The sequence below is a fragment of the Rhipicephalus microplus genome, unplaced genomic scaffold (genome assembly GCF_043290135.1).
Source record: "Rhipicephalus microplus isolate Deutch F79 unplaced genomic scaffold, USDA_Rmic scaffold_19, whole genome shotgun sequence".
In the NCBI taxonomy this organism is placed as follows: Eukaryota; Metazoa; Arthropoda; class Arachnida; order Ixodida; family Ixodidae; genus Rhipicephalus; species Rhipicephalus microplus.
The window spans coordinates 1,040,840-1,112,928 of NW_027464592.1; the positions used below are offsets into that span (position 1 = coordinate 1,040,840).

At 44.5% G+C, this 72,089-nt stretch overlaps 1 long non-coding RNA gene across 1 annotated transcript; it reads right to left on the reverse strand.

The window, feature by feature from the left end:
- Positions 1–33,902: 33,902 nt before the first annotated feature.
- On the reverse strand, positions 33,903–45,482 carry LOC142785217 (uncharacterized). Its single transcript, XR_012888872.1, has 4 exons — positions 45,193–45,482; positions 42,191–42,300; positions 38,448–38,657; positions 33,903–34,309 (listed from the first exon to the last, which is right to left on the reverse strand). It is a non-coding gene; the product is annotated as an uncharacterized LOC142785217 (long non-coding RNA).
- Between the last annotated feature and the right edge of the window lie 26,607 nt (positions 45,483–72,089).

The following is a 72,089-nucleotide window of genomic DNA, read 5'->3' on the forward strand; positions in this document are numbered from 1 at the left end:
TACGCGTACAACTCTGCGCCACAAACAACCACTGGCTTTTCTCCTTTCTTCCTCCTGTACGGACGTGAGCCATCATGCTCCATGGACACCATTCTCCCTTACAGGCCTGATGTTTCCGAAGCGACGCCTGTTTCCGAAGCAGCTGCTTATGCCGAAGATTGTCGTCAACTCGCTCGCTCATTTACCGCACAAGACCAATGGCGCCAGAAAACTGACCACGATTCCTTTGCGTCTACTGTACACTATAACCCAGGAATGCTGGTTTGGCTCTGGGTCCCCTCTACCCCTCCCGGTCTTTTCCCGAAGCTTTCGTCGAAATACCATGGCCCCTACCGTGTGGTGCGGCAAACATCTCCTGTCAACTATGAAGTTGAGCCCATTGATCCACCTTCGGACCAACGCTGCCGTGGGCGTGAAACAGTACACGTATCACGCCTGAAACCGTGCTATGACCCCCTTGTCGTGTCCTTTCTCTAGGTCGCCAGGTTGGCTCCTTTCTGCGCGGGGAGTAATTGTACCGAAGCATAGTGGCGCCAGCTCTGTGCCAGCGTGAAAGAAGACGTTGACGTCCGTGTGTGGCTCATGCTTGCCGGGTTCCTGCCTGTACCAGCTTGTTGCGGCTAACGTTTCTCGAATAATAACCTGTGTTTTTACGCAACCTTGCTCGTTGCAACATAAACATTCTGGAAGAAATCTACGCGGGATCAACTGCTACCATAGTGCTTCATAAAGAAAGCAACAGAATACCAATCAAGAAGAATGTAAGGCAGGGAGACACAATCTTCCCAATGCTATTTACCGCGTGCTTACAGGAGGTTTTCAGAAGCCTAGAATGGGAACAGTTAGTAATAAGAGTTAATGAAGAATACCTTAGTAACCTGCGCTTCGCCGATGACATTGCATTGCTGAGTAACTCAGGGGACGAATTGCAACTCATGATTACGGAGTTAGACAAGGAGAGCACAAAGATGGGTCCTAAAGTTAATCTGCAGAAAACGAAAGTAATGTACAACAACTTCGGAAAGGAGCAGCGCTTCGAGATAGGTAATAGTGCACTTGAAGTTGTAAAAGACTATGTCTACTTAGGGCAGGTAATAACCGCAGAGGCTAACCACGAGATTGAAGTAACTAGAAGAATAAGAATGGGGTGGAGTACATTCGGCAAGCACTCTCAAATTATGACAGGTAGATTGCCACTATCCCTCAAGAGGAAGGTATATAACAGCTGTATCTTGCCGGTAAATTGGCTACGGGGCAGAAACCTGGAGGCTTACAAAGAGGGTTCAGCTTAAATTGAGGACGACGCAGCGAGCAATGGAAAGAAAAATGGTAGGTGTAACCTTAAGAGACAAGAAGAGAGCAGAGTGGATTAGGGGACAAACGGGGGTTAAGGATATCATAGTTTAAATAAAGAAGAGGAAATGGACATGGGCCGGGCATGTAGCGCGTAGACAGGATAACTGCTGGTCATTAAGGGTAACTAATTGGATTCCCAGAGAAGGGAAGCGGGTTAGGGGGAGACAGAAGGTTAGATGTGCAGACGAGATTAAGAAGTTTGCGGGTATAAATTGGCAGCAGCAAGCAAAGGACCGGGTTAACTGGCGGAACATGGGAGAGGCCTTTGTCCTGCAGTGGACGAAGTCAGGCTGATGATGATGATGATGATGAACTCAAGTTTGTTTCTACATACTCCTAAACAAACGTCTAGCAGGGAAAATGTTATGCTAAATTGTTAGTCATGCCAAACGCGTCTAAGATATAGTGTAATTCTCCTCTTCTTCCCTCCTCTTTCTGAAAGAAAAATTTTGCTCGCTCTCATTGGGAGTGTTAGCCAGCGCGGGTAGTAACCAAGAAGCCCATGCGATGTACCTTGTAGGATGGCATAACTAAATGGTACTCCTAAAACGGACCTTTAGACGAGCGCGTTTAAAATCAATAAAATTCGGCCAATCCCACGTACTTGAGAATCAACGTTATGCAAAGCATGCGGAAGAAAGGTGACCATGTTGCAATTTTTATTATTTTAGTTTAGCGATACCTCATGAAATGACGCTGAATATATATATATATATATATATATATATTTATATATATATATATATATATATATATATATATATATATATATATATATATATATATATATATATATATATATATATATATTGTGAGGAGGTTTATTAGCCGTTAAAAGCAGCGACGAGACAGCGTGAATAACCGTCCAGCGATCGGCAAAGCAACGAACCGAAGCACGAGCCGAGCGAGCCGGGCGTTGGCGATGCTGCTCGCTGCAGGCACATCTTCTTCTTCACAATCACCCCCACTGAAAAAGGAGCCATCCTGGCGACTTAAGAAGTTTCAGGCAAAGGCTCATGGTACGGTTTCAGTCGGGAAACATGGAAGATGTCACGTGCACGCCGGCGCATGTCGTCCGATCGGGAAACTGTTTCAATTAGGAAATTAACCGGAGAGGTTTTCTCCAAAACGGTGTAAGGCCCCTCGTACCGGGGGACAAGTTTCGAGGAGAGTCCCGGTGTTTGGTATGGGATGGCAAGCCACACAAGGGACCCTGGGGCATAGCTGGGATGCGGAAGAGAGGTGCTACGGGTTTCTTTCTGGCGTTGTTGCTCTTCCGAGGTGAATGCGCGGGCGAGCTGGTGGCACTCTTCGGCTTGTCTAGCAGCATCGGAGATAGGTGGACACTCGGAAGCATCAGGACGGTAAGGAAGTAGGGTATCAATTGTATGGGAAGGCTCACGTCCGTAAAGAAGAAAAAAAGGTGAGAATCCCGTGGTGGTTTGTATTGCGGTGTTATATGCGAACGTGACGTATGGGAGAACACGGTCCCAGTTGCTATGATCAGATGCCACGTACATTGAGAGCATATCACCTAGTGTGCGGTTGAACCGTTCCGTTAGTCCGTTAGTCTGCGGGTGGTATGCTGTCGTTTTCCGATGAATGACGTGGCATTCCGAAAGCAGAGTTTCGACGACCTCGGAAAGGAAAGCGCGGCCTCTGTCAGTAAGGAGCTCTCGAGGTGCACCATGTCGAAGGATAAAGCGTTGCAAAATGAAAGAGGCGACATCCTGAGCTGTAGCGCTCGGCAAAGCGGCTGTTTCAACGTAGCGTGTCAGGTGGTCAACCGCCACTATAATCCACCGAATACCATCTGGTGTCAATGGAAGGGGACCGTAGAGGTCAACGCCGACGCGATCAAATGGCTTGGCAGGGCAATGCGCCAGTTGCACGTGGCAGTGTTGATTTACGTCGCTGGCAGTCAGGACAGCAATGCACGAATTTACGTACAAAATTGTACATGCCGCGCCAGTAATAGCGATGGCGAAGGCGTTCATACGTTTTGAACACTCCGGCGTGGCCACATTGCGGATCGTCGTGAAGGGATGCGCATACTTGCGATCGTAAAGTGCGTGGAATGACCAGCAACCACCGGCGGCCATCGGGAGCGTAGTTGCGTCGATGAAGAAGTTGATCGCGGATGGCGAAATGGAACGCTTGACGTCGGAGGGATCGAGATACTGGAAGGTTGGGCGTGCCAGATAAATATTCGATAAGAGAGGCGATCCACGGGTCACGACGTTGTTCGGTGGCAATCGAGTCGAGATCTAGCGATGACAAGGTCTGGAGGCAGGTGTTTCCGCACGTCTGATCTGGTGGTAAAGGTGAGCGGGACAGGGCATCAGCGTCAGAGTGTTTGCGTCCGCAGCGGTATACGACGCGAATGTCGTACTCCTGGATGCGAAGTGCCCATCGCGCAAGGCGGCCAGAAGGGTCTTTCAACGTGGAGAGCCAGCAAAGCGCGTGGTGATCAGTTACTAGATCGAACGGGCGGCCGTATAAGTACGGCCGGAACTTTCCAAGCGCCCACACCAGGGCCAAACACTCTTTTTTTCTCACGCTGTAATTAGTCTCGGCTTTCGTCAGAGTGCGGCTAGCGTAGGCTACAACGTATTCTGAATAGCCGGGCTTTTGTTGAGCGAGGACCGCGCCTAGCCCGACGCCGCTGGCGTCGATGTGCACTTCGGTAGGAACCGTCGGGTCGAAGTGGCGAAGAATAGGTGGGGAAGTGAGCAGACGGCGCAGAGTAGTGAAGGCAACGTCACATGCAGGGGACCAGGAGGTGAGGTTCACGTCACCGCGAAGAAGCTGGGTTAACGGTGACATGATAGATGCAAAATTGCGAACAAAGCGCCGAAAACAGGAGCATAGGCCTACAAAACTGCGAAGTTCTTTCATGGTCGTCGGCTTGGAGTTTTGCTGGGTCTGGTAATACGCCGTGCTTGGACACGATGTGGCCTAGGATGACGAGCTCGCGTGCAGCGAAGCGGCATTTTTTCAGGTTAAGCTGCAGACCAGTGTTGGTCAGACAACTCGAAACGTGCCTGAGGCGAAGGAGGTGCGTAGGAAAGTCATGAGAGAAAACCACGACATCGTCGAGGTAACAGAGGCACATATTCCATTTGAGGCCACGTAGCGTATTATCCATAAGACGTTCAAACGTGGCAGGCGCGTTACAAAGCCCAAAGGGCATGACGTTAAATTCATATAGTCCGTCTGGTGTAATAAATGCCGTTTTTTGGCGATCGGCTTCTGCCATTGGGACCTGCCAGTAGCCAGACCGCAAATCTAGCGACGAGAAAAATTCCGCTCCGTGAAGGTCGTCAATGGCGTCATCAATGCACGGCAAAGGATAGACGTCCTTGCGGGTTATCTTATTCAAACGACGATAGTCCACGCAAAATCGGATAGATCCGTCTTTCTTACGCACCTGGACGACGGGAGACGCCCAGGGACTGTGAGATGGTCGAATGACGTCTCTACGAAGCATATCTTCGACTTGATTGTTGATGACGCGGCGCTCTTCAGCGGAGACACGGTATGGTCTTTGACGCAGTGGTTGGTGTAGACCGATGTCAACATGATGTTTGACTTGTGATGTGCGGCCCAGTTGAGGTTGCGACACATCGAACGAACTCCTGAACTCATGCAGAAGATCCAGCAGGTCGGCATGTTCGGTGGGAGTGAGAGTGTCGTCGATGGCGCTGGAAAACGTATCATTGGACGACTCCCCGAGTGCCGACAGTGCTTTTGGGTGGTCGCAGTAGTCGTCCGGGACATCAAACAAAAACGAAGGGTCGAGATCCTGCACGCGGCCGAGACATTCCCCCGCCAGCAATGTAACAGGTGTGGAAAGCGCATTGCTTACAAACATGTTGCTTCTTCCGGTGGCAAGGTCAATTGTTGCGAAAGGCAGCGGCAAAGCTCGACGACATTTGAAGATATCGGAAGGCATAAAAAGAACTGTAGCGTCAGTATAGGCGTTGCATGAAACGGGAACAAGGGCGAAATTTTCAGGCGGAATATCGGTATCTTCATGAACGAGCAACTTCGGCGGCTGATGAGGAGCGTCCAGTAATGGGACATCACACAAGGGTGAAAACTCATTTTCGGCGCGTGCGCAGTCTATGACGGCATTATGGCGGGATAGGAAGTCCCACCCGAGAATGACGTCATGCGAACAGACAGGAAGAACAATAAACTCCACGATGTAAAGAATGCCTTCGATGGAAACTCTTGCATTGCAGGCTGCGAGAGGCGTTACTTGCTGTGCGCTTGCGGTGTGAAGCGACAGTCCCGATAGCGGCGTCGTTACTTTGCGTAATAAACGGCAGAGATTAGCGGCAATAACAAACAGCGGCGCCAGTGTCCACAAGGGCGAAAGTACAATAACCTTCAACAGTTACTGCGACCACGTTAGCAGGAGAGGAGCGAGGGCTTAGACAGTTCGAAAACGGCGCAGTTCTTGCCTCTTGAACTGCGTTGCTTAGTTTTCCTGGTCGGAGGGTCCGGGCCGGCGATGCATGGGGGAGGGCGATCGCCGACGAGGAGAGGGTGCGCGTTGCGGCTGGAAGGCAAGGTGGTCAGTAGGCGCACAGCGAGGTGGCGAGACCGGCCCGCATTGGACGAAGGGTTGGCTGCCGGGATGCGACGACCGGGCATAGTTGCCGAACGTCTGAGGTCGACGGCGGCAGTAGCGAGCAACGTGTCCGGGAGTGAAGCAAGCGTAGCAAATCGGTCGGTTATCGGGCGTCCTCCAGGGATTGGCGACTGGTGCTGCCGCCCAAGGTGCAGTATAAGCAGCCGGGTGTGCGGGCTGTGAGCGCGTGTTGTAGGGTGGTTGCGGGTGCCTACGTACAGCGTCTGCATATGTGAGCGGCGCGGCTACGGGCTCCATCTCTTGCGAAAAGGCGACAGGAGGAGCCACGGCCTGCGTTGCATAGGTTAGGGGCGCGCCCACAGGCTGAACGGCTGGCGGATAGGTGACAGAAGCGCCTACCGGCTGTGCGACACCCGGGCAGTGACCACGGCTAGATAGAGGTGGCTCGTAGTGCGCAAGAGGAACAGCTTGTGCAACGTCTTCCGATATAGCAGTGCGAAGTGGGGCAGGCAGACGGGTGGTGGTCTCGCGAGTAAAGGGCACTAGGGAAAGTTGGCGGGCGACTTCCTCACGGACGAAAGCTCGGACTTGCTGAAGCAATGGTGAATTGTCGGGTATGGAGTCGAAACTGGACAGCGACTCACCACCAGGCTGAGGCTGCCTAGTCAGAGTGCGTTGCTTCTTCAACTCGTCGTAGCTCTGACACAAGCTGACGACTTCAGAAACTGTGCTTGGATTCCTTGCCAAGAGCATTTGAAATGCGCCGTCGTCGATGCCCTTCAGGATGTTATTGACCTTGTCAGATTCGGGCATGGTGTCATTCACACGTCGACAAAGGTCGACGACGTCCTCAATATAGCTGGTAAATGTCTCGCCAGTCTGCTGAGAGCGGACGCGCAAGCGCTATTCTGCCCTCTGCTTGCGGACAGCCGGCCGACCGAACACTTCAGCACATGACGTCTTGAAGACGCTCCATGTGGGGATGTTGTGTTTGTGGTTAATAAACCACAATTCGGCGATGCCAGTGAGATAAAATATCACGTGGCCCAGCTTGTCGGCTTCATCCCACTTATTGTTGGCGCTCACCAGTTCGTAGTGCTCGAGCCAGTCTTCGACGTCGGTCCCATCCGCACCGCTGAAGACCTTCGGCTCCCGTAGCGTAGGATGGCCGGGGCAGTTGAACTGGAGCGAAGGCGTCGATGTAGTGGCGTTGGCAGTCATGACAGGCGGTAGCGTACGGCTTCGCAGCTCCAGGGTGTAGCGACGGGGAATAACAGCATCTTCCACCAAATGTGAGGAGGTTTATTAGCCGTTAAAAGCAGCGACGAGACAGCGTGAATAACCGTCCAGCGATCGGCAAAGCAACGAACCGAAGCACGAGCCGAGCGAGCCGGGCGTTGGCGATGCTGCTCGCTGCAGGCATATCTTCTTCTTCACAATATATATATATATATATATATATATATATATATATATATATATATATATATATATATATATATATATATTGCTACGGTCTGAGCCGAGCTGTAGTATGTGCCGGGTGGGTACAAGAGAAGGACGACGTTGTCTGGTGCAGCCTGAGGACTCCATCTTTACCGCGACTGCCGAGCTTCATCGTCCCCCTGTAAATAAATCTACCCATCCTCTAAGTCAACCGTAGCAATTTAAATTACCCTGGCAGTTCTCCCGCTTCAGACCGTAGCTTGACGCCTCCATCTGGCCGACTGCATCGTTCCCCTTCGCCGGGACGACGCCTGTCATCACCGCCGCCGCCAGAAAACTAGCCAGCGCGACCAATGGAGGTGAGGTCGCACAACAAGATTTGCCACAGATGCCTCCGCCATTTATACTGTCCAAGAACAAGTTACGTGTGGAAATAGATGGCTTTTGTACAGGTGCTTTGGTGGACACTGGTGCTACGATATCAGTTATGAGTCTTTCTTTCCAAAGTTGCATTGGCCGCGAAGTTATGTTTTCTTGGGGCGAATCAACAAGGTTTCGTGGTGTTGGTGGGAAGTACTTCATCCTATCGGAGTTTGTGCCGTCAATGTTTTATTGGCAGATAAGGTGTCCAACAGAGTTTCTTGTGCTGCGACGTTGTACCCACGATGTGATTCTTGGTCTTGACTTTCTCCAAGGATGTCGCGATTTCGTCGACTGTGGAAGCGGTGAACTTTCTGTCAGCGGTGACATTGTTGCTGCCCTCATCGAAGAGGCACCACAGGCTGCAAAGGACGCTCTGATTGTTTCCGATGAGCTGACAGTGCCGCCATGGTCAATGAGGTAAGTTGCGGTGTACGCCCCAGATTCTGCCACATATTTTGACGCCATTGTTGAACCTGCCATCGTTCAATGTGCTAAGAAAGGCATACTCGTTCCTCGTTGCAATTTGGTATCTGTTGATGAAGGAGCAACCTTTCTGTGGGCACTGAACTGTTCGCCATTGCCGGTTGTGCTCCCTCGAGGAATGAAGCTTGGCGTCTTCGGTGATTCCACTGAATGTTCTGTAGCGGTCGTTAACAACGATGAAAGCGAGAAAGTTGCAGTCTCTGGCAAGCGCAGTTGCTCTTACGAGTCGCAGATCCTAGGCATGATTAGCGCCACTTTGCGGTCACACGAGCAGCAGACGTTACGCCATCTGTTGAGGCGACATGCTTCTGTGTTTGACTTTTGCCAAGAGGAGAAGCCACTACCTTTACCATGTTTTCGCGCTCACCATAGGATTCACACCAGCAGAAGGATTTCGATCCTTCTGCTCCCACAGAACTGCACAGTGACGCAAGTAGAATTGGCATCGGAGGTGTGCTTGTTCAGCGCCATGATAATGCAGAACATGTTGTTGCTTATACGAGTCGATCTCTAAGCAAGGCTGAAATGAATTACACGGTGACAAAGCAAGAATGTTTAGCGGCTGTATTCGCCATTCAGAAGTTTTGATGTTACCTTTGCGGTCGTTCATTCACGATTGTGACAGACATTCATTATGTTGGCGTGTTACCCTTCGAGACCCTTCTGGCCGCCTTGCTCGATGGGCTTTACGCATTCAAGCATTTGACTTCGGCATTTCGTAAAGAAGTGGACAACGTCATTCGGACGCTGATTGCCTTTCTCGCCTACCTATGAACACGACGGAGGACAGTGCAGATGCCCTCGACATCTGTTTTGCTGCGGTCTCTCACACGTTTTCTGAAGCCAATATCTTCAAACGAGAACAACTGAATGATTTATCTCTAAACCTTGTGTTCTCTGACGCTCGGAATCTCAAAGGCAGTTGTCGCTTTCGCATTCGGGATGAACTGTTGTGCAAAACGAATTACTCAGCAACCGGCGCACGTTATTTACTGGTTGTACCTCAAATTCTTCGAGGCGACGTTCTCCGTACTATGCACGATGATCCAACGTCAGGACACCTTGGGTTCATTCGCACCCGGCATCGAGTGCAGCAGCGTTTTTACTGGCCTCAAATGCGAGGTTTTACGAAACAATACGTCTCGAGCTGCGAGAACTGTCAGCGTCACAAGCGACCTACCAGTGCACCGCACGGCCTTCTTCACTCTGTAGAACCGCCTACTACGCCTTTCGAGCAAGTGGGCATCGACCTATTAGGCCCGTTTCCTCGATCTTCGAACAACAATCGCTGAATAATAGTGTGCGTCGACCATCCTTACCAAATACGTCGAAACCACTTCGATACCATCTTCCACAGCTGATGGCGTCATTGCCTTTTTGTTACGCTCCGTTGTTCTTCGCCATGGTCTACCTCAAGTAATCATCAGTGACCGTGGTCGCCAATTCATCGCGGACGCGGTGGAAGAATTGCTTCGCCTCTGCACTTCACAGTTCAGATATTCGACACCATACCATCCCCAGACGGATGGTCTTGTAGAATGTACCAATTGAACTCTTATTAACATGCTTGCTATGTACGTAACATCCAATCACAAAAACTGGGATGAGTTCTTACCTTCATTACTTACGCGTACAATACACCGAAGCACGATACCACCGACTTCACGCCCTTCTACCTGCTCTACGCTCGATCACCACGCAGCTCCCGTGATACAATCCTCCCATTTAAACTCCATACCAATGAGTCCGTGGCCGCAACATTGTGCCGGGCTGAAGAAGCCCGCCAAGTTGCTCGCTTGCGCACACTGGCATCACAAGATCGCTCCAAGCGATAGTACGATCAACGCCATGATGAGACTTCATTCCGCAAAGATGAGTTCGTGTGGTTGTTTTTGTCTGAATAAATAGTGAATGAGTGAATGAGTGAGTGAATGAGTTGTGGGCCCCCCAACAAGAACCTGGTTTATTTCAGAAGTTTGTACCGCAGAACACAGGCCCCAACGTCATTGTATATCGCTTGACTGGCTTGACCTGCGTTGTGGCACGCTTGACGACACCCTCTCGTCAGTCAAATCGAACGCAGATGGTGCACGTGGCTCGCCTCAAGAAGTTTCATCCCTCCAGTGATTTAAACTCGCCCAGCGGGCATCGTCTGTGAAACGGGGATTGCGACGGTATGAGCCGGGCTGTAGTATGTGCCGGGTAGGTAGAAAAGAACAACGACGTTGTCTGGTGCGGCCTGAGGACTCCATCTTTACCGCGACTGCCGAATTTAATCCTCACCATGTAAATCCTTTAATTCTTTATCCTTTAATTCAACCGTAACAACACACACACACATATATATATATATATATATATATACATAAATATATATATATATATATATATATATATATATATATATACATAAATATATATATATATATATATATATATATATATATATATATATATATATATATATATATATATATATATATATATATATATATATATATAATTATGATTCGAATAAGAAATTCTGTGGGCCCGGTGCAAATATAATTAGGAATAAAGGAGCACACTTACGAAAATTTGATAGTTGATTTGTTTACTCAAAGAAGTAAGCAACTATCAAATTTTCGTAAGTTTGCTCCTTTACTCCTAAATATATATATATATATATATATATATTCATTTATCATGTTATATATACAAATGTTGCACGCACAGATGTATGTTGAACAGTAGCAGATGTTTATAAAGCTAATTGTTTGCACCTGCGCAACGATGTCAACTGGAACATGCGTATCAGCAAAGCGAGAAGCTGATATAAAGCGCTGATGCTGGCCCTGGTCACTGCTATATAAACCGACTTCAGCGCATGACACCTCACCACAATTTACGTTAGCCCGACTTGACGGCTGTAACAAACATATGTAATCTTTATAATTGTAAATTGGGTACGCAGTAGTGCAACCATTATTGTCGTTTAACAAAGATTACAGTCTGTTTGAAAAGTAGTTCTGAGAACTGGCGTAGCTCTGTGGTAGAATGATTGTTTGCCACGCAGAATGCTTGGGTTCGATTCCTGCTGGGACCCTGAAGTTTATTATTTGCATTCGTCGGGGATCAACGCTGCCTATGTAAAGGTTTTCTTAACAGTGAGATTTATTCTATGCCTTCGTTGGAATGACGTTACATTTTTCGGGTATTTCTTAACGCTCGCACAATAAAATTACCCATGTGTGTTCTCGTTGTTCCTGGTGTGATACTAACTGTCAATCATCTGTGGCACATACCCGCAGACCAGCGGCACATACCCGCCCGCGTGTATATGCCACTGTCTGACGGGAAGTGTTTGATAACGTACGTGGCGGGATTGCGCCAATATTCATGTCTTGACCAGCGCGTCATATTTGTCAAACCATCTTTCTCTCCCATGCTATTTTTGGTTCACGCCAAGTTAAGGGGATGATCACGAGAGCATCGAAATGTACACTGCTAAATAGATAGATAGATGCGCTCAAAGTCGCCAAAGTCCGCTAGGAAATGCTTCGCATTTAAAAACACTCCTAGATTTTCTCTTTATATCTCTCTCAGCTCTCTTCTCACGTGCACATCTTCAGAAGTGAGCAGATGCCCCGCGGCGGTGGTCTAGTGGCTAAGGTACTCGGCTGCTTTCCCGCAGATCGCGAGCACGAATCCCGGCTGCGGCAGCTGCATTTCCTATGGTGGCGGAAATGTTGTAGGCCCGTGTGCTCCGATTTGGGTGCACTTTAATGGTGCATTCAGATGACGGATCGAATCCCGATGTGGCGGGACGTACGGCGCGTCACGTGACCTCACATCAGCGATTCCCCTCGTCCGCAACTCGTCCACGCGGTTCGCGGACTGATGAACCCAACCTGTTTCTCACATCGTGATTCTGGCGGGGGAGAGCCGGTACTTCAGCGGAATAGCTTGGGGTTGGTGGCAACCAGTACACTTTTCGTCTGCTCGCGGCATGTCCTCCATGGCTCGTGGACAGCTGCATGACCGGTCGGCATCATCTACGCTTGAGCATTGTTTACTTAGTTTCCGGAGACTTTGTTCTCAGGTGATTAAATATGCAGAAATCACTTTTGGTGGTTCGGGAAATGTCGCCGCCGTCGCTCAACACGCGAGATTAATCTTAGCCGTCATGGTGGTAAAATATTCTAAATTTTGCAACCGGCGACGTGCCGCTTCTAAAAAAAGCGGGAGACACGTTTAGGAGTTCTACAAGTGGAGAATAATGTAGTTGAAAGAATATCCTGCTAGCAACTGCCTTTTCTCTTGAAAGAATAACACTACTCGTTCATTTGTCACAACACGACAGACATCGCAGCCAAGCTTCGCTTCTTGCGGGCATCCATGCTGAATACTCTCACACCGGTCTGCTGCCAGCGGGCGCAAGTGAGCGCTGAATCTGCTGTCAAGGGTAATCTGGCTGTTTTCCCCTAGGACACCGTCCGTCGTGTGGATGCGCCTGCAGGCGGACTATCCGTGGATTAGCTGTCCGCGTCCACGACAAATCTGTATTCGGTTTGTCGTCTGAATGCACCATAAGAACCCCAGGTGGTCGAAATTTCTGGAGCCCTCCACTACGGCGTCTCTCTCGATCATATGGTGTTTTTGGGACGTTAAACCACACATATCAATCAGAAGTGAGCAGAGAACAAAAATCAGCGCATATCCGCGGAGTGAATGATCATGGTTGGGGCGAAGCTCGGAGGTTTTTTCAGTAAACCGTGAATCCTCCGTCTGCCCATCCGTCCGTCTGTCCGTCCGTCCGTCCGTCCGTCCGTCTGTCTGTCTGTCTGTCCGGCCGTTGTCCGTCTTTCTGTCTGTCTGTCTGTCTCTCTGTCTGTCTGTTTGTAAACGAATTCAGTAAACGAGCAAGAGTTTAGGCACATGCTGAACGTCCAGCCATCTTGAACTGGGGTAGCGTTTATACTTGTGAACAACATCGATCAAAAAGCAAAGATTGCGGATATTTGCTATTTACGTATAGTTGTGACTACAATAGACCACGCTGTTGCTATATTTCACATAATCGTAATGCCTCTATTTGATTCGTTAATTTCTACCCGTTTAAGGTATGCGCGTCAGACGCAATCGTCTTCCTCGACACAAGAGAGTGTATTAGAGGGCGATAGCGGATGCAATGTGTGCGGAGTGTACATGTGTGCGGAGTGTGCAAAGAGCGAAATCAGGTAGTTCTAGAACTAATACTACTAAGCTATACCTGTAGCCCTGTCACGTTCTTGGATCCAATTTTCTGGCGAGCAATTTATCTCGACGCGCTCACTGGGGTCCCACGGTTGCCGCACTGAGCACGCCTCTATATCGACCTCCTTTAGCGCACTGATGTGGACCACGCAGTTTAAGCGGGACGTGAGGATTGCGGGCCAGTTTTCCTGCACAATTGCTGCAAAAAAACTGTATCGATGTAAAAAATAGCTTGAGGACGTGAAATAGTACAACTTTGAGGAGAAAAATGGGAACTCAGAACCACAGTGCAATCCTAATCAAAACATCCTTACTCTCGAATATGACGCTGACACTCTCGTGCCACGTGATAGCCAAGAGCAGCCGAAAACTTATGAGGAAAATGTCCTCAATCTGTTAAACACAACACTCACACCCGCTTAGCTTCAACTTTTGTCGAGAGGCTTGACCTTTTGTCCATCATCCGGTAAATTCAATGAATTTGAACTGTACCAAGACCTCGATAACTTTGCGCGTAATCTCCGCCTCCGTGAATACTTTCATGATCGCAAGGACTGTACGAACGAGAATAGAGTGATTGGTGGTGACAGATCATGGTGTCCGGGTGAGCAGAGGGACAAACACCTCGATATGTATATATCAGCAGTTCAAAAAGATATCATCAGAGCGTATGGAAAAAATCGGCCATTTCGAAACAACATATGAAAGTCAGAACGAAGGGCACTCGATGAACTACGAAAAAACACTGGAATTACTATCAAACCGGCTGATAAAGGAGGCTGCATAGTATTTCTAAATACGTCGGACTACTTAAAGGAAGGGGAACGACAGCTATCAGACACAAAATTCTACAAAGAACTTCCAACGGACCCGACTCCCGAATTTGAAAGGGAGATAAAAGTAACCCTAAACAATCTCCGCTGGGACGAGAAAATTACCGGCAAAATGTTAAAAGCAATGCTACCGGCCCACTCTGTTCCCGGTCGATTCTATTTGCTTCCCAAAATACACAAGGCAGGTAATCCGGGACGTCCGATAGTATCCAGTAGCAGCACATCAACAGAAAATATATCAGAATTCATCAATTCCCTATTAAAAAACACCCCCCCCAAATTTTCCCTATTACCTAAAGGACACAAACCACTTCATCTGCGAAACTTCAAGTCTCGACATCCCAGGCGGCAGTTTTCTGGTGACCATGGACGTCTGCTCACTGTGCACCAACATACCCCACCATGACGGAATAGCGGCTATGGTTTCTGATTATGTAAAATCTGACTCATCAACTAGTGTAAGTGGCGAGGTACTGTTTACACTTCTTGAACTTGTACTAAATTATAACCATTTTGAGTTCAACGGCAAGCATTTCCTTCAGGTCAGTGGCACTGCAATGGGCACGAAAATGGCCCCAAACTTCGCGAGCGCCTTTATGGCTTCACTTGAAATCCCATTCATTGAGGGACGCACCTTGAAACCTTTCTACTACAGAAGATACTTAGACGATATTTTTATGATATGGAACCATGATGAGGGAAGTCTTTTCCGCTTCATAGAGGATTTTAACAAATGCCACCCGTCAATAAAATTCACGCACAAAATTTCCAAAACTAGCATTAACTTTTTGGACGTTACTGTCACGGTCGAAAATAACCGCTTGTCAACAAACCTTTACAAAAAGCCTACAGACCGTCAAATGTACCTACATTTCAACAGCAGCCACCCAAAGCATTGCAAAACGGGTATTCCATATTCTCAGGCCTACCGGTACCGAAGAATATGCACCGATATGCGGGAATTTGACAGACACGCGGAACACCTAAAGCATTCCTTATTGAAACAAAATTATCCGGAAGACATTATTGTCGATGCCATACTACGTGCTCGCAACGTGAACAGGAATGATATAATTAAGGGACCAAACAAAGTACCTAAAACGACTTCCCAAACGAACCTTGTACTAATTTACTCCTCATCAGCGCCACGAATCAACAATATACTTTCCCGCCATTTCAACATAATCAGGCAAAGCAAACGACTAACTTCTATTTTCGCGAAGCCACCTGACGTGGTGTACCGCCGGGATAAAAATCTGAAGGACATTCTTGTCAGGGCAAAAACAAACACCCCCAAAATTCAATCAGGGTGCCATCCCTGCGGAAAATCTCGATGCAAGGTATGCCCACAGATGCTCACAACACGTGAATCCAAAGCGAACTTCTCGGATTTCAAATTCTGCATAACTGAAAGCCTTAATTGTGACTCCAGTAACGTAATATACATGCTACATTGCAACATCTGCGGACAAGAATATATCGGCCAAACAGACACGCCATTTCGGCTGCGGTTCAATAATCACCGGTACCACGCCACTTCACTGCCGAAGCTACCTTTATCTAGACATCTGCGCCTGCCAAACCACAGTTTTAAAAATATTAGCGTAACTCTTTTGCAGTCCGGTTTTTCAAGCAGACGCGAGCGCGAACAGCGTGAGGCATATTTTATTTTCAAATTTCGTACATTAGTAGCCGGTATCAACGAGGACCCCGGAAAACTCAACTGCCTCCGAGAAGTAAGCCAGGAGAAAATTGGTGACAAAGATTGATAGCTGGAGACCATGCTTTTTTCTGACTGACTCGTACGTGTACACTGTCCTTTTTTTTTACATGCACATACAAAGTGTTTACGTTCGCCTACCACTTCATGACCGTTGAAGGGAAACGGACGAAGATTAAAGGTAAATAGCCGACCGACCCATTAACGAGAAACCTTTCCTTTACACACACCGCCCGCCACCCGCCGAACGACCAAACGACCAATTACGGGGAAACCCCTTTCTTTAGGCACGCCGTCCCGGACCCTCCCGGCACCGCGGCGACAATCTTGGGTGGCCCGACACACGCCAAGAACTGAACAGCACGTGATATGAACCGTAGGTGGATGTAGACGGACAGTTGGCTTCGTTCTCAGTGTTGACAGTGGTTCTTCCTCTTTTTTACTTTCTTTCTTTTCTTTCTTTTTTCTCCTTTTTTTTCCTTCTTCCAGTTCCCTCTCACTCTCGCAAACGTCTTTCAAGGCGAGAGGGACGCGGCAGCAAGGAAGTTCATGTCAGTATAACTCATCCCCTGATGAAGGGAGGTCCTACCCCGAAACTGTTGGGAAATAAATATATTTATCCTTGTTGACAACGCTCCCGTTGTGCCATATCCCATACCTTCACTATATATATACATATATATATATATATATATATATATATATATATATATATATATATATATATATATATATATATATATATATATATATATATATATATATATATATATACATGTACCCTGATGAAGGCCAGACTCTAGGCCGCAACGTCGAAAATAAACCATGTTGTGACCGCTCACGGAGGATCTACGTGACTATATATATATATATATATATATATATATATATATATATATATATATATATATATATATATTTCTACATTTGTGAAATTCGGAGATTTTCACAATGAATCGTAGGAGAACTAAAATTACCACAAGCCACACATTGCCGATGCCCAGTTTATTGTGCGTGGCTATTATAAGATAACCTCATAGAATTTGGCATCACAGGTCCCTAGGTTGCCGACGTGCTTGAACGTGCAGGCATCCCAGGAAAGCAAGCGTTCTAATCTATTGCCATCACTGCGCTGTCATACACGCGCTAACACCGATGAGCAACAACTTATCTGAAGCACTTGCTCGTTCTTCAAGGAGACATCGCACCTCCTCTGCATACTCCATGGCTCCTTCGAGGAACCAAAAGAATCGCATTGATTTGAGCGTGTAGCCGTCGCGCGCCCCACGCTGGAGCATGTACGCACTGTCAACCTTTTCACTGTCACCAACATGCCACCATGTTCTTCTTATAACTTGAAAAACTTGTGGCGCAGCACCGAAAAGGTAGTACACTCTAAGCCGAAATTCGGCAAAGTTGGACTAACTGCAGTCGTTAAACCAATGGACGAACGGTTCGCCCAACAGGGACTAAATGTGTGACAATGCGTGTCTTGCGCAAACGCCCGGCAATGAAGGGACCAACGGAGAGGGCAACTGCGCCGCGATCGCCTCCTGTCGATGCTGCACTGCAATGCTCGGCGTGGTCGGCGATCATGAAAACAAGTTAAATAGGCTATACGCCACTGTGAAAGTGAAGCACTATGAAACGAATAGAAGATGTTATTAGAGGAAAGTAGTACAACACGCTGTCAGGGCACACAGCAAGTGCCCTCGCGTTTCCACCATGCCGGCACGGGCGAGCCGAAGCCAAGTGAAAGTCTCCGCAAACACGGGCAATGCCCAGAACTCGCTTTAATGTGCTGAATAAGTTCGAACTACGGTGAACACTGACAATGCTAATAAAGGTAAGCTGTTCATCAGCGGTCGTGTACCCACACAGTGACCACAAGTTCAAAGCGATATATAGGAAAAGTAGGCTTCGTACGTCATCGGTATCAAGCGGGCTGCCGGTGTGAGTGCATTGCCGGCACAAGCGAAGGAAACGTCGCGTACAAGTTCACAAAAATAGTAGCTCAGGCAAACTTATGTCTTTTTATCCATGCGACAATCGTTATCAAAAATCCAACGTGTAGGCGATCGCGGATACGACTAATCGTGCGGCCAGCGGTACACAGGTTGTGCCTTACCAGCACGATGAAAGAACCGTGCCTGCGAACGGTCTCGTCGCTATAAGTATACAGATATCTACATCACTCCGTAAGACACAGCGAACATGGGGCACTTACCTATTGTTCATTTGTGACTATAAAATAACGACGACGAAAATTTCACGCGAGCCGCATGTTGCGATCGCCGGCGGTCGTTTAGCCGTACTCGTCGTAAGCCTAGCGACGTCGTCGGCAAGCCGACACGGTATGGCATCGGCGGGGCGCCTGCGGCTGCTTCGCCGGCTTTCCCCCACAAGCGCCGCTGCTATGTTTGTGTTTGCGGACTCGTGCGCCAGCACTGCGAACGCTGGTTCTGCCGACATGATCGAATACCAGCTGATAATTCGTAGTCTCGGGCTGGAAGCATGTTGATTATTAGATGGATCCATATTAAAAGATCGGTGCGCATCGGTGCTACGAATTAGCCGATGTAAATTTTCGCGTTACGGTATCAATGTTTATTGTTTTTTTAAGCCGAGTAAAAGTCGCCCACTGGCACTAGATGGGAGGTCAAAATACTGTGCTATATATACCCGAGAGTCTGTTCTTTGTAGTAGAGCGCGGGCAGTCAGTGTTTGCGGTGTTTTACTTTGAAATAATAGTGCGTATGTACGTGTGTGTGTGTGTGTGTGTTGCACGAATAACATACTATGATCTTCAGTGCTGATTAAATTGGAATAAACATGAAATATACTGCAAAAACGCAGTGTCGCCATTTTTTTGCCATTGGTCCAGACGGTTCAACTGTTAGTCTCGCTGGATCATTCTACTGGGGCCAACATTTAAACCAAGTGGAGTAAGTGCTTGGGGTAACAGTTGAGCTCTTGCAGTTACTCCCGCAGTTAGTCCAAAATTGGTTCAAAATCTGTGGCAGCGCATTTAGACCCCTAAAGGACCAATGGCATACCCCACTTTAGTCTTTTTCGGCTTAGAGTGTAAGAGAAAATGAAAACAAAAGATTGCGTGATTATATTAGTTGTATCATCTCCTGAATCTACCTTGAAGCACATATTTTCGTCGCTCGCTCTGTTGACACGTGTACTGGTGACTACTGCAAGATATATGTGAACTGGTAGCGTAACTTTCATAGATGACCATGTATTCAGTATTTGGCGGCTCGTTGTCACCGTCACCATCTGCGTATGAAGGGGACAACTAATAACAAAAAATAAAAAAATAATAAAATATGACGTCACAACCGAAGCGGCAGCGACGTTATTCATTTGGCCTAGTTGGTGCGAAATTGATTTTTTTCAAGCTGCTGACCGTTATCGTGCCGTTACAAATGCGCAATTTTATTCCGCTTTATGGCTTGTTAATTGCATTCGCGAGCAAAGAGGATGATGAACTAAAAAGATTAAGCAAGCAAGGTTGTTTTATTAGCAAAATAAAAGCTTTGCAAATGAAATTGTGACAAAACTGTTCGCGAGCATATTACCGTATTAGTTCGAAAACTCAAGCTGCCAAATCGTGGAAAACCACTACACCGAGACAACAACATTGAGAATGTCAACTTGACAACCGTGGAGTGCAGCGTCTTGTTGCTTAGAGGGTCGCATTCACCGTCATCAACTGTGAGGGGATGCCAGCTGTGCACCAGCGAATGCAGTAGGCGTCAACTAAAGCGGCTATTTACACAATACGTGCGCTAGTTTAGCCAGGAGACGGAACCTCCTCATACCTCCCACGTACGCGCTCTCCCATGGTTATGCGCAGTGGCAGCACCTCTTTTACCATTGGCGACAGCCGGGCATCTAAATAAACAAATAAATCACAAACAGAACATTTTTATGATAACCTAACTGGTGAGGTCATCAAATAGAACGAAAAGACGAAACACCGAGAGGAATAGACTGGTGTGGAAGCTAGTCTCTCTCACTTCGACCTCCTCGAAGTAGCGTAACTGACCTCTCGGGTGGTCCCCTATTTTGGGAGTAATAAAGTTTTGATCATCATCATCACTTCGCATGCAAGCGGAATGTGTTCAGCCCTTCTTTAAGGTCCGCTGAAAACTCGGGTGATGTGGCCGTTCGCTAAACAGTTTTTTTATTTTTATTTTGATCATTTTATACAGAAGTGGCAAACGTTGACCCAACTGATTTCTCAGTAAGACCAAATTCGACCGACACAAATAAAATTATCTTTTTGTATGAAAAACGGAGACATACCACGTCGTGTGAAAGTAACAATCTCTAAAAGCAGCTTCAATTTACAACTGACATATGAACATAAGAGCAAACACTGAACCCATACTATCTCATTAATCAAAAGTTATCAATAATCACGAGTAGGACACGTCGTACTTGGCTCGATCATGTTTGTTAGAACGACGAACGTCGTATTGTGACAGAACTTAAGTACTAAATGAGACTGAAGTTCAGATCCACGAATATGCTTCAAGCTACCATAAAATACGCAAAAAGAAAGTCACTTGAAAGAACTTCTCGGCAAGTTGACTGATCGATCGTCAGGGCAACAGCGTTGCTTGTACGAACAAAAGTTATTTTGTCGAAAAGTTGGCTCTAGCTGCATTTCCGGTATTAATTCTCAGAAGCATTTAGTTCATCGCATGTGTTTCAATGATAAATAAGTAAAGACTCACAAAGTTTCAAACCAGTACTACATAAATTTTATAAAACGAAGGAGCCTATATTTACTTGACATCATTTGAACTACATTCTAAAAGTAGAAGAAGCAAGAAATATGTAGCTGAGCATACACCAGTTCAAGCCTTTCACTGAACGCACTTTGCCGACAGCAGCTTGGCTGTCGTCTTGACCGATTAGTCTAACGACACCGCACTTTTGTGTGTCCAGTCAGGCTTGCTGATAACTGGGTTTACTTATGTACTCGTTCAAAATTGATACCTGCTTGAGTAATGAGTACAAATACGCGTGCTCTGCTTTTGCCTCAAGGAAATTAAAAAAAAAACGTCGCGGAGCTGGAGTTTACCAGGTTAACACTCTGCAAAGCCGTGAAAAACATCTGTTGGCTAATTCAGACATCTTTGTCGAACGCGTGCTTGACTTGCTCAATATAACTAAATGAGGCTTCCGTTATAACTTGCTGTCTTTATCTTTTCCGTAGTCGACACGCCAATCGAGCTAGGTAACTGAGTGCGATCCAACTTGTAATATCGCTAAGTGAGTGGTAAGAAGGAGTGGAGGCAAGGGCAACGAACTCAAGACAACCGCATCCGGAGCTTCGCTTGATTGAAATTTTAGAAAAATCACATTAGGAAGACTTGAACAAAAAGGTGTTTGTAGTGGCATCAAAATTTTTATTTTCGAAACCTGTGAAAGCCTACCAATGCGATCATACACATCTACGTCACTCCGTTCAACCATATCTTTGGTGGCAACCCGGCAAACGCTATGAGGGTGGCATGTTTCTTGAAACCGAAATGAGGGCCCAGATTCCGGGGTCTGGCTAAGCTCTCACAAGTCATCCCAGTGCACATAAGCAAATAAATAAACTAGGGAAATTTCGCCCGATGCCAGCACGGAAAATTGAGCGATGTCTCGTTGACCCAGGAATGCGCCGAACTGAACAAAGGCTCTGATATCAGATTGCCCGAATATCCCCTCCTCCTCTTCCACCCCATTTACGGCACTTCACCAAACTTTGAGGCAATGAACCATTTAGTGAGGTGTGAGAAAAACTGCAAAGTAAATTTATAGCTATCTTTTAGATTTATACCATACCACTACTCCCAAAAAATTATGTTGAGTTTTAGTTTCGTTTTTATTCCCCTTCCCAACATGTGGCGATTCAGTCGTCGGCAGGCGTTGGTGCCTGTGGCAACACGCTTTTAATACTTTTCGCTTCAAGTTTCGTGACCCATATCTTCTGACCATGCACAAGCCCTCATAGCGAATTGTATGGATACGCCCCCATTTATGGAAGTTGAGCAAAAAATCTGGCAATCAACCATTTAGCGAAATGTAAGATAAACCACAGCCTAAATTTATACTTCACTTATGCTTATTGTGAGCATTATTCATACGCATCAACTTATGTAAACTTACTCATCATCATCAATCTGACCTGTGTTGTGGGGCAGAGGCTCGGCAAGTAAAAGAAGTGTCTCGCAGCCGAAAACGTTGCCTTACAAGTGGTGGAGAGTGCTTTCCGGTCCCCTGGTCCTCTCCCTGCAGCGCTTTTTCGTTATCTTCGATGACGAACCATTTCTGGAGCTCCGGCCGGGTCGCCGTCTGCGCACTCAGCCTACGGTCATGTCGAGAGACGAGCACAACAACACGGCTCTATCCACCCCGCTGCACCACTGGGAATGCCTTCTTGTACTGTCACCGTCCCTAAAAAAGATCCACCGATGTTCGCCGGCCTTCGCGGTGAAGAAGTTGAAGACTGGTTGGATGAGTACGACCGTGTGAGTGCGCTCAACTATTGGCATGATTCTGTCAAGCTGTCCCGCGTACCGTTCTATCTGACGGGTGTCACTAACCCACGGTTTATCAACCATCAGCTGGATTTCCCAGACTGGCCTACCTATAAGCAGCAGCTCCATCAGATATTTGCCAACCCTTCTGCACGTGCAGACATCGCCAAACGGAAGCTTGCTGAACGTGTCCAGCACTCCGGCGAGTCCTATACTTCGTACGTTGAAGATGTCTTCGCCCTATGCCATCGCGTCGACAGCACGATGGCGGAACATGACCGCGTTCGCCACCTGCTCAAGGGCATAGGCGCCGTCGCATTCAACGCTCTGGTGGCAAAGAACCCGAACACGGTTGCCGATATCATCAGTACGTGTCAGCGACTCGATGACCTTCAACTGATATGTTTACAACATGAAACAGCAGATATCAGGCCAATGCATGACGGTGAGCTCCGTGCGCTGATACGGTCCATGATCCGCGAGGAGCTACAGCTCTAGACCACCTCGTCATCTTGTGAACTCCGCATGACGCCTTCTGCAGGCAGCCTCCACAACATTGTGAGGGAGGAACTAGTGTCCATGACGTGTGAGCTAGTCCCGAGCTCGCATACCACTTCAAAACCGATGTACGCTCAGGTGGTTGCAGCGTCACCTCCGCAGCAATCACCGCAGTATGGGTCAACTTTGCAATCTTCACTGAGCCTACTTCCACCACTTCATTAGTCATTTTGCTGCCATCACGTCGCCACTGCACAAGCTGCTCATATCCCTATCAACTTCGCTTGGAACGATGACTGCGAGCGTGCCTTTCAAGCCCTCAAGAATTCTTTAACGTCCGACCCTGTTCTGTGCCATTTCGACGAGAACGCACCTACATGTCTGCACAACGACGCGAGCGGCCATGGCATTGGTGCAGTTCTTTGACAGAGGGATGCCATTTGACGGGGAAGAGTTATAGCGTATGCTAGTCGTGCTCTTAGGGCTGCTGAAATGAACTACTCCATAACTGAGCAGGAGTGCCTTGCTGTCGTTTGGGCCATACAAAAATTTCCACCGTATCTTTACGGACGCCACTTCACGGTTATTACAGACCACCACTCCTTGTGCTGGCTCTCGACACTGAGAAACTTGTCTGTTCGCCTCGGTCGTTGGGTGCTCCACCTATAAGAGTACGATTTTGACGTCATCTATAAGTCTGAAAAAAGACACCAAGATGCAGATGCTCTCTCTCGCTGCCCTCTTCTGTGTTCTCTACGTCAACAAGTCCTCGAAGCCTTTCACGACGACCCATCTGCAGGCCACTTAGGAATTCACAAAACACAAAGCCGGATCAAAAACCGTTTCTTCTGGCCAGGCATCTCTATCTTTGAGGCCAAGTACGTTGCATCTTGCCATCTGTGTGAACGGCGGAAACGACCAACTTCGTCTTCTGCGGGCCTTCTGCAACCTATCCCGTGTCCAGAGACTCCATTTGTCATCGTTGGCATAGACCTACTCGGACCTCTCCCTATCACGCCAGCAGGTAATCGTTGGATTGTGACTGATGTCGACCACCTGACATGGTACGCAGAGACTGCTGCACTACGCACAAGTTCTGCTTCAGACGTCACAGACTTCTTTTTCAACGCCATTGTATTGCGTAATGGTGCACCTCACGTTCCTGAGTGATCGCGGCAAGACGTTCCTGTCTACCATAATCGAAATTCTGTTCACAACCTGTGGCACAGTACATAAGACGACGTCAGCCTACCATCCCCAAACTAATGGGCTGACAGAGATATTTCATCACACACTAACAGACATGCTGTCGATGTACATCACACCAAACCACGACAACTGGGATACAATTTTGCCTTTTGTGACGTTTGCCCATAACACCGCTGTTCAAAAAACTACTGGCTATTCACCTTTCTACCTCGTGTACGGCCGTTCACCGACATTCACCATCGACGTCTCTTTCCTAAGTGTTCCAACTGACGCCTCGGCAACCGTATCAGGGCAGTTCATCACAAGGCTCGAGGATTGTCGTTAACGGGCTCACCTTAATACAGAAGCCAATCAGCAAAATCGCAAGCAGCGCTACGACAGCTCTCATCGCGACGTCTCCTTCAGTCCTGGGGATGAAGTGTTGCTTTGGACACGCATTCGTACTCCAGGATCGTGCGATAAATTCCAGTCACGCTTCATCGGACCCTATAAAATCAATAAACAAACGTCACCAGGGAACTACCGTGTCAATCCCAACGACCTTTTTTCGGATCATCGCTGTCGTGGTTCGGAGATTGTCCACGTATCGCGTCTGAAGCCATTCGTTCGACGTTCCGCTTCCATCTAAGACGCGTCCGGGCTGGCCGCTTACGCGTGGGGGGAAAATAGGTGTCAGCATTATTCATAGGCGTCATCTTATATGCACATACTCATCATCATCAATCAGTCTGACCTGGGTTGTGGGGCAGAGGCTCGGCAAGTAAAAAAAGTGTCTTGCAGCCAGAAACGTTGCCTTACAATATATAAATTTAAGACAATTTGTGAAAAAAAAGTTTGATTTTGGCTGTTTATTCCCTCTTCACCTAGTAGCGCTTCACTATAGCCGGCAGGCGTTGTTGCGTGTGGTAATAATTTTCGACCTTTTTCGTTCCAAGTTTTGCGACTGATATCATTTGAGCATCACTACAGAATGATCACGCCCCCTCCTCGTATTCTTTTTTTTCTTTATCTCCTTTTTAACGGTTCTGCTGAAGCCTGCGAAATTAAGGAGCACTCGCCGTTGCCTCTCGAATAGAGTGTGAACGTTGACCCCATCACTGATTCCGCTCGCTCGCCACATATCCACCAGCAGGTATCACCCGCAAACGAGTTCATTCTATTACCTTTCCATCCCTATCTGTCATCTTGACTCCAAAACGCGCCATTACTCTGCGTCTCCAGCTTTCTTCATATCCCCGCTACCAGGCCATCACTGCGGGTGCGTCACGACTAGAAACACCCGCCAGTGAAAAGGTTAATGGACTCATTTCGGACAGTGACAGTGCAGCCTGCAGTCTTCCCAAATTTCTGGGAAAAGGTTTCACCACCTTCCGGCTCCACGAGCCTCCCTTTCAGCATCTGCGTCACTTCCCTTATGTCATTACCCTCAACCCTTTCCTTTGTTATGCACAGAGGTATTTCAAGGTTTTTTTGTGAGTGACGTTTATTTGCAAATTCTCCCACATATAGTAATTACCACCTCTTTCTTGGCATCGCGAGAGCACAGAATGTATGGCGAGGTTGTATTATTTGCTCGTTTTTTTTGCGTTTTCCAGACGTAGTGTCGCCGAATGTAGGTGCTTCCCACTACAAACTACTATGGCTCACAAGTAATTTTCGCTTTTGGTGTCTGTAAAAGCTCAGTCATACTTGAGTTCCTAGTCTTGATCACTTTGGTAACTTACGTGCAGTGAACTAAAAGCCTCGGAGTGTTAGATGTTGCACAGAGTTCACTAGGTAAGGCACCACCAATTAGACTTTTGGTTTTGTAGGGATGCTTACATGAGTGTATTTTATGGTTACATGAGCAATGAGGCGCCTTTTTAACAAGACTGTAAACAAAAAACATATATATTTCAAGCGTAGGTTCAAGCGTGGACACGTTGAGTTCAGACTTCAAGCGCTCACAGCTCCTTCTCTTCATCGTTGGGCACGCAGGCGCTTGGTTCCAGGCATTGGCAACATGAATATAGCAATGTGTTGAGGTGTTCTGACCAGCCAACTTGACTGGTCAGAAACTGAGTGGTCAGTTATGCCAGCTGTACGGCAACCAAATTTTCTATCTGCATGCCGAGGGATCAACTGGTATCCAATGATGGCATACGAAAATATGTGGTCCAGGTGGCTGTTCTTTTGTCCTCCAAGATGCTTACATTTCTTCTAATAACCAAACCTTAATACTTTTAGAGCATGCCACTGAACGAACCACTAAGATGTCCCTGGCCAGACATTCATTTCCCGTAAGAAAGTTTGATGCCTGTGCTTTCCCAGTGAGCACGTTCAGAGTGAGCAACGAGGCACATTCTCTTTCGAATGCGTCCACTCTGCTGCAGCTTGCAAACTGCAACCTTTCCGTACTGACTTCATGCCTAAACATCGAAAAATTCTTTTCTACGTTACTAATGAGGGTGTCGCAGACCGCCATACAAAATCGGAAATATGTCATCTTTAGACAAACAAAAGTCACATTGAAACAAACAAATGATTGATTTTGGTCAAGATAAAGCCTTATACTCCAAACTTTGCCAGAAAAAAAACAATTTCTCTACATAGGCAATGCCATTTCACGGTATCAGAATGCCGTGAATTACGGACCCCCCTCCCCCCCAAAAAAAAAAATTTATAAAGGATCAGAATGCTCACTCACCACTCTGTACAAAATTTGTACGCGTCACAACCAACCTCAACATGTTTCCACGATTTCACTGGACGTTTCATTTAGAAGGGCATGACAATGAGCATTTAGGAAGACAGAGTATTAAAAAAACATTTGCTTTGTTGAATGATAGTTTTCTCCTCAAGGACCATTTGTAGCATGTCAACTTCTAGCGCACTTCGCTGTCGCTGAAGTCTGCACAATGAACGCACACTCTGAACCATAATGGGCTACAACGCCTGGTGTCAAAGGGCACCAGCAGTCGACGCCGTCCAGTTCAAACGCGGCTCACAACAATAGAAGTTTTGAATGCAACAAGCTTGGTACATTGATAGTTTAAGTCAAGGTCAGTTTGTCGAGGGCTACGACAATGGGCCCACCCACTTTCTGGTACCCGTTCTCGGATGAACCAAAGGAGCAACGTTATAACGTTCTCTGTACGATAGGTTTGTCGTTTAGTAAGAAACCTCACAAATGGGTCCGGCACAAGTGGGTCTGAGTAGAGAGAGAATGGACATGAGCGTTAGACAAATTGGAGAGTTAAATAATCTAGAAGAGCCTTGTCCGGGTATGTGGACGCAACCTTTTTTTGGCCAGTTATTTGGCCAGTGAAATTTAAATAATAAGATACATTGCCCATATACAACATGAACATTCTGCATAGCAGACCGGTCTTAAGTTACCAACGTATTCAAACGAGCCCACAGATCTGTTTTAGGTCAGCCGAACAATGATGCAGGAAAGAACAGGAGATGCTGTCAGCAAAATACCAATTTACGTGCATTCCAAAAGAGCAAAGAAAAAACACTGCGAGAAAAATTTCATGTTCAAGGAACAAAAATGTCTGCGCACAAATGGAAACTTCCGTTGCAACTATAGCAAAAACACTGCCGGCAAATGTTGTTTATATGCGCCGTGCAAGCCGTCTGCTCGGCATTTCGTAGGGACAGCTCACTGTTCTCCTGTAGTTAAGTATGAAGTACTCGAAAACATCAAATAATTTTTATGTCTTCGCGTGCATCTCGAAAGTGGGACAGCATGTTGCTCTCCCATAGTAGGGTACCTTGCACTTTGAATTGTTTAACATTTTTTTTCTAGACACAGCCCTCACTGAATAATCCGTGAAACTCGACATTTAGTCATGAAGTCCTTTACTGCAAATATTTGTCAACAGGGCCTCATCAAGTGTGCGACCTACGGGATGGCTCTATGCTCTCGCATAGTAGAGTGCCTGGTACTCTCACTCGTAACCCTCTTTTTATTAACACACTTGTTTCATGAACGCTGATTTTCTCCGGCGTCTAGATCACATTGGTGGGGCGGCTTTCTGCCATCCAGTAGTACACCAAGTACTCTAAATAATTATTCGTCGTAGCGGTGAAGCTCCTTATGCCATGGGTTAGGCGTCCCTGATGTATGTAGTAATAGTATTAGTAATCGTACTAGTAGTAATAATAGGTAGTCTTTGGAATGTCCGCTAAATGGCGGTACCTGAATATGATGAATATATGATCAAAAATGCGAGATGGTGGTGTTTGGAGTGTTCACGAGATGTACGAATGGATGAACAGACGAATGAATTAATGGACAGGCAAAGAAACACAAGGACGGGCGGACGGATGGACGCACGGATGAACGGATCAACTGACAGACGCACGCGTGGTCGGATGGACGGACAGACGCACGGGCGGACTTAACTTCAACTGAGTTGAGAGCCACCTTACGTCGGCAGACGCGTATCAGAATAAACTTTGCTAAATTATTTTACAAAATTTAAGTTGATGAACGTTAAGCATCAGTTAAATAAAAACAGGCACAAGTTATACTCTGCAGTGGTATTTGAAGCAAAGAACCGACACAAAACGCTTCGCATGTTAGGTTTAATCAAGCTATTACGTAGACCTTAAAATTACAGCGGAAGATGTGGCTTTACTACTATAAATTTTTGGATGCAGTAAATCTTTGATGACTTGTTACTGCTGATTACAGACTGCATTCGGGAAATGTAATAATAAAATGTGATGACAAATCACCCGCTTTCTTATTTGATGTATTAGGAATGTTTCAGAAGCCTTGTGAAATTGAAATAACACAGCGTGACGAGAATCGAAAACCTTTTAAACCGGTCGTCCACGTGCAAGTGAATACTGGTGACTACACACGAACATTCACATCTCGATCCTTAAATATTTTATGATTCCCCGCCGCGGTGGTCTAGTGGCTAAGGTACTCGGTTGCTGACCCGCAGGTCGCAAGAACGAATCCCGACTGTGGTTTCTGCATTTTCGATGCAGGTGAAAATCCCGTCAGCCCGTGTGCTCAGATGATTTCGGTGCACGTTAAAGAACTCCAGGTGGTCGAAATTTCTGGAGCCCTCCACTATGGCGTTTCTGATATACATATGGTGATTTTGGGGCGATAGACCCTACAAATCAATCCAATATTTTATGAAGATGATGTTGAGTTGAATGCTTAAGGGCCCAAGGTAAAGGCCACGAAGAGCCCCTTCGAATGCAAACACAGTTTACTATCGTCATTTAAACCAGGCAGGTGCGATTAGCGCGTCATCGATCGCATCACTTTCACTGTATTCTTCATTGGGAACTTGTTTTTTTACGGACTCAGCTAATAGCAGAGGAGATGGAGTACACTGCGTTGAAAACCTCCTTGCTCCCTCAGATTCAGAATCCTTTGCACCCCCATCCTTTTGCAATAACGACTGATTTTTACATACCAACCACATGGCAGCCGCTGGAACAAAAGAGCGTATGAAACGAACTTTAAAAATCTCTCAAGAGTTATTTATACTCGTCGTGCACTATGGCTGCTCTACATTTAAGCAACTGAACTGCATCTACTCCAACGTATTAAAATGAAGCTTGTCTGAACTGATACCGTTTGATATAAGAGTGTCGATATATTGATATAATGGTAGAGCTGAAGATGATCGGTCATCGTTTTAAAAATCTAGCGATTTTGCTCGTGGATCCGCAATGGGCTCATTCATGTATTTCCTTTACCATGGTGCTTTTCGAGAGGAATAAGAAAGCAGCTTACTCGAATACGTATAAAGCTTCCCATAATATAAATTGCTAATGTGAATCTTGCTCACGAGCCACGGTATCGTGGTCAATAAAGCGACTGCTATCGCACGCATTTATTTCCTTTGGAATTTAGACGTTTTTACGAGAGGTGAATGGGGAAGCTCCAAATAGGTTCAACAATTCACTTTGGGGCATCATTTATCACAGGCGCTACAGCAGCCAAGGAATTGCTCCGTGGTGATCACCGTTTTAACGCCATCTGCGAGGTAACAACATTTCTAACACAAAAGTGTCTAATTACGGGGTCTACCACGACTCCGCTGACGTACTTCCGTCACGAAAGTAACGTTGAAAAGCGTTTACTAAGAAATTGTGAAGAATAAATTTTGAAGGCAAGAATCAGTCACATGGAATTGAGCCAGAAACCTCTCAATTCTCAGCGCGTGGCGCTAACCACTACGCAACAGCGCGTACGTTGTCTGGAACGCTAGCGACACCGTTTAGCAGTCCTCAGAGCTTCGAAGTTTTCATACGTTTTCGTTATCAGTGGCGAGATGGTGCGACAGGCTTGCGTTGAGTAAAGCGTTGGGCCCGCTCTGAAGGGTGTTGTCTCCGCTAAGCGCCGCCTTCAAAGAGCATGGTCTCTCCTGCGCGCGCGCTTATCATGCTCGTAATTCAGGAAAGAACGAAAGTCACTATGCACGCACCACTGCCGCGTTTACGAAACGAGCACGCTGCTGACACATGACTCAAGAATTGGGACAGTTGTTTGCGCTGTCCTGTGTGTACGTGCAGGTTCGGTTCGTGAGTCTTTCTTTCTGTTTAAACAGCTTGCTTTAGGCGTCGAACTGTGACAAATGTTGTTCGGCACTCGTCCTGTGTATGCTAAATTCGCGCGTGCTTTCTGCTTGAGGTGAGCGCTGTAAGATTTGAGCTGCTTGCCGTTCCTAATGTGACTATGTAATATGTTGCTATTGCTCATTGATATGTGGGGCTTAACGTCCCTAAACCACCATATGATTATGAGAGACTCTGTAGTGGAGGGCTCCAGAAATTTCGACCACCTGGGGTTCTTTAACTTGCGCCCAAATCTGAGCACACGGGCCTACAACACTTCCGCCTCCATCAGAAATGCCGCCGCCGCTGCCGGGATTCGAGCCCGCGACCTGCGGGTCAGCAGCCGAGTACCTTAGCCACTAGACCACCGCGGTGGGGCATTCCTGTTGCTAAGACAATCCTTAATAAACGGTCCACTGCTTCTGTAAGGACACGTCTCACTTTCGTGTTGTACCTATTCCAATATAGGGAGCCACGTTTTTTTAAGGGGAACCCGCTGTAACAGGATAATGTAACTAGCCGTATGATAAAACAAAATATAAGTTTAACGCTGTGTACCACTTGTATGTACAAACTATTTCTGGATGTGCTGCTGCACAAAGACACGATAATAATAGTATTTAGGACTTGTGGTCCCAAAACCACTAGACGATTAATAAAGACGCCGTAGTGAAGGGCACCGGAAATTTTGAACACCTGGGGTTCTTGATCATGCACCTGAATCTGAGTAAATTGGCCTCAACCAATTTTAGCTTCATGGAAAATACAGCCGCCACAAAAATAAGGTACGAAACTAACCTTTCTTTTGAGGTGAAGAGAGAGAGATAAAGATGCAAGGAAAGGCAGGGAGGTTAACCAGACGCACATCCGGTTTGCTACCCTGCACTGGGGAAGGGATTAAGGGGAGAAAAAAGGTTGCAGAGAGATGAGAAGGCACACATAATCACGAGCACACTCGGGGAGCACACACAGTCTACAGGCGGTCGCTCAGGTTCGTTGACTTTAAATAAAGTAGCAGTGGTTTAGTCGCTTTTTGCGCAACTGAGGCAGATGCCTAAGGTCCTAGTATCTTCTGCACATAAAATAGTCCGGGGTCAAGTTGATTCAAAACCATCCGGAGCTGGCATCGCTGTCTGTCGTAGCAAGCCCAGCTGCACAGGTGAAAGGTGTTTCAAACAGGCAGCACTTGAAGATGCAGAAGCTTGACCAGAAGATGCACATGCCAACCCTGATGTTGAGAGGTTATTAAAGCAAGGTTTGTGAAAGCAAGCTTGATCAGAGGATGTGCTCACCATAGCACTTGGGTTTAGAGGTTAATGAGTCAAGCTTCGTGGAAACTGGCTTTCATCAGTATATATCTTGTGTCACTCTCTTTCTCTGTGGCAGCTCCATGGAAGGGCGTTGCCGGCTTGAACAGTTGAACGTCAATCACCACCAGCAAGTGCGCTTTCACTGACAGACGCAATCTACATATTGTGATTCGTCTTACATAAACAGCCACCTAAACCGTGACATAAACTTTATTTGTGCAAATCAACGTTCTTCTGTCGTAGGTATATGTTAAACAAATGAACGCCGCCTAATATATTCCTCAGAACAACTCTGCTCTTTACATTGGTATTAGTAAAGTTGGCTGAATAGCTTTACAGAAGTACTAGGGTATTGCTTTACGTAGAAAAACATTGCGAATATTTTTCAGGACTGTTTCTTTGCACATTTGATGTGAATGATTTTGCAAGCAAAATTAGATACATGTATGCTTCCTAAATGCTGCGTAATACAAGAAACAAATATTGCAGAAAAACCTTAGAAACTATTTTCGCTAAACAGATAATTCTTGGGATTTCGCAGATTGAATTATTATATGATTAATAATTATGACTTAGTCACGCGCTTCGAAATTTAGATAAACTAAGATTACTCAACGTGTACCTAAACCTAAAAGCAGGGACATCTAGTGATTCGCTTTTATTGAATTGTGTTCACCACGGCAGGATGAGAACCTCAGGATTTCAGGTGAGGTGCCGAAATCATAACCATTCTAGCACCACAGCAGCTAAATCTTCTACTCAAATGACCACCACTGTTCAATGACAATAAGTCAAGAGCACTGCAAACGAATGGGTACAATCAGGCAACAGAAAAGTTAATGTCAGTACCGTTCAGGCGTAACAATGTATATTTAGTGGAACACTGCAGATTTTTCAGCAAGAAAAAAATAAAGAAAAAAGCAAGAAGCATTGCTAGCAATAAGAGTACCGAGACAAAAGGTCAGAATATCTATCTCTCATTCACACTAATAATGTTATCTTAATAAGGTCAATACCAGCTATGGCAACGTTTCGTCTTGACAACTGTTTTCAAAATCGGCAGGCTCTGCATTTTTTTAAATGAACAAATAACTATACAGGGAAATTGCTTATATTGGTTTCGCGACCAACAACGTAACTCTAGCACAGTACTTGTCCGCCGTGTATAAAAAACACGCCAGCGTTATGGCTTGCCTTCTTACAGTGAAATTATTTATTTTGTGAGTTTCAACAGCTTTCCTTTGACTACCCTACTGAAACGTTCCGTAAGATGCGGAGACCTCACATACGGAATTATTGGAATATAGAAGACGTATGATGCGGACTCCGCATAAGACGTATGATGCGGACTCCGCATAAGACGTATAATGCGGACTCCGCATCTTATGGAAAGACGTATCATGCGGAAATTACTGAAATGTGTGCACATTATGTCTGAATCTAGTGCAAAGCAATATAATGTGTAAATTGAATAGACGTCCACATCTTGAGTACATGCAATACTGTGTACAAATCACAATATTTCTTAAATGTGCATGATGAGGGATTGAATCATCGGCGTCTTACTAATTGTCGTGATGCGGAAGCATAATTACCTTTTAAATAAAATACATTACAAAACTACTAAACATGCTAGCGATCATTAATGGTGGTTACATTGCAAGACATTAATGTAGTGTTCTATGCAAGACTTAAAGAACTTATAAAGTTATTATTATCAATAGAGAAGCATTATTATACACATCAGCCCTGCTACAATCAATACGTTTTTTTTATTTTTCTGTATGCTCCAGCTGTGAATAGTGACATTGCAGTGTTGATCGTACACAAATGAGGTGACTGCACCGCAATTTCACGAGCTCCACCTAAGCTACAGGATGGTGGCACAATGTAACAGCAATTTTAGAACGAAATGTTTAAACATAAATAACAATCATAGCACTGTGAATGTGTGGTGCTGTGTTCATCTCATGAATGCCTTGTGGAGATCGGCGAAATGCTGCTTGAGGCTCCGGCACCACTGTAAATTTCGAAGGTCACTGCGATAGAACTTATGTGTCCTTCATAGGCACCTGGAAATGAAAATAATTGGCACAAATAATGTCAGAGACACATGTTAGCACAATAGCTTACATGCACAAGAAATATAACACACAGAATGAAACTGAAAATTTAGGGCACACAATCCTTCATGTTATGCATATGTGAATAATAGAAGGAATGAGTGTATAAATTAGTTCTGCCACATCAAAAAAACAGCATGCTTATAACAGTGAAAATAACTAGGTTGTCAAAATTTTCAATGGTAGAGATAATCGATTATTATGTCCTTATGAAGTTATGATTTAAATGCTTCCTGCACAGTAAAACTTTAGTAACTGCAAGTGAAAGCTCTCAATGTACATTTAATAGTGTGTGCATGTACATCTGCTGCCTTTATACTATACAGTTTGTGCACAAAATTGGCATCTTGAACAATATTGAGAGTTAAACCTATGCAACTTATGAAGGTTAAAATCACCATGAAAGCAAGCAGGACCAGGCAGGTGCCATTAAAAATCTGTGCAAGCCAGATAACTATAACCGAACTGCACACATATAGGGGAGCAAGAGTAACAGAAATTCGGCTGCTGACCCGCATGTCGCGGTATCAAACCCCGGCTCCATTTCCGATGGAGGCAGAAATGCTGTAGGCACGTGTGCTCAGATTTGGGTGTACGTTAAAGAACCCCAAGTGGTCGAAGTTTCTAGAGCCCTCCACTACAGCGTCTCTCAATCATATAGTGGTTTTCGGACGTGAAACCCCACATATAAATCAAAAATAACAGAAATAAACTGCCAACAGGAAAGTTGGGTGCATGTGCTATCTGTAAGTGCTTACACCTTACTACATACAGCATGCTCATTCCATTTTATATACCGATATTGAAAATAACTGCTCTATTAGGAATGTAAAAGGTAAGGTAGAACTGAACGACTCTACAAAAAGTGACACTATTATGACATCACGTTTTCTTATAACAAAATTGACTAAGACTCTCAAATATCATTATGCAAGGAAAAAATCTTCAAAAGAACAATCAAGTTTGAAGTCATAATTTTTAATATGGCTACTATGACTATAACCAAGAAATCGACCTCAACAAGGCTAATGTTAGTTTTTAAGGCCTATGTTCACTAGACAATGAACTGTACCACAAAAAGCACAGCGTTCAGGCAAAGCACCACACAAAAAAAGAAAGCAGTCCTTTTTGTTATTACGTACAATGCCTTTAAAATGGTATTTCTACCTCTACTTTCCGATTTTTATCTAAGTAACTGTTGTGAAACAAGTTAACTGAAAATGCACTGTGCCTCCAAAACCTGTTGGTTGAATCTGAATTTTTATAAAAAGGTGAAGCTTGCACTAAATTAGGCTCCACAAGCCTTGGAACAGCGAGACTACATGACTGTTAGGACTACTTTGGTTACTTGTGTTTTGTTTCTGGGCCTAAGCATAAAGACAAGGGCTTAACTGAATTGCTGCTAACAAACAAATGCTTTCGAAATTGCCCGAGCGTTAAAGGATGCTCAGCCATTTGTTGTTTTTCGCACTGGGCTATTCTACACCAAACATACGAACCATACTGCCTGGCGACCATCACAGATGTATAGTTTAAAAAATGATGGTAATTCACTTTTCTGAAAATAGTTATTTGCAGAAATGTTTTGGAGAGAAAAAAGTAGTGGTCACGTTGGTACCTTCAGAATTTTGCAGAATGTCGTGCGGGTGTTATTTGTGAGAAAAATTTCAAAGTACCGCTTTTTCTTGCCATATCAAATTTGATCTACATATTAAGTAAAGATGCTTCTTAAAGTATTTGAAGCCAAGTAACATTAGTGCAATTTTTCCGCTACATAGGCTTTGAAGAATTCAGCCAAACTGTTTATCGTTTGCATTTCATGTATGGCAATACTGTATTTTGTATGAATATTTGAGCCACAAATACTCACTGCACAGAAGTTATATTTCACGAAAAAAAATAATGTTACGTCCAGATTACAAATATCACTATGTAATCGTTTTTGTCCCCATTGAGATGCAATTTGAGCTGTGTGTTTGTCTAATTGAAAATTACTTTTATGTGTAAGTTGAAAGCGAATAAACAGTTCTTGTTACATGGCAAGTGTTATCATTACAATTTTTGTTTATATGAGGAAAATGATTTTTGAAGTCTCCTATTGAGGGCCATGGGAAACTTCGGAACGGAAGCTGTCGTATATCAAATGCAGAAAACAGCCATCATGAGAAAACTTCAAAAATTCATTTCTACTTTAAAACAAAGTGTAATCATATAACTTGCCATATAAAGAGAACTGCTTCCTTGCTTTTGATGTGGCGAAAAAATTGCACTAATATTACTGAGCTTCATGTACTACACACAATCACCTTTACTTAATACCTAGACCGAATTTGGTGTAGAAGAGGCAGTATTTTTGACACACTTTTTACTCTTTACAAACAACACCCAGACGACATCCTGGGAAGTCCAGAAGGCACCAACGTGGCCTAATATTTTGTTCTCTGCGATATACTTTAGCATTTTGCTGTTTTCAGGTAAATACAGTAAACGAGCACAATATTTTTTTTCAAAACACATTTAGGACGGTTGGCAAAATGGCTGGGATGTTTGATGCGTAATTGCCTCACTGCCAGCATTTATTCTTCCGAAGCTCAAGCTATCACCTCTCTGTTACTGCCTCCCTCACATACAATGCCTGCATAGGAAAGAAAAAGAAAGGCAGGTCCGACAAAGTTCACAAGGCAAGATATTTCCATGTTGGATAAATTCATTACCATAAACAGCAGCAAAATAACATTCATTTTGAGTAGTCCAAGACACAAGCTATATACCAGCATACTAAGAGCCAAGCACAAACTTTTCATTTGAACATGTGTGGTGATAGACAGGAAGCACTTATTGCAAGACTGATCAGTCTGTAATTAACTAAATGAAGTACAATGCATCCAACACCACATAGGCATCTTTGCTATAGCAAAGCCATGTGTCATTGATTCATGCACTAGATGGGACAATGCAAATGTAACAAAAAAGGTGAAAAAAAACAAGGGGAAAAAAGAATAAAAGGGGGATGCAAAGTAGGAGCAGTGTAGCACTACTTTTACTTTGCATTCCCCTTTTCTTTCTTTTTTTTCTTCTTTTCTATCATTTATCTTTTTTTTGCTTCCCTTACCCCCAACCTCCGACAAGAGAACACTTTGTATCAGCGCAACCTAACTTGAAAAGAAGCAAGGGCTGCACTCTTCTGCGTTATAGGTTTTTTTTTCAGATAAACATTTCCAACAGGCACACACGCCTATACCAAAAGATGATGTCATTACTGACCCCATTTAAACTAACACGCCAAGGATGACAAGGTGACTTATAAAAAATAGGTCCTCCTATCGCAACATCGGCCAGCCTGTCTGAAGCACTTCTACTATTCACCCTGATTACCCCACTAGATGTTTCCATCTGTCGACTCACATCTTCATTTTGGATAATACTAAGACGAGCTTACATTGATGAATACGCATGAAAGTTTAGTGATGTATCATGTATCAGATTAAGCAACTCTGTTAAAAAATTATTGATAGCTTGCTTCCAGGCTTTTTATACTGTAGCCTGAAACTTCGTAATGTCTTCTATGCACATGAACCAGACTGATAGCGTAATGCACAACATGCTTAAGAATACTGCGAGCAACAAGATAACGACAAAACGACCAGCCACCCAAAATTTTCGCTGTACATGTTTATAAAATGTTCATGTACCCCAAACGAGGTGCTTATGATACAAGCCGAAAAAACCTACAAGTAGGGCCTTGGAGTCTTCTGGAAGTAGACGTGTTGCATTTTTTCTGTAGAGGGCTTTAGACCCATAAGTGAGGAACAAAACTTCTGTATAATGAAGAATGTTGGCAGCTATCACAGTTATAGAAAAACCTAATGCAGCTAATCTTCCCCGACACATCTGTACATTTAGAGAGGTGACGTAGCTTCTGTGATTGTGGCAGTAACTCCAACAGGACCAGTGTGAAAATTGGCACTACTTGGCTAGACAAATGTCCAAACATGCCTGCCCGACTCCCTCTAGCCATCCTGGCTGAATCTGACACATGATTTCTTAACTGCTGGCTGGACAAAAACAAAACCACTGAAGCACTCACAATACACAGCGTGAAGTTCCTCTGGAGTGGTCAACTTCGTCTTCTGCGATGAAAGAGCAGCACAGTGTACTGATAAGTCACTCCTTGCAATGGTTTTCAATGCCACACAGTGACCTTGCTGTTCCTGTCGAAGAGAGCTTCGGGAGCTTGGAGGGTGCTTGCTCTTTTCTGGGGGCTGCTGCCGCTCCTCGTTTTCTGCTCAAGGTCAACCTGCACAAAGTTGTAGACGAGGCTTTAAGAGTTGTATATATTGATATACAAATTTTCGCTGAACACACATTTCTTCGTGGCACACCGAGGAATTTCTTATAAAACTTGGTGCCTAGCATATGCAAACATTTACAATCGATCCGAAGATGCACTCGACTCTAAAGAAGCAAGTTTTTTATGTAGTGTATGTAAAGAAAGGTCATTCAGCACAACCACAACTACAGTTGCACACGAAAACGACATTTTACACGATCCTGTTTATTTACATGGTCCATTTTATTTTATTTACACGGTCCATTTTACACGGTCCTGTTTTACACGATCTGGTCTGCATGAACTTTTCAACCGGGCACCATATAGGTTGAAAGACACACACAGACTTTGAGACAAACCTAGTTTCCCGTGGAGCATCCTCTTGCACTATATCAACACATCTCAATCTAGTTAGTTGGTCAGAACGACGTGAAAACAGCTCGCACTTGAAAAGCACGGGCAGAAGGAAACGCCTGCACCCTGTGCTTTCTGTACATTCTCGTTGAGGGTGCAGTTTTCACCTTATCCTTATACAATTTCGCATATATAACATTGTTCGCTGCATAATCTTTGTGGCGTTAAAGTGTGTGATACCGTCATGTGTATCCCATGTAATTTATAAAAATAGAATACAAGATAGCTTGATTTAAAAATAACAAAGTGCATCCAGCGCCATGTCCTGTAGCCATTCCTTAGGCAAGTGGCAGAATAATATATTCTTCAAAACATATCTTACTTGTAACCACTACAAGAGCTAACTCGTACACTGGCACATTCTGTTTGCCTCTTCAAATTATAAGGTACCTTTTTTACACCAGAAAATCTTCAAGAAGAATAGAAGTGTTGTAATTGTGAAGAAAGAAAAGTAGAAGGAAAAAAGATATTGATTGATTTGTGGGGTTTAACGTCCCAAAACCACCATATGATTATGAGAGACGCCGTAGTGGAGGGCTCCGGAAATTTTGACCATCTGGGGTTCTTTAACGTGCACCCAAATCTGAGTACACGGGCCTACAACATTTCCGCCTCCATCGGAATTGCAGCCGCCACAGCCGGGATTCGAATCTGCGACCTGCGGGTCAGCAGTCGAGTACCTTAGCCACTAGACCACCGTGGCGGGGCAGGAAAAAAAAAGATAACCAGCCCTGTACAGGGACCGAGCCTGCGAATTTCGAATAACATGTCCGATGCTCTATCAACTGAGCTAGCATGGCGGCTATCCCTCTTCCATTTTGTACGGTATATATGTGCATTTATACATGGAAGAGTCAGTCAGCGCTGCCTGTTACCATTATGGCGAGTGTGGGACACCTTTTTTTTTGCCTACTGGCAATTACATTACGATTGCAATTACGTTACGATTACTTCCAATATCCCTATATTTCTTTGGCAGCATTATACATCTGTCCGTTCTCAGAAAATCTGCTAGTCACAGGAGGAGGCAATAGTTCGCCCTCCCACCTAAATGCATGTACTTGAACACATGCACAACTGATCAAAAAAAAACAAGTCACACACCGCTAAGATTACTGAGATTCACTGTTTCAGATTCATGAGTAAAGGAAAGAACTATAAATTTAAGGGTTTGTTGTCTTTGTTGAACACATTATAATGAGAACTAGCAGAAAATGATGCCAAACAAACTATAGGGGATGTTATCAAAAGTAACTTTAACAAAATTGAGAAAAAAAGTGAACAAAAACATAACTTGGCAACGTTTTTTGACAATTGAATTGACATTACTTTTTATAACATCCCTTTATTTTACTGGGTAATGTTGTCGGGTAATTCTCATTATTAGAGTGGTGAGTAGGCTGACTCTTTAAAGAAAGTATATGGCATTGATACTTCTTTTGAACACCTAAAAGTTTGAGGAACTTAAAAGAGTGGAAGCTACTTTGAGTAGACCAGTATATTTAGTTGGAGCGAAAAAAAAACGTACACACATTTTTACCAGGCTTTTTAACCTATTTTGAAACATAAAAGTGTATGCTGCCAGTAATGTTAAGTACCATTACTTTTGTCACACTATGCACTGTAGCAGGTGTAGTTAGAGTGGTGATAGTGAAGGATTAATCAAGCACGCCACCAACTGCGTTCACATCAATGGTCGCGTATTTTAAAAATAAACCTGCTGTATAGTAAAAAAAATTTTAGAGCATTTATGATTTTATCCAAATCAAGTTAAACCGACTGGGTAAGCAAACCGTTTGCATAAAATCAAAAGGCATAAAGTGATTCATGTATTATAACTATGTGAACAATTTCAGCAATGCAGGGCAAAGTGACAACAGTTCTATTAAAAACCCCTCTCATTATAACAAGCATGAAAAGCCCCACACCAGAATATTTTGTAGTGCATGTAATATCGAGACTACTAGACTGTCTATTGACCTTTTAGAAAAAGGGTATCTCCTTCACATTCAAGAGGCAACCACTTAGCCTTTTCCTGAGCTTTTCTGTGAATATTTCCTGAATTTCAGATATAATTAGGATTGATTTAGAGTAAACAGATTTTGCTTATGCATTGAAACCTAGTTCTGTATGTAACTGCAATTATGGGTGCCAAACCATCTCCAATTAATTTTTAACATTTAACCTATTTTTTAACTGCAGCAGCACAACTAGCTATGGGTGCCCAAAAAGTAGCTAGAAACAATACCTTTACCTCTTTGAGCCATGTGGAAGTGTTCAGCTTCTCAGTGCTCACCTTACAACATTTTTTTTTTAAATACGTGTTTGTATGCCCACTGCTCTTGCTCCTTGTACAGTGAGGAGGAGCACATGGCAAGAAGAGACAAGAAAGAAGCATAGCGAAAAAAAGCGAAATAAGTGAGGACCTCTTTTGTATCGTACAATGTGTGTAACATTACTATTGCGACAACATATAGACAAATTATCACGGCTATGTATCCATTGTAGAGTCATACACAGCTGCAACACCACGACTAAATTTCAACCTTGTGTTGGTTTAGGATTTCTTTATAGTGGCAAGCTAATTATATTTGCATTTGTTTGGCACATACTAAGATGCAGTGAAATGTGACATGGTAATCTCATTTAGAATGCACGTCATGTGGCTTCATTGTATATGTGGCCACAAGTAACTCTGGTTGCAAAGCATTATGGCAGAGCCTAAAAAGACGTCACCGACCACTCCAATCTGAACTTGCCTTTGCTACTTGCCCATTATCATCCCAGCAAAAAATGAATAATTGAGTCTGCTACAGATAAGTGCTAGCTTATGCTAAGGACCAAGTATGAAGGGTGTTTTGTCATTATTGAGATCAGTTATTTGTTCAAGAACACTTGCTGTCAAACACAAATACATTGCTGTCGAAGCATCAAGACTCAAATATAAAGCAAAAAGAAGTGTCTCTTTAAAAATTACAGGCCACAAGGCAAGATAAATATTTGATATACTTGGGATGTAAGGCACGCACAAGTGGTGCTGCCATATTATACTTTTCCTTGTGTTGAAACCTGCTTGCTTTACTCACCCAACACATATGTAAAGATGCCGTGAAAACACCAAGGAGCTGATGCAGCAAGGTTGAACACATGTCCAGGGATTTCACCATTCCTAAGCAGCCCTACAGCCTCCACAGTCCTGCAACCATTTGTAAGATAAATATAGTTCTACCCAAAGTTCTTGGTTTACAGACACACATGCAAGACACATAACCACCCTATAGGAAGTTTGCATGATAATTCGCTGGGTAGCGAAACGGATGCCAATATCAAGTATCCCGGCCTGCCGCTTCTTTCTTTCCGTTCTTAATTATTCAATCCATGGTTCTTAAATGTTCTCCCAATGTGAAGTGTACTGGCAGTCCGGTGAAGAATGGCAATGTATTTAGAACACAGTCCAATTCATGGCAAGTAAGCATGCAATAGCGTTTTGTCAGCTCTTCGAGAAAAGAGCATGAAGTTTAGCTAAAACCCATGTTTTTTATAAACACCATTCAATTTGATATAAAAGTTGTGAGCATTATGTAAAAGAACACGGATTCATGTTTAATCAATAATTTCTTATAATGTACTGATATGAATGCAACTAACTGAATATGAAACGATAAATTTTGCTCGAGAATTTAGAGTTATGAACACTATCGCACTTGCCAGCTGCATCTTGTCCAAAACAGCGGCAAGATAGGCTAGTTTCTGAAGGTGAGTAGTAATGAGCAGTGCAAAGTAACAACAAGAAACACCAGTAACAACAGTATGGGGCAAGCACAGACTGCCAACTGTATAATTTATTACACAAAAGTTCGCCTGAATATCAGTCAGACAACTTGTGCAAATGAAGGTCCAGTTGTGCATGAACAAGTTACGAAATCAACAATGCCTGCTTTCACTAACAGGACCCTCATTCACATAAAGTATGCAGCGATAGGCCCCTACCGAGGTACGTCACAGCATGATGTCACTGGCACATGTAAAAGGTGTGGCTGAAAAAACACTCCCGCTGGTGGCTCAGCCCAGTACAGTCGTGCGGTGTTTGGGGCAAGTTTTAATTTTTCAAAGCTTACACTTCACGTTACAATGTCGACATTAGCTGTAGTATGTGTCAGCAAACATCCAGCTGTGTGGTAAACTCTGTGGTAAAATATTTGCCACACTGTCTGTTTATCTTGAAGAAGTGAACACACGTGGTGGCCTGTGCGAGCAACAGCGGCATAGTCTTCTAAAATGTGCACTGTTGATTGCGACATGTAGTGTGCATTGAAAGGTATTGAGAATATCGTTTCAACTAAGAATACTGAGTGTTGTGTGTGCAGTGTCAATAACAATGTGTCTTGTTTGCGAAGACTAGCACTCATGGCAGGGACCGGTCGATGAAAAAACTTGATTCGACATTTTAGTCAAGGTAAATATGCACTTGACGTGACCATCTGCGAGTGGGTACATCTCAGTGTTTGTGCTGTGTGCAGAAAAAAATTTCAAGGTCACCGGGCTGGAAGATACCATTTGCTGAAGCTGCATGTATGAATCGCCCCGACGAGTACGCAAGCTCAATAAAGGTATAACTCGTTTTATCGAAGGCCTCATATTTCTTCATGTAATAAGCAGAGATTCTTGTTTCACATATACTCAGTACCTTTACCGCTCGATATTCATGAAGGGACAATGCAAACAACAAGTTTGTGTGTTAGGTCCTAAGGGAGCAATGTAAATATGCAAATAAGTTGTAGGTGTCAGATGCAGCGATGTAACTGCACAAAAGATTACGTATATATTAGGCTACAGGTTTAGAATCGCATACATCTCAGTGGTCTATCAGGAACGTCACAAACAACTTCCTTGCCAACCAGCCCTTGCACAGAGGGAGGGAATGGCTGGCACGGTGCTCGAAGTGACGTCACACTATTTGCAAACATAGAGAGGTTTCTTACTTAGGCAACATTTTGCACAATATATTTTTTAGATGCAAGACTGTACTCATCCACATTGATCATACTGATGTCTTTTGTTGTTACTTTGTGCTGTGAGTTACTAGGCATTTAGTCACCATGATCTTTAAAAGCTAATTTCAGTGTTCTCTCTCATATTGCTGACAACTGTGTTGTTGCATAAATTGGGCAAAAAAGCAACACAGAAAGGCTGTCACAATAAATACACCAACATGGGTATTCTCCTGCAAACAAAAGTCGGCACTGGTCCTGTCATTACCCATCTTCCTTCTCTCTTTGCCTTGTTTGTGCTGAAACAGCCAAACACCTGATGAGTTAGATGAGAAATATTAACGCATCAAAACTATAAGTGCTTGCATCAGCAACTACACAACAGCGTGATAACCGCACCCCTGCCACACAGCAGCGAAACATATTTTGAACAAGCTGGCACTGTATTATTTTATAAAAAGCAACTCTGGCAGATTACAAAATCTCACATTGTGCATGCAAGTTTTCTTCAAAGTCAGGCGTACAATGTAGGTGCTGGCCGGTACAATATTAGTTACAAGCAAAGGCGTCTTGCAGGTACACATGCAGATTGCACGAACACCTCTCACTCTCTCTACACTAGGCACACACATTATATCTTTCAACAAACACACGCCACTGTTTAGGGGCATAATAACGCTCTACCGTGAACGTATGCTAATCAACCCACTTAAGCGGTTGGCTAGGTGAATCGAGCCAAGTTACAAATTGTATCGCCCGCGAACGTAAACAAAATGCTGCTTTGCATCAAATGGCACTGCAGGCTTCGTTTAATCAACAACGTAGCAAGCGCCTTGTGCGTCTTCCTCACTACATTGCACATATGAAAAAATCGATCACCATACACATGCATGTTGCCGCAGTTGTCTCGAATTAGCTCCAGTAAGGCCGCGCCGATGCGCCATGGCTCTGCTGGCGTTAGCGTTGTCAAAGCGAATCGGCAACCGCACTCGCAAAGGCGCGTAAGGTTGCCGTTTCACGACGCCTCGTTCGAGTGCAGCAACACACACTTGCACTGAGTGGCATACTTGGTCTACATAAAAAAGTGTCCCCCTTACCTTTAGTTTCTTTCACACTGTCCTGAGGGAAGCGACCACAGGCGTCAGCCGTCACCTCGGAGTCCTTCGAGCGCCCGCCCAACCCGCCGATTCCTTGGACGACTCGCACTTGATCCGCACTCGGACAACCGCGGGAATAGGGCGCAATCTTAGCACATCACACGAACGAGGAACGGCGCTTCCTTGCGTAAATTTAACATTTCGTGCTCTCGTGTGTAGCAGCGCGAACACATGAGACACGCACCGAAACGGCATGCCCACAGAAACAAAGAAGACAAACAACATGTGGCTTTAGCTGGGAATGGATTTGACTTGGATATCTGTGTGAGAAAAATAAAAAAAAACATCTGTCGCTGCTATAAACTGAAAAAAATGTATGTTATCTGGCAAAATAACTTTAAAAGTGATAAACGGTTATTCAAAAAAACAAGTTACAACTTATGAATATTTTCGCAGGTCTTTGTTTCGTTTTTGCTCTAGCAGACGACAGCCTCCTACTGCTTCTACGACAGACGTAGTGCTGTTTCACGTTCGGTGCGTGTCGCCGACGGAAAGCTCTTCAGTAGTGATATCAGAGTTATCAATTCTCAATGAATCATAGGATGGCTACAAAGCAGTAACATTTTGACATAGTGCAGTACGCAATCTTTCAAGGTATGACATTTCTTTGCTCTGAAGCAAATCGAAGCAAGCCGGCCGGCGCAATCAGCTGATGTCGCCGCTACGCGAGGCATGGTCGTGCGCAATAGCGTCGTGCCCCACGCTCGATTTGTCATCAAGCGATAGAGCTACTAAGTGGAATACAGCTAGATGCAGGGATTAAAGGCGTATCACTCTAATTCCCTGTGGTGGCCAACTCAATCGCAAGAGAGCCCCGGGAAACAACCTTCAACTGCTCAAGCTTGTGTGTGGGTGTAAAAATACTTGTTTTCATCCGCGGCGGGGCAGCAATCTATAGTTGAAAAACATGCGAAAAGCAGGTGACGTATATACAATCCCAAAACATATGCACACAACAATAGATACGATCGCATATCGTACATAAATATGCCACCACATAGCGTGTAAAAAGCAAATTTATATACATAACTTAAACTCACGTGCTACTTTCAGCGCGAATAGCTTAGCAAGCTAACGCACTCAGTTCACGTACGCGAGCACAACTAAGTTGCGCAGGTTCGAGTCCCGCCAAGTTTAATTTTTTTGTTTTTTTTTCAACGTTTTTGTTGTACTGCTATCTTTTCTAATGCCTTAGGTTCTAAAACAAAATAAAAGCAATATTGCGTTCAAGTACGTATGTGGGACTGTGTTTTTTGCGCAACAGTTATTAGTATTTTTATTTTCAATATTATTTTTTTTATTTATTTCATAATATAACAAATTTAAGGACTAAGGGGAACAATGGGTCTGCTCGATTGTGAAGGGACTCGAGAAGTGAGAAAACTCAAACCAAAAAATTTATTTGAGAAAAAACTGAGCATTTCACAGCCAGACCAGTTTCTTCAAGGGTAGGCCCTAGGTATGCGCGAGACTTGCTATATGACTCATCTCAAGCTGTGGCAGTTGAGGGAAGGCAATATCACCGAGAAGCAGTTCCAAAATATATTTTGGTTGATGTTTTTTGATTCCTACAAAATAAGGGCTGCACAATTGTGATCGAGCCAAACCAAGAATTGCGGGCACGAAGTCATCAGACAGAAAATGAATAATGATGATTGTTTGAAAAATTGCCCTTAATAAAAGGAAGAGTTATGGAGTGCTACGTAGCTTAACTCACAGTAGGAATTTTATATATACATAAAGATAGTTTAAATGGACAATGTTGCACACATAGACATTGGTTAAATTTCTTTGCAGCACAGTTGAAGCATTTATGTAGAACTGAAGCATCAAGAGAAGCTCATGCGTCCTCACTTTATTGCGCTTTACATAGCTTGTATGCGTCCATGCAGCCATGATATGATATATTTTAAAGCATTTGTTTAACCTATAATCTTCTTATTCATTAAAGCTGGCCCATAAGTTGTCTTATGTAGCACTACAATTGAAGCGTAATCTGCATGGTGGTCTGAAACAATGCTTTTAAAAATCTCAAAACGACCCAGCTCTATACACGACCATCCGTGCATCAGTGATAAGCACCATTATGTGTTTGTACATATCAGTTGTGCTCTCATACTTAATTATTTTTCTGACCACTCCCTCTGCCCCTACCTCGTTTCTGTCGTGAAGCTGTGCCAAGTTATGTATAGCTGTATTTACATTGTAGGAGCACATACTATCAATAAAAAATTATTTTTAGGCGACATGCAATTAGTTTTTATTGATTTTCATTTCTTTTGTCGGTGCTCAGGAGAGCTAAGCTCATGGTCGAAATTTTAAAATGACATTTCTCTTTGCCAATGTTAATGAGAACAGTTTCATTATTATTGACAAGTTCATTCACATTGAATTTAGTTCTCATTATTATTGTTTCTACCAAAAAACGAGCCCTTGAACTTATGCTTTTTTTGCTTGATTTGTTTTCCTGTGACAGCATGCAAGTAAAATGACAGTTATTGTCATTCCTTGTGAATGACACATTTTCCGTGTGACAGACTTTAGCACCTGGTCATCTGCAGAAGAACGTTGTATTCATTCTGGAAAAGGGCGAACAGCGGTGACTGACAACACAGACTAGCCTGCGTTATTCTTTTGTACTATATATGTCACTGCGCATTCATTTATAACTTTATAGAGCTCGGATTTCCTGCTTAAAATGTGACAGCAACTGTAGAGTTTCCACATTTTTGCAACAATCCACATGCCTTTCATACACCATTGCACACTTTCGTAAGCACCTTACAAAATCTGTATATTTCCGTAAGACCTTACATTCTGCATTTTCCTTATGAAAGCTTCTGTAAACTCCATACACTTTCCTTATCCTTCCATATCTTCCATCATGAACTCTCCGTATGCTCTATAAGTTTCCTTATCTTTCCTTATCCTTCCATATACTCCATAAAAAGCTTTCCATATATGCCATACATTTTCCTTATCTTTCCGTATACTCCATAAAAAGCTTTCCGTATACGCCATACAATTTCCTTATCCTTCCTTATACTCCATGAGAAGCTTTCCGTAAATGCCATACAAATTCCGTATATTTCCACAGAACTCCATATTTTTTCCGTATGTAGCGTAAAATGTTACGGAGTCCATATATTTTCCGTAAGATGTCATACGGAACGTTTCAGTAGGGTAGTCTTTGTCTTCACACTAAAGTTTTCATTCTGCCAACCTGAAAGCCGTGACATCCGTTGGTGGCAGGTTTCGAAATATATGGCTACATGGCAGTGCAACCTATTTCTGGTGTTGGTGGGGATCTCGTTCATCAAGCTTGAAAACGTCCAAGCCCCGTTCCCGGTTTCACTCCAGACGAGGATTCGCACCGGAGCAGTTTTCATTCAACAATTTCAAGGTTGCTTCTCAGTGTCGTATATTTTTGAACCAACGTTCTTCAAACGCTCTTCTTGCGCAGCTATGCTATTCAGGCACATCGGTGAACAAAACTGGAAGTCATCAGCGGCCTGTGTTTGTAAACATTGAATAAGTATATACAACAGTACTGCATAGAATTCTGAACATCAAACACGTCACTCACTGCCTTAGCAGAAAAAATAGACTCATAGCTCTCAACGACTACACAAACACTGTTCCTGTCTTGAGGCTGAGTACGCACCACCAGAGTGTCGAAGTGTCGAACTATTGAAGCGAAAAAGAAAACATGACGACCATATCTGCTCTGTCCTGAGCGAAATGAGGAGGCGGCCCCTTGATAGGCTTTGAAAAGCACGCAGCCGGGCAACTTACTTATTGGAAGAGCGGGCGGCCCCTGGGCAGGCACTTTTTAATTCCCTGTGCGGCTAAAAACTGACGTGAAAAAATAAAACAAGCTATGTGCTTGTAGTAATAAGCCTGCATAAAGTGAAAAGTGGGGAGGCATCAGTTGGTCTCTTAGGATTCCTGTTCTTTTTTCCTTTCGTTAATTAATTTATTATTATTTTCGTTGTTTATGTTATTATTTCGTAGTTTTTTATTATTTATTTATACTATTAAATTCTCTAATCTCAATATATATCTATGTCTTTGTCTCTGTCGCTCTTCCTAGTTTTTTCTTCCTATTCCTTTTTTTATCACTTTCTCTTTCATGCTTTTTTCGCCTCTCAACCTTGCTAGTCGCCGAAAGCTATTTCTTGCATGCTAACATATTTCGTTTTTTACTTGTTTACTTCCGGTAATTATTGCAGTTTCAGTTATCTACATTTCTAAATGAGGCCAACACTAACCTTTGGCTATGGAAACATACAGTGTGCCATAAAAAAAATTCATCCATTGTCTAATCTTTCCTTCCTTTTCACCCTCATATATCTCCTGCCGACAGATGTGGAAGATTCTACGCATCATAAATGTTTCAAGTATCCGGCAATGTGATAGCGAACACGTGGCTGAGTGAGGTTTTAATGTGAATTCAGCAGGGCCGTTGAAGAGACTGTGGAACACTTGAAAGAAAATCAAAAATACCTTGCCGGTTCTGTCCTACCACCATGTTCATGAAAATCCGCAACCATGAAGTTTTCGTGGCAATAGCAAACAAGTGGCCCGTTATCAAGCTTGTGATGTTGAAATCTCTGGACTTCTTAAATTGCAAGGGCCTAGGAGCCACCGTTCCTTCTTTCGAATTATCTTAAGTACGCCCGTGCACCAGCGTGAACGAGGAATTGAAGAAAGTGCAGTAGCAACGGGTAAACAAGAACGCAGGCACTCAACAAAATGAACTGGGCCTTGCCGTAGGCGTGGGGTGTTCTCGAATCCTATTTTCCAGTAAGCAATTAGTCTGGACAAGCTCACTCGGAGCTCGCCCTGGACCAGGTCGTTCCATCGATACTTCCTCGCACAACTCGTGTGGACCGGGAAATTGGGGCTTGAAGTGAAAGTGTGGGCCAGTTTTTTTTTCTGACCATCGCCTAAAAGAAAACGTTAAGCACAAGTGAAGGTAGATGCACGAATGATAAATACAGAACTAAGTAACATTTCGTTTTTGCCTAACCTGGTTTGTAAAAAACAGAATATTCCTAAAGTGGTTTTGCCATCATCCGCGTGTTCTGCGAAGACAATATTCATGAGTTAAGGTAACTTAATTTTACAAAAAAGAACTCGCTGATGATTTTTTTAAAGCTGTATCTACTGCAAGGAACCACGTAAACGAGCAATAATAAATGGTATTGAATAAGAAGCCACTTTTAACCAAAATAAGTACCGAGTCCCAGCTCTGACGCTCACCTTTGGTCTAATATAGATATTGTCACGCAGCAAAGGACGACGCAGTTGTCTATAATGAAAGCAAGTTTATTGGAGCGAGCTTGTGCTCCCCTAACAACTGAAAGAATACACAGGCGGCGAAGCAGCAGTTGGCAGAACGACGTGCACGCTATTGAGCGTCGGCGATCGAATGTCGCGGCATCGGCTGTGCGGGAATTGATATCCCTCGGCGCGAGCGTTTCTCGAATAGTCGAATTGTATCGAGAACGCTGTGATAGCGTTTGTTCGAAACGCTGTTTGTTCGGAACGCTCGAAACGCTGTTCGATAGCGTTTGTTCGAAGCGCTGTGATAGCGTTTGTTCGAAACGCTGTGGAAACAGTGATAGCACAGGCCGGCGCAGCCTTGCCGAAAAAGCAAAACACAAATAAACAAACCCACTGCATGGTTCACGGCAATATGATGTGGAAACAAGCTTTCATCTCAACTGCACTTATCATTATTTTCTGAGATTGCGCTGACGGAAACTTCGTGCTACAACAAGACACAACAAGCGAATACAGGTTTACAGTGTAAAGCACATTGAGCAGCTGAACATGCTTAGTTTGACGAATAAAGAAGCATGTGCATGTGAAAAATGAGTCTTATTAAGAGGGCTAACTAACGAGTGTTCATCGGGTAAAAAAGTCAGGGGGTCTTGAAGCTATCAGTGCGATGATGCCCTTGTATATAAAGATTCGGAAAGTAATACGAAGATGTCAGGTCATTTGGTTTTCTTTTTTACGGCTATTGTGAATGCTTGTGGTGTCGGTTGTAGAAAGTACACGGCTAAACGATACGTGGAGGTACCTCTACGTATACATTAGGTAAGGGCTATCTAATATCAATATTGTGCACTGGTCTACAAGGACCAAACCATAAGCAGTCTGGTCCATCTGTGCAATAGGTTACTTGTGGAAGTTTTTGCACGCTGGGAGTTTTCAAAATACCGCTAATCTCGTATCATCATCTAGTGCGTTCGATAATACGGCTAAAGTGGCTCAATGTCAAAAGTCGTAATACTTATTTTACCAAACCTCATCCAAAAATGCTCTCTATGCACTGTTGCAGCATTGTAACAATAAGCAAAATTTGCCTGCGGTGCATACCTGGGTGCTTTTTCATAAAGTGGTAAGAATGTTCACTTGATGAACCCGGGCTTGCTTCCATATTAGTAGCTAGATTGTGCTTGGTTTTATTTTTTTTTTACCTCTTTGCATTCACACGCCTTCAACTTTCGTACGAGCATATAAACTACACTAGCGAAACACTAACTTTTGTTTGCACCACATAGTGAAAAAACTTGTCTGTATACGTTGGGTATAAATAGCGTCATCACCCACGAATTTGTTGCAATATTCATGACGAGGTAATTTTGGTAGACCAGTGCCCATTTCGTGTTGTGCTTTTAGGTAAAAGTCCTGACAGTAACAAAATTTATTATTTGAGATGGAGTATTGAAATATGACACAACGCATTACAAACTTTTTAGGAACTTGGTGGCGTGTTCTCGATGACTGAAACAGTGAAACCTAACCGCATACTCGAATATATCAGCCAAAGTTTTCATCAACGTCGGGGCCAGTTCCATACAATGACTCCGACCACAACGGTGAGTGTTTGGTGATTGACATCTTAGTGTATTGGTAATACTGTTTCACTCGAAAACTAAATGCCAAGACTCTCCGGACCTTCATGTAAGAAAAAAAGAAAAAAAAACGGTGGGCGATTTGTTATGCGGTCGTCAATCACTAGCATTATTTTCACTGCACACGATACATACTCAGTATAATACAACAGCCAGGTAAATATTTTCCTATTCAAAGTCTGAAAAATTCACCTATAAGCCTAAGTAGATTTATATGCATGTCATAACGTGGCATTGTTTCAGTGGGTACCATGTTTTGCATAGTTTTACCAAGTTCAACTTTGACATCACGTGATATTTTAATAAATAGGTCATAAATATAGGAAACTAACAATAGGCTCATGCTACCTAAAGCAGGGAGGTTTTATTGCCCAATAAGCACCAGAAACAACAAGACCACACTGCATTGTATCAAATTAAGTACTATTTCGAAAGGCATAGATTCCGATAGCCTACTACGCGTGCTTTCCCATGGACGCACCTGCACTCTAAGTACATCGCGATTGCATGCAGTGTGCAAAGACTAAATTGTTACTTCGATCAGGCGTGACCACATACTCTTAACCACATTCGCATCACTCGCCTCCAGATAGTCGGCTCTTCCTCGAAAACTTGTACTGCTGCGTTGATGCAATGCATCTTTAGGACACGGACAGCTCGTCTTTATCTAGTGTTTTTTACAGGCTGCTTTGCGGAAATACCAAGACACAGAACCTGGCGTCAACCAGACGCAACAAAGCAGTCGAAAGAGCTGTGGCGATATATAATCGCCGCATTTTTTTTTTTGCTTCACGGCGCTCAACGACACGCAGATGCGTCTTGTAGCACACCAGTTAGTGTAGCGAAACAAGTCTTTCGTTCTGGCTACTTTCGCTGCATTTACCAAAACTTTATATTTCATGCTGCTCCTGTTGTAGCATTGAACGCTAATGGTGCATTCAGACGACGGATCGAATCCCGATGTGGCGGGACAAACGGCGCGTCACGTGACCTCACATCAGCGATTCCCCTCGTCCGCAACTCGTCCGCGCGGCTCGCGGACGGATGAACCCGACCTGTTTCTCACATAGGGATTCTGGCGGGGGAGAGCCGGTACTTAAGCGGAATAGCTGGGGGTCGGAGGCAACCAGTACACTTTCCGTCTGCTCGCGGCTTGTCCTCCATGGCTCGCGGACAGCTGCATGACTGGTCGGCATCATCTACGCTGTAGCATTGTTTACTTAGTTTCCAGAGACTTTGTTCTCATGTGAATAAATATGCAGAAATCACTTTTGGTGGTTCGGGAAATGTCGCCGCCGTCGCTTAACACGCGAGATTGCTAGCCGTCAATAGTGGTGAAATATTCCAACTTCTGCAACCGGCGACGTGCCGCTTCTAAAAAAAAGGCGGGATACACGTTTAGAAGTTCTACAAGTGGGGAATAATGTAGTTGAAAGAATATCCTGCTAGCAACTCCCTTTTCTCCTGAAAGAATAACTCTACTCGTTCATTTGTCACAACACGACAGACATCGCAGCCAAGCTTCGCTTCCTGCGGGCATCCATGTTGAATACTCTCCAACCGGTCTGCTGCCAGCGGGCGCAGGTGAGCGCAGAATCTGCTGTCGAGGGTAATCTGGCTGTTTTCCCCTAGGACACCGTCTGTCGTGTGGATGCGCCTGCAGGCGGACCATCCGCGGATTAGCTGTCCGCGTCCACGACAATTCTGGATTAGGTCCGTCGTCTGAATGCACCATTAATTGCGTACCGCCTTGCCTTACCGCGTGTGCTGCAGGCGCTTTTATTGGGCAACATCGATAGTAGGGACTCTGGCAAAACGGTTTTCCTGCAATCGTACTGTTTAGCAACTACAAATACCTAGAGCTGCAAACTGCCTAACTGTATTCAGCACACAAATCTACTCCGGACAGGCAAAGCTACGAGGTTTGGTACCCACTGCTGACGAGTTACGTTTTTGTCAACTTTACGTCATAGTTATGTATTATAATGCAATGCAGTTAGAGTGCAAATTACGTCCCGCATGAATTAACTTTAATGTTGATGCTTGCACTCACGAGATTTTGCGAAAAACTAAGGCCTCATCAAAAAAATGATTATATCTGATGTGTACAATACAACACCTCGATATGATTATGAGAGACGTCGTGGTGGAGGGCTCAGAAAATGTTAACACTCTGGCGTTCCTCAACGTGTTGTGACATGTCCCAATACACGCACATCTACCCTTTCAACTCCATCAAAATATGACGGCCATTGCCGAGGTTGAACCCGCGACGTTCAGGTAAGTAGCCGATCACCAAAACCACCACTTCACCACGGTGTACATTAGATGGATACGTCACGACAGGAAAGACAGATCGGCCAAAGAACCAGTAGCAAGAACCGCGCATGAAAGCTCTCATGGGAGTTCAAGTAAGTAGTGATGATCCGCCCATAAAAGACACAAGTGCACCGAGGCCCGGGCAGGCAGCACAGACTATATATAGACGGAAGTGAGAAGCATATCGGCAGCAGATGTGGAGTGCTCATCTATCAACCTACCGACATGCTGGTAGCTGTGAGACGATGATGAGGCGTTTTGCAACAGGCAAATGCCAACTGCGACACATCCTGTCCCGGGGGTGTGGCTTGTTGTTTAGCGCTCTTCGAAAAATTGAGTGATTGATATGTAGGTTTAACGTCCCGAAACCACCATATGATTTTGAGAGACGCCGTAGTTGAGGGCTCAGGAAACTTCGACCACCTGGGGTTCTTTCAACAATGATCCTTGTTAGTAGCAAGCTTCTGTTATCACTTCTGTCGATGCACACCTCAGAAAAGAACGCCAAAACAAGAGAACACGAGCGTGTTTTTGGCGCGAAAGGATCACGAGTAAAGCTCGTAATGATATCAGCTGCCAATACCGGAACAGCAAAGTTATTCTAAGAGAGTGAAAAGAAGAGAAGAGTGAGCCCCGTAACTGTCTGCATCAAGGTGCGACACATCAACAGTAGCTTACAGGGGATGTGGGTGAGGAGGGATTAAAATGATAAGAATAAAGGTGTAGAGAGAGAGAAAGAGAGATGCGCTAGGCCAGCGAGCGAGGACATATCGAGTGGATATGAGAGATAGGAAAGATGGAAACACGGTCACAGAAGTCCAAGGACGGGGCACCACTTGCGAGAGCACTTGTCGGCGTCAAGAGTTAGCATAGAGCAAGTCCAATAGGTCAGAGCTGCGCTGTCCTCAGAGATCGGCGTCATGAGAAGACGTAGGGCCAGCCCAGTCAGCCAGAGCTATGCTGACGTCGGAGATCGCGAGGAAACAACCGGTCGGCACGGAATCCAGCGACCGACACACCGACTCGAAGCGTGGGCCCGCTCTCTCCGCGCGCCATGTGCCTGGTGGCGCTTCTCAACATGCCCGAGTTCGGCACCGCCTTCGACTGCTCTTCCAGGGAAGATTTCGTCGCGCAACAGTGCCTACCTTAGGCGAAAAAAAATGACGGCAAAACCAGAGTGCACTGATCCAAAACGAACGCCGTCTACCTGAACCCTGGGCTTATTGTTATCTCGACGTAACCACGCGAGTATTGTATAGATAACGCAGTTTATTGTTTAATACCAGAGTTGTAAACACACCTGAATGCGTTTTCTTTCAATTGTTGTCACGATAACTTCTAGGAATTTTCGAGTACTTTCAAATATACATTTCCGTGACAAGTTTTCAGTCTCATGAGACCAAGCTATGAATTTTTTACGCGGTATATTGCAGAATTCAAAACAGCGTATCAGGTGCATATCATAGCTACACCTGCATCGAGCAACCGTGTGGCAAGAGCCGTATCACGTAACTTTGATGGCGTGCGTAGTGTCGGTATTTCGGTAATAGAATCCTTGGTAAAAAGTAGGCGACATGCTCTTGTGTTGCTGCACGAGAATGAAACGAGACGAAAATGTTTCAAGTACTTGAAGAGAAGTTTGCGCTGACGCGTACTTATACATTCTTAAAAGCATTTCAACGAAATTTGCCGACACCGTCATGTGTATAGTCACGCGGACTGAAAGAGAGAGTTACACATGACGTCATATGACCCCCAAATTGTGATCGAGGGAGAAGTTCTGCCTGGCAGTGAATGAGCCTCGCTGTAAGCCAATATACTGGCTGCTCCGTGCCAAAGGGGACCAGTAACCTAGGCCGAGCCGCTTCGCGTTTGTAATAGATCTCTATTTTTTGGCAGCATCACAACCACCAGAAACAGATTTGCTCTACCAGTGACGTCATTGGTGACATTTGTGCACTGGTCACACGAGAGAGTTGCCTCGTTCACATACGCACGTTCAAAACAAAACATTTATAAGGAATGAAAAGCGACCGTGCAAAACTAATGTACCGACATAAATACCTCCAAAGGAATGGTCTGCTGCTTTTAGAAAAGGGCGTCAATTACTGAGAGATAAAGGTATAAAATGAAGGGGGGAGTGTTCTCATGTAATCACGTTCTTTTTCTTAATTGAAAGAAACAAGATGAAGGAGGGTGGTCTTACACAAAAGAAAAAGTATATATAGGAGGTATGATTACCAGCCTGTGGAACAGCGCCTTTCCGAGTATTCAGTTCAAAGGTGCCGCAGCAAAAAAAAATGGCAGCGTATCTACGGTGTGAATGATGGAGAGGGGGGTGAAGCATCCGTCCGTCCATTCGTTCTTCCTTCCGTCCGTCCATGCGTGCGTCTGTGGGGCCGCCCGTGCGTTCATCCGCCCGTCCGTGCGTGCGTCTGTTCGTCTGTCCGCACGTCCACCTGTGTGTTCGTCCCTGCGTTCGTCCATGCACCCATTCCTGCGTCCGTCTATGCGTCCATCTGTCCGTGCAGCCATCCGTACGTCCGTCCATGCATCTGTCTGTGTGTCCATTCGTCCAACTATTCAACACTCAAGTACCACCCTCTCGCATCTTTTCGTCATATATTCCTCATATAGAAGCACCGCCATCGAGCGGACATTCCAAGGACTGAACGAGAGGAGGCACACGCACACTTTCTTACGGCTTGCGCTTCGTGTCTACTTCCCACCTTTAAGCACCTTGAGTTCATGGTTTATACTAGTTAACTGTACTCATGGCACTGCGGCTCATCGCTCGCTAAACCTTTCTAAAACCAAGGAGGTTACGCCCAGCAAATATAACGTAGCAACCCTTTATTGTCAGATAGTGCTCAATGTACATGCCAAAGGCTGCCAAGGGGGACTCAGAGACAGGAGAATTCGGCTTTTAGTTAACGCGCACGCTGGGAATTTTTCATTGTTCAACAACGCACAGAAGAAATATCCCACCAGCACCACCTTGGAGGTCAAAATGTAAAGCTGGTTTCGCAATACTACTACGACTACGAGGGACGAACGGGTGCCGCTATAAGGAGCTTCGCCCCTACAAAAGAGCAGCACGAAAGAAAAAGGCCATTATTAATTTGCTAAATCTTATACAATTGCAAGTACCTAGCCGCACAGAATGAAGTGATATTGTCGAGTACTATGGGTCCTCGAAAAAAAATCACCGCACATTCACGGAGTGAATGATGATGAGTGGGGCGGAGCGTCCGTCAGTCTGTCTGCGCTTCCGCCCATCCAACCGTTCTTTTTTTCCATGCGTGATGCGTTCGTCCGTACGACCGTCCATGCATCTGTCTATTCGTCCATGCGTCTGGTCATGCGCCTGTCCATGCGTTCATCCATGCGTCCGTCTATGCGTCCGTCCGTCCGTTGGTTTGTATGTGCGTCCATCCGTTCACGCATCCATCTGTCCATTCGTCCGTCTTCCATGCAGCCATCCGTCCGTGCGTCCTTCCATCTGTCCATCCAACCGCGCATCCGACTGCGCATCCATCCATCCGTCCGTGCGTCCATGCGTACGTCCAACCATTCAATCACAAATTTGTATGATGTCTGTCCATTCGTCCGTCACTCCACGCACCGGTCCATCCGTCCATCTGCATGTCTGTCTGTCCATCCGTCCGCCGGTTCATCTTGCGAACACTTCAAGTACCACAGTCTCGCATGTTTTCATCATATATTCACCATAAATTAGTACCGCTATGCAGGGGACATTCCATGGACTAAACGAGAGGTGGCTACATACCGTAGAGTTTCATACATTAATATCTAGAGAGAAATCTAGAGCTCCGATCATGTACCTTTAGGGAATTGGGAGAAGTACAGGCTTTGGAATGGAAAGCGTTAGCTAGCGAACTGTCTGCGGACTTTTTTCTATCGTTTCAGTTTCGTTTTTCGCGCAGCGCGGTTAGTGGGGTGCGATGAAAAAGGCCAAAGCAGTGCTTTTGTTGTGTGAAGAGGCTGACGAGCACTAGATCGCCTAATTTGCTGTGACGTTGGAGCTTTACGAGTCGTATTTGACAGTCTAAACGAAGCATCGTCCACTCAACGCTGCGCGTAGATAGAGCGTCTCATGTCAGTGCTGGATATTGCCTCAAGTTCCATGTTTTTCACAAGCGCGTCCTGCCTAAACGCGTTTTAAATCAACTGCCAAGCGATGACGAAGCTAAGAAGACGCACCGTCACGTTCCGCTGACTCGACTTCACAACCATACCATAGATGCGTTGGGGGCAGACCACTGGGAAAACGCACCTAGCGTCGCAGAAGACGAAATGATAAGTGTTTCTCATTTGATACTGTACTGTTATTTCCTTGAATATATATTAAATTCTTTCGAGAGAAAAACAAGCATGTTTGTTTTCAAGTGTTGTAAAAATATTTTAGTAAATCTTGATGCCAAATCTGGAACGCAATGGTGGAGCGATGCATACATCGATGGTTAAATGTGCCCCGGTTTCTTTTTTGCTGCCTAGTAAAAAAACGTTTTACAGTATAGTTTGCTTACAAATAATTGAAGCAAGTTTCAAATAACTGTAAGTTGATATGACTTTGTTTTACACTGAGAAAAGATGCGTCACAAATCTCAAGAATGTAATTCATGCTAAGAAGATCCAAAGCCTGTACTTCCCATAATTATCATGGGGGTACAAGCACCGCTGAAGGAGCTCGCGTAGACACTAGCACCAGATTCAACTCTAGGTATTATTGTATGAAACTCTATGCTACATACTAATATCACTACTACTACTACTACTACTACTACTACTACTACTACTACTACTACTACTACTACTACTACTACTATTACCTCTACTAATACTAAATCAACTGCATACATCGCGGGCGCACGACCTACGGCTTAAATGGACACTAAAGTCAAATAACGTCAGAGTGAAAAGTCAATTTATGACGGTATGTAAAACGAGAATATTATCAACAGCAGTCCCCTACTTATCCAGAAGTTTGGGTAAATGCTGAAGAATACTTGCGCTGTGGTGGGACATCCTCAAGAGGATACCGATGACGTCAGACGAACCGCCTACAATTAATCACTACTAATATATCTAGCTCCAGTAAATAAAGAACTTTTTGTGCATCAAGAGACGCAATAAGAAGCTGCTTGTTACTTTCTGTTTGATTTATGAAAAAAACACCGGACGTTACTACAGGGAATGGTGCGAGTGTTTCGAAAATTCAATTTTCACGTAGTTAAATTGGACAGGTCATTCGATTTAGTTGGACACAGTTGAACCAAAACACGTCTGCCATCTCGGAGCCATTGGCAGTTGTTGGTGTTGTGGCTCCGCCTGCTTTCGTTCTGTCTTCTAGGGTTGGTGAATACTCAGCAAAGCCGGGCAACGTTGGGCATGAAAACACGGACGTTAGTGAGTCTGCTTCTGGAGGGGGGCAATTTGAAGTTCCTTAACCCAATGTGGGCTACTAGAACGTGATGTCATTTCAAAATAAGCCCTCCCATGTCACAAAAGTAACACTACGAGGTTTGTGGACCCCTTTTTTCACAATCAACGTCAACTGAATAGTTGCCTTAATACCCCTGTCAACCGTGGTAACATAAGTGCACTTCGAGCGAGTACATTTGCCCGCGAGTGTCATTTGCGCGCTGTCACACGAGCAAGTTTAGTGTCACTCACTGGAAAGTGCACTTGCCGGCAAGTGCGTTGCCCAAACTCACTTCACTGTGACGGCTGCAATGAAGTGTGTAGCCTCGGTACCAGTGGCTTGTACAGAAAGATGCTGTTACCTAAAGCGGCACCCATATTATGTTTAAACCATTGTTTTTGTTGTGATAGATACTGTTACGAATAAAACAAGTCATAAAATGCAACAATAACCTCGCTACTTTCACCGTCCGGCCGTTTGCGGCCACGTCCACTAGGGGTACGCGGCAGCACAAGCATAGAAATGGCTGCGCCTGTCGTGTTGTTTCCTTCCACGTACACTTGAACATGTGTAGGTGAGTTGTTCTCTAGCCATTACAGATGACATGTGCTACAGGAGCTACTCCCACGAGGACGACGTGGTTCGACGATGAAACACAGGTGCAAAAATAGGAAATATACGTTGTGCTATAAATCCATCCATCGCCACTACCATTATTTTCAAAGTACACTTCGCTTTCTCCTGTAGCAGCGAACCTCCAAAATCACACTTCGTGAAAGTAAGTACACTCACTCAAAGTGCACTTAAGTTGCCACGTGTGACAGGGGTATTAGTGTCCCTTTAAGGAGCTCCGCTCTTGAAAGGAAGCATGCTTTTATGCAAGGGAGCGATGGGGCCATCGAGGAACTTCACTAGAAACTGAATGCACAAAACGAGTTGTCGCAAAAAAGAGAATACGAAGATTCAAATAAGAACATACAAAAGGCAAAAAAGACGCTTATGCCGTGCCAACCATAAGCCACATGTTCTCACTGTTATTTTCATTTTTCGTCTGTGCCCCGACACACACATTCCCCTCGCGAGAAGAAGAACGAAATAGGGCATCACATACTCTTGTGCCAGGAATTGTGATCATTAATAATGGCACTGAAGTACTGATGATGACGTAAACAAATGTTTATAATGAGATACTGAGCGGCGTGCAGGTGTGAATAAACGCGCATGCGGTTTATTGTCTCTTTTTTTTGTCCTCTCTACTATAGAGCAGTGGGGTACTTTCTTATGTGGGGTTGATTTGATTTGTTAGGTTTAACGTCCCAAAACCACCATATGATTCTGAGAGACGCCGTAGTGGAGGGCTCAAGAAATTTCGACGACCTAGAGTTCTTTAACGTCCACCCAAATCTGAGCACACGGGCCTGCAACATTTCCTCCTCCATCGGCAATACAGCCGCCGCAGTCAGGATTCGGTCCCGTTCATATGTGGTTTAATGTCCCGAAACCACCACATGATTATGAGAGATGCCGTAGTGGAGGGCTCCAGAAATTCTGACTGCCTGTAATTTTTAACGTGCATCGAAACCTGAGCACACGGCCCTTCAGCATGGTAATTCACTGAAATCCAAACGTTAAATATCGTACGGACTGATGTACTACAAATTTGTGCGCCTAGTTTTGAGAAGCGCGTGCTTTGTTACTAGACAGGGTTGTACCTATGTAACGCAATGTTTAATTCGCTGCAATTTGAAACTGAGGCTCTGAAAACAGGTTAGGGCCATTTCAGTTCTTTTTCCTTTTATATAAATAACGTGACGATTGATTGATTGATTTGTGGTGTTTAGCGTCCCAAAACCACTATATGATTATGAGAGACGCGTAGTGGAGGGCTCCGGAAATTTTGATTACCTGGGGTCCTTTAACGTGCACCCAAATCTGAGCACACGGGCCTACGACATTTCCGCCTCCATCGAAAATGCAGCCGCCGCAGCTCGGAAACGTGACGAAATTGAAGTTTTTTGGCGTAGTTAATGAATTGGTGTATCTGTACAATCTCATTTTGTTCTTTCTGAATCCCGACAAATTCAATCACTGGTTTCTTGTCTCTAAAGGCTGTATTGCGCCGAAAGAAAAAAAATAGAAACATGGGGAGTTCCTGATCAGCGAGAGCACCAAATAGTTTCCCGTTTTCCGCTACCTTAGGGACAGGCTGTCGAACGAGAACTGATTGAAAATGCGATGACAATTTTCTCGCAAGTCATGCTCAATTTCAGCTGCTTTTTAGTGAGTTAAATCCCAAGAGCAAGGGCGAAAGGCAGAGTTCAAGATATAATATTATGGCATATTTGAAGTTTAACAAAACAGCGCTAAGAAAAGGTTTTACGCAGTTGAATAGCAAAAGACACTGAAAAAAATTGTAATGTTAGCTCTGAAAATGTTTGCTGGAAAAAAAGAAAGAAAAAATAATCGATTGGTATGTGGGGTTTAACGTCACAAAACAACTATATGATTATGAAAGACGTCCTAGTGCAGGGCTCCAGAACCTTTGGCCCAGCTGAGGTTCTTTAACGTGCACCGAAATCTGAGCACACGGGCCTACAGCATTTTCGCCTTGTTCAAAAATGCAGCTGCCATAGCCGGGATTCGATCCCGCTACTTGCAGGTCAGCAGCCGAGTACTTTGGCTACTAGACCACCGCGGCGAGCAAGAGAGAAAAATGACTTTAGAAATTGACGAGTGGTTCCCTTAAGATATATACTGTTTCGGTGAATTTTCCTCACTGCTATAATAAAAAGAAAGAAGAACAACCAAGTTCAACCAATGCACACGTAAACTGTGCAGATTTCGTATTTTAACAGTAAAAACCTATTTAAAATTTTCTGAATCCACTTTAAGAAGGCGACAGTTTGTATTCTTTGCCGAGCCTGGTGCCTTTCTCAATGAGCATTGGTCCCGTGTATATAAACCCCAAGTGCTATTTGTTCAAACACTTCTAGATGCTTTCAATGTTAATATATTCAAGATCACACCATCTGTCAAACCAATCAGCCAAGTGCAAATAAAATTTGACGATATCTTCCCCATGAACGCTAAACAAGCTTGCCCTCTGAATATTTGATTGGTTTATTAGAACAACACCTGTCTCTATTAGGTACTAATATAGTAATTGCAACGGATGCATCTATGAGTGACGAGAAAACAGGTGTGGGTATTTTTTCTCTCTCATTAATCTGGTCATTTTCTTTACGCCTCCCAGATTATACAACAATAGTTGAAGCGGAATAATGGCCGTTATACTAGCTATTCGTAAACTGCCTGCTACTCATTCGACAGCTGTGATAGTGTCTGACTCGTATTCCGTGTGTTCATTTTTATCATCGTCGTCGACATCAGCAGTACTAGAAACTTTTAAATCATTATTCTCCGCAAACATTCATCTAGTGCGAATGATATGGGTGCCAGGCCATCGTAGTATATTTACAAACGAGATGGCTGACACACTTGCGCGAACATCTCTTGATCTTCCGATTGTGCCAATCATGCCTCCTACAGCTTATGTAACTGCAGCGAGGTTTAGAAAACTTTCCCTTCTTAAAGACTCATCACAAATCATGATACCGAATCCAGATTTCTCGCACCTGCGCTTCACATGGAATAATAAATGGTGTCCCATGCGTAAATTGGAAGTCTTGGTAAAAAAACTACGTTGCCGTGTACCACCTCTTAATTTCTACTTAAACAGGTCTGGTCTGGTGCCATCCCCTCTGTGCTCAAGCTGTAACGAACCTGAACATATCGACCATTTTCTTATCACATGTCACCGATTCAAATATCAAAGAAAAAACTGCTTCGAAATTTTATTCAAAAAACTAGGAATATCACTTATTACTCCCAATATTTTGTCTTTTGGGGCCACTTCATTGGGACACAGCGACACGAACATCTGCGGGGCTCGCTGCGAATTCATATATAACACGCGAAGATTACCTTGCTGAGTCAGCGATCAGCTCTCGAATTTTACTAGCCACACTTCCACTTATTATTTAGCTGATAAAGTGCAACGATTCAACTCTCAGGAGAATTTCATATAACTATTCTACCTCAGATATTCAACAAATTCTATTATTTCTCTCCCCCTTTTTTCCTTTTTTTACATTCTGCCAAAATAATTTCACAGTCAAAACACAGTAATAATATTCCCCTATTCTAGAAAATCTATAGGTATTGACTTGCATTAACCACTGGCTTCTTGGCCAATCCCCCATAGTGGGTGAGAGCCACAAAAGAAAGGAACAAGCAAGCAAGCAAACTGTTTACCGGAACAGATCATAAAAAAAATATTAAAAATATGGCGCGCGTTTGGTCCTGTATACAATACGAGTGACTTCTGTCTACGAAAAAACAGTATTAAAATTTTTAATGTTTATTCTTCTATTATGCATGCTCGATTCTTTCACTTGTGTTTTTTTAATTACTGTTAAAACAGATACGTAAGTATTGGTTAATAGGAACCGACGAAATTACATTATAGCACATTATCTTGTTGTCTAGCACTGTCTGATTATTCACTCAGTGCCCGCAAGCAGTAGGTTCAAAATTATCAGTTTTTCTTTATTGAACTAAAATTCAGTGCGCTCACGTGCGTACAGTGGGTAAAAATTTTAGTGTGTGCAGCGACAGCTTCTTGTCTCGGAGCGCCATATTAAGGAACGAATCGACAAAAAATTGTTTTCTGCACTAGTGCTTTGTGGGGATGCACTTTTTATCTTTTATGAAGCTTATTTTAGTCCTATGGCAACGATACACACCAATAACTGCCATTCATTTACGACAGGAAAAAATTTGGGTGACTGTATGAGGTACTGCATTTCTTTAAAGCCAAGAACCTCACTTGAATATGCTGCTTTTTTTTACAGAATCTCCGCTACGCAACAGAGTGAAAATAGCGACTAGGTTAGCTTTATCAAGGACGGTGCGTTCAGTTTAAAATGACGTGTGCGTCCTAACAACTCTACTTGAGGCATTAACGATAACATAGGCAGTGACATAGCAAGAAATGGATGTAAACTTAAGAAGATGCGAGACACTAAAAAGTGAACCGCAAAAAAAATATTTCACAGCACATCAAACCATCTCGAATTAACGAATACGTTTCCTGATGGTGAGGCCTACCTACGGCAGAGGCGGTAGATTGATACTTGGTCAAAGCCAAAAGCTTCATGCCTAAGCGAACCCCGCGTTCCTTTGGCTCCAGCGGTCAACGTGGAAGGGTTGAAGTTTATCGGCACAAACGTCTGCAGACGGTCATTCATTATGAACAATATGGTCATCTTCTTTGTTTCCTTACAATATCAGCAGTACCTGACAAAAGCCGTTACACAAAAAGCATTTAGCGCTTTTACAACGTAGAAGAACACTGTTTTCGTTTTTTGCTGATCCTAGAGCGACCTAATCTTGCCCTATTAAGGGCCGTAATCAATGAGGTTTAAACAATTTTTTAAACCTGCTTAATTGGCCGTATTATGATTTTAATAATAACAAGAGAAGCGCTCTCTAGTATTTTCAGGGGCGAGGCTTCTTAACGTATGGGTCGTTTTCTGTAGTAGTACTAGAAGTAGTAGTTATACGTAGCCACCTCTAGCTTATGAATCGCTCAATAGTTGGCGTTGTATGTATATGACTGTATTTTTTTTTGAATGGCGTTGTATGTATATGACTGTAGCTTTTTTGGAGGGCAAGCAAGCCCTTCGGGGTGCAGGATAGCTAGTAACGAGAAAAACAACCAGGGAGACTCTTCGACAGGTGGTATGGACAGATACGATTCCAAAGTGGCACCAATATCTAAGATAGGTAGAGTCTGGGGCATAAATAGACGTAGCCACGAGCGCCGAGCCAATTCAGACATGGGTATATTAACATGCAGGGTGGTAGGAACAGGCTGAAGTGGGAAGAGATAGAAGAACAGCTAAGGGAAGAGAGGCCGATGGTATACGGTTTTGTAGAAACACATCTCAGGGACATGGAACAACCTCCGCACAATCCGGACTACGCGTGGGAATATTGTATTAGAACAGAAGGCAGCAGAAAGGGGGGTGGTATTGGGGCATTCATTCATAAAAGTACAGACTGGCAAAGGGTCAAGCAGGAGTGCAAGGAACATTTATGGCTAAAAGAGAAAGTGGCAGGTCAAATGAAACTCCTTGGTTTCGTGTACTTGTGTACGGGAGCAAAGGCCAGAGAGGAAACCAGGTAATGGTAAAGTGTATATCAAAGGACATTCAGGAGTTAGGAAGAGAGTGCGAGATAATTATACTAGGAGACATGAATGCGCACATAGAAGATATAGATGGGTATACCGACCCGACAGGCAAAATGATCATGGATATGTGTGAAAGGCTTGATTTGATCATTTGCAACACTACCGAGAAGTGTGAAGGGCAAATAACATGGGAGGTAGGAAGGCTTCAGTCGACGATAGATTATGCACTGATGTCACATAGCATGTATGATAAGCTCAGGGGAATACACATAGATGAAGGTGGCTCCAGAAGTCTGGGTAGCGATCACAAACGTATCAAGCTAAGTTTTGGAAGAGCAGTGAAAGTGGGAAAGAGACAAGATGAGCAACTACAGGAAAATGTTTATCCAAAAAGGCAAATTGAAATAGCCACTAAACAAATTGAGAAAGTAATCACGGAGGATAATAGGACAGTGTGGACATACACGAATCTAATTAGACTCTTTGAGCTAGAGCTTGCTAAGACGCGTGACAAGTCACCCCGGAAAAGAAAACACAAACCCAAAAGTTGGTAGAATGAGGAAGTTAAGAGAGCCATAACAAAACGTCAGGAAGCCTCTAGGGAACACAGACATGCTAAGCAACGGGGTGAACCGACAGAGGATGTTGAAAGAAAATGGGCAACCTTTCTAAGCTGTAGAATGGATGCATCCCTTCTGATCAATGAAAAGATTAGAAGGAAGGGAGCTAAGTGGCTGGCAGAAGTACATAAAAAAGATAGAAAGGCAGCTGCGAAATTTTGGAACCAGTTAAACTCCGTAGGAAATGAGATGAGTCTAGAGCAGAGTTATATAACTACAGCCCAAGGTGCTAGGCTAAAAGGGGACGAAGCTATCGAATATATAAGAACAAGGGTGACAGGAAAATTTCAACAAAGAAGTACTTTATGCAGCACAATAGACAAGGACGAATCAAGTGGTGCAATGGCTCCATTTTCACAACGAGAGTGTGAAAGGGCTGAGAAAAGGGTTCCTAGTAGTACATCAACAGGCCCAGATGGCATTCCAATTATGCTGATAAAGACATTAGGTCCGAAGTCTAAGCAGGCTTTGAGAGAGGCAGTGAGCACAATAATAATCGAAGGTGAAGTACCCAATGGATGGAAACTTAGCAGGATGAGCATGATCTATAAAGGAAAGGGGGACAAAGCTGACATAAACAACTACCGTCCTATAACAGTGACATCAGTGGTCTACAGGCTGGCGATGCAGATTATAAAGGAAAGACTGCAGGTGTGGATAGAGGATGAGGGGGTGCTGGGGGAACTGCAGAATGGGTTTCGGAAACACAGGAGGTTGGAAGACAATCTGTCCTCACTGACGCAGTGCATTGAATTAGCAGAAAAGGAACACAGGCCCCTGTTGCTAGCATTTTTGGATATCAAGGGAGCGTACGATGGCGTGGTTCAAGAGGAATTGTGGGGAATACTGGAAAGACTAGGCGTGGAACATGTAGTCACTAATCTTTTAAAGGGTATCTATAAAGGTAACAAGGTAGTTATAAAGTGGGAAAAACAGGTATCCAAGCCTGCAGAGGTAAAACGGGGGCTTAGGCAGGGGTGCCCCTTGTCACCCTTATTATTCATGATGTACCTACAAGGATTAGAGGCAAAATTTGAGGGAAGTGGACTGGGCTTCAACCTCTCTTCAGTCAAACAAGGAAAACTTATTGATCAGGCACTACCAGCATTAATGTACGCAGATGATATAGTGCTAATGGCCAACAACAAGGAAGATTTGCAGAGATTGATGGACATCTGCGGAAATGAGGGAAATAGGTTAGATTTTAGATTCAGTAAGGAACAATCAGCAGTCATGATTTTCAATGACAACGAAGGTAATGAGCTTAGAATACAGGAGGTCACGCTAGAGATAACAGATAAATACAAATATCTGGGTGTATGGATAAGCAATGGGACCGAGTATCTGAGGGAACACGAAACATACGTAACGACTAAAGGTAACAGGAATGCAGCAGTCATGAAAAATAGGGCACTGTGCAATTACAATAGGTATGATGTTGTGAGAGGAATATGGAAAGGGGTCATGGTTCCTTGGCGGACGTTCGGCAATGCGGTCTTGTGCATGAGATCAGAAGTTAAAGCAAGATTAGAAATTAAGCAACGTGGAATAGGTAGGCTTGCTTTAGGAGCTCACGGGAATACACCAAATCAGGGAGTACAAGGTGATATGAGATGGACATCATTTGAGGACAGGGAAGCTAGCAGCAAGATAAAATTTGAGAAGCGATTGAGAGAAATGGAGGAAGAGCGTTGGGCTAGGAAGCTTTTCAGCTACTTGTACATGAAGAATGTCGACACAAAATGAAGAAAGCGAACCAGGAAGTTGGCTGGTAAATACTTAGAAAACAGCAGGTGGCCAAACCAAAAGAACTATCAGTTAAGAAGAAAGTGAAGGAAACGGAGACTGACATGTGGAGAATGGGCATGATTAAGAAGTCCGCACTAGAGATCTATCCAACTTTTAAGCAGGAAATCGACAAGGAAAGGATCTTTGATAATACTCGGGGTAGTTCTCTACTGTTTGAGGCCAGGACGGGAGTACTGCGAACCAAGACTTATCGGGCCAAATACGAAGGGGTAGACACAATATGCAGTGCGTGTGGAGAGGAAGAAGAAACTGCCGGACACTTGATAATGTTCTGTAAAGGGCTTCACCCTATAGTTCAGGATGATGGAATGTTCCTTTTTATGAGAAATCTGGACTCCCCTATTGTAGGTACACAGACGTGCAACGTCGCAAGTATGAGCAGCTGTTGGTACCGCATAGGTTTCGTCGCCTAAAAGTGGCCGGTTACTGAGGTGGGGCACGATACTCCAACAGCACAACTTTGACGTTCGCAACAAACAAAGGAAAGCTGAAACCTAATGCAGACGCATTGAGCCGTGCGATTTAGTACCTTCTCCACCTTTCGGTTTCTCGCTGGAAATTCAGGGCAAAATTTTGACCTCATCACGACCTTAGCTGAGCGCTATCGTCCAGAATGAGCTCAAAGAGCCAACTTTATGTTGTATTCTAATTCGTTACGTTGTTGTACGTGGTAAAAAATTGAGTTGTCATTCTAACAGTCTTGTGTCCCACATGTGCCTCTTGGTATAGAGAGAACGAAATTCCGATAGACACGTAGCTAGGTATATGTTGTACTATAATTTGTCGGGTGTTCTGTCGGGTGACCGAGGGCACTTGCTTGTGTCGTGTGTTGTCTGTTGTCGATCCGTTCTTGACAAGTTGCAGAACCATCGACAAGTGCTCAAACCAAGGATCGTCAGAGACGAGCGAAGCTGGCCGACAAGTTGTGGCGACAAGCCAGTGGAGCTGCGATCCGTCCTCAAGAATAGGATGTATTCCCGGAACAAAGTCTGGAGCTGCATTCTCCCCATGGCCCTGGAGGCGAACCTGGAGGGACCTGGTGAACGAGCGCGCCTGACATCCGAGCCACGTGGAAGCAGCTCGTCTTTCCGGCGCATTGTCTGGCGGTGGGGGTGCTGTTATGCCTGCGAGTCCGCAGCGAACGTCCATGCCTCGAAAAAAGAAAATCTGTGTCAAGGCCAGCACGCGAGCCCGCCTGACGCGATGAACAACTCAACGGCGTCAACACGCGACGGCGCCTTTCTGTCGGGCACGTGCAGTGAGTCACCTCAGCAAGCGAGCCCGTTGACCAAGCAATCGGCGCCTTCCTGTCTGGCGGGTCTGACGCAATGTCTGGCGACGTCACTCGTCCTTGGGTGCAGCCACCTGCAGCGCAGCCTCTCCAGATTCGATGAGAAAGAATGACTCGGCCCAGCGGCGACTCCATTGGAGGACTCTGACCTCACGACCAGCGGCGCTTCTGGTTGGACATTTGTTTACTCAAAGAATCCACCCGGTGCATATAAAAAAAGGCCTGCAGCGCGTCGCGAGCAGCAGTACTATGTGAGAGCAGACGTGTGTGTCAGAGCAGTCCTATGTGAGAGCAGACATGTGTGTCGCAGTAGAGCTATGTGTTAGCAGACATGTGTGTTAGAGAAGAGAGCTATGTGATAGAGAGTTGAGGTGTGTGTTAGAGAAGAGAGCTATGTGATAGAGAGTTGAGCTGTGTGTCAGAGAAGAAAGCTATGTGATAGAGGGTTGAGCTATGTGTTAGCAGTACTAAGTGAGAACAGACGTGTGTGTCAGAGCAGTCCTATGTGAGAGCAGACATGTGTGTCGTAGTAGAGCTATGTGTTAGCAGACATGTGTGTCGCAGTTGAGCTATGTGTTAGCAGACCTGTTGGAGAGCAGTCCTATGTGATAGGAGCAGACCTGTTGGAGAGCAGACATGTGCGTCAGAGAAGAAAGCTATGTGAAAGAGAGTTGAGCTGTGTGTCAGAGCAGAGAGCTATGTGATAGAGAGTTGAGCTGTGTGTCAGAGAAGAGAGCTATGTGATAGAGAGTTGAGCTATGTGTTAGCAGACCCATTTGAGAGTAGAGCTATGTGTTAGAGAGAAGAGCTCGGCTCTTCGCGTCTCTGTCCGCCCCAGTGCCGAATTTGTAACGCCTCTGTACATATATGCTGCACATGAACCTTGTTTATTCACCGTTGTCTCGTCCGCTCGTCTATCAGCTCTGCGCAGAAGCAGTCGCGAGCTGAAAAACCTACGCTACCAAACGGCTGGTGACCTTCCCGGCGGAGTTCGAAGCAGTGGCGCCTTCGGGACCGTGTTGGGGTCGCCGTCTTTCGAAACAGTGGTTGCAGCGGTGAGATTCGTAGCGCCCTTCGTAACGTCGTCGGAGGCGCGCTTCACAACAATACCCACCTCGGCCATAATTCCTCATCGTCGTCAGCCACTTCATGAATAATTGGCACAAGATTCCTTGCAAATGTTTAGTGTATACCGCGCTTCTCATAAGAATAACGAAAAATAGCATAGCGAATGCCGGTCTACTACCCAAGAATTTATTATTAATGCCCTAGCGAGTACAAAGCAAGTGTGGTAGCCGTAGTCACCCAATGAGTGTTTTGAAAAGGCTCTGAAAGGCCGCTCTTCTAGTTTTCGCTCTGACTGTGTTGCACCTACTGCGCCGGCCGGGAGGTTTTTTTTTTGCGAAACTAAAAGGAGCTACATCACGTGAGCTTTTCACAGTCGAGCTAGTAATTAGGTGGCCAGGAACAATTTAGCCTCTGCCGAAAATGTCAAGCCCAGCCGTTAATTGCCAATGTATATGGGCACAGTGTGGGCGTGGCCAGTTACAGCTGAAGGAATTTTCCAAGCATTTGGCTCTTGAACGAAGCGTGGGGGGCTAAACGACATCGCGTGGAGTCGTTTGACTCCAAGGCAGCCTCGCGCACCAGTGTGAGCATTGTTTAGCGAGCGGATTTTCATAGCAACCATTATTTTACACCAGCTGCTCTTTGAACCATTGTCTCATAGTTAAAACATGTGTGCTTGGTGAAAGGAATCACACAAAAGTAATTGAGTACAGCGTCCTCACAAAACGTCAAAATGCAGCTGGACTCCCTCTGTTTAGGTCCGGCCAGCCTTCCATGCACCATACAGCGAGGCTATCTTTGACTCTTATAGCTGGCTGGTTTGGCGTCACTGTTTTCTTTTGATAACTCATTCCGCATATCGACAGATCACATTCGTGGATGCATAATTACCTTTAAGGCATCAACGCAAAAGCTCAGTGTAAATGCGAGTAAACGTCCTTCCAAAAAGTTTTACCGTGGCTTTCACAAACACGTAATAACAGCGTTGTTGCGAATTAACCTTGAAGAACTTTTCAATACAAAGAGCAACTGACTACAGTATCGGAGTTCATTACGTCATGCATCTCCGATCACAAAACTATTTTAGGATACATCGAGT